Source organism: Arachis hypogaea, chromosome 1 (genome assembly GCF_003086295.3).
Source record: "Arachis hypogaea cultivar Tifrunner chromosome 1, arahy.Tifrunner.gnm2.J5K5, whole genome shotgun sequence".
Classification (NCBI taxonomy): domain Eukaryota; kingdom Viridiplantae; phylum Streptophyta; class Magnoliopsida; order Fabales; family Fabaceae; genus Arachis; species Arachis hypogaea.
In genome coordinates this window covers 100,646,070-100,718,158 of record NC_092036.1, presented here as the reverse complement: position 1 = coordinate 100,718,158, position 72,089 = coordinate 100,646,070, and the positions used below count along the sequence as shown (strand labels likewise).

Here is a 72,089-nt window from a genome sequence, read left to right as displayed (position 1 = left end):
TGAAGTTGATGTCTAAGAGCCGTTAGATGAAAATTTAGTCAAATCAGTCAAATCATCTAACCGCTCTCATCTATCAACTTCATGTGAAGTCGATTGCACCTGAGTTTGCACCTAAACTAAAAGAATAAATTAACCCTCAATAACCCTAATTCCTAATGGTTGTTTAGTTTACCTCACCCCCAAATTAATCCTATTTCAAAATTTCCCCAATTACCCAATCCTATTGGTTTCCACAGTTTGGCTCCCCTGCCCCAAACCCTCCCAGTCGCTGCAAAGACGCCCATCAACGGAGAACCGCGTGCGCTAGAAGCTGCAACATCGGAAGGCGACCCGTCCTCGCGAGCGTCCTTCATCGCTCCCCTCAAGTCCCTCGACCTCTTGCCGTTACCCATCTCCCCGTCACCGGAGCCCAGCCTCTGCGCGGTACCCCTCCGAACCAATCAGCCTCACCCTATTCTGTTGCACATCTCGTCGCGCGGAAGTCGTCGACTCCAGCAAACCCGTCGCACTGGTGGCAGCCAAGCATCCGATCCTGGAAGATTACCCGCTTGCTTGTCGATCATCCATTGGGACCACAACGAACATCACCGCCGGCAGTAGGCTAACCATTCAAGGTTAGTGGGTTGAGTTGTTCATTTATTGAATAGTAATCGCTGTTGCATGTTGTACTATTGACTGATTTTGCTTCTGATATGAGTGATTATACGTACTAAGAAATCATTAGAAATTAGCTGTTGCTTGGATGTTTGCTGTTCATGATAGATATTTTTTGCCCCTTTAATTGGATAGATACTTTACTAGGTAATCAGATGGTTGGTTTTCACAGTCGCATGTATCCATGTTTGATTATAATTTTCCTTTTATTTAAATATGCTTACTATATGGTCAACTGGAGGATTGAATCGGTTATTTTTTCATTCTTACACGGTTTGTTTTTTTTTTTAAGTAAACTAATGCATGTATGATACGAAAATTGGCTCCTGATATGAGATACCAAATACTAATTTTAACTGAAATTGGTGGCTAATTTAATATCTATTCACGTTGCTGTTTCTGGCTGTGAACATTGATTTATGGGGCTGCCATTTTGTTGGATCGAGTTAGAATATTTGACATTAATGATTGTTATGTTGGTAACTGATTCACCCTGTCTATTGGACCAATTGAACTAATGCTGATGGAATCCTTTATGTTTAGGGGTGTTATACACGTATTGGAAGGTTGGTCTTTATGATAGATATTTTTACCGGTTTAATGGGTGGCCTAATTGAGTAAGCGTTCGGATGGTTGGTTTTCATTGTCGATTGAGTGCTTGCTTGATTATGGTTTTTCTTTTAATTAAAGAGGCGTATTGTATGGGCAAATGGAGAATTGATTTGGTTGATGTCTGATTTTTTTTTTATATTTTTTATGTCCTTATGTGTTTTCTTGTTTTTTGGGTAAATATATGTATGTATGACGGAAAAACTGGGTTCTGATTTGAGTTACTAAGAACCAATTTTAACTGAAATTGGTGGCTAAATTAGTATCTATTCGCGTCGCTGTTCCTTGAATATAGTTTTCCTCTTAATTCGATGTGCTTACTATAGGGACAATTGAAGGATTGATTTTGATGATCGTGAATGGCAGTTTGATGTTATTAGATTGAAGGCTTCATTGAATCGGTTGATGTTTGATTGGTTTTTTGTTTTAATCTTTTTTTTGGTTGATTTTGTTAAGTCAACACACCCTTGTATGATGCGCAACCCTGGTTCTGATCTGAGTTAGAAATAACCAATTTTTACTGAAATTAGTGGCTAATTTAAAATATATTCAGAACACTATTGCTGGCTGTAAACATCAATTAATCAGGCTGCCATATTGTTGTAAGGAATATGGATTCGGTACCCAATATTGACTGGATTTTTTAAATTTTACCTTGTCCTGTTATCTATCTTGTTTCTGGATTATTAAATTGAAAACATATTGCAATGGATTGCAGGTGTCAGCAGCGTGACATCCGTCCGGACTTCTGCAATCGATACGAAGAATCAGGTGGGTAAAAAGGTATGAAAATGTTTACGGCGTCGCCCATACATACAGAGGACCAATTGCGTGATCAGGTGTTAGCATACTCACAGCACCTAGCACGAGGACGTTGACGCGATGGGCTGAAGGATTACCACCTGTGAAAAAGGTCAAGGGCAGAAAAAAATAGCATACTCATACTAGAGTGTAACTTTTGATAAGCTTGTTTTGCTTATACATTGGTTCTAGTCTTGGGAATTTATTTATGTGAAACTAGGAGGACGTAACTGTAGAACCTCTTTTAACTTTTGTAATTTTGTGAATATGTTGGTCTTCATTCACTCAGGCACGACATTCTAAAAAATGCATGAAAGTAAACATCTATTTTCTCTGTGAAAGGAAACATTCATATTCTAGCTAAACCGAACATCCGTCTATCTATGTCTTCATTCAGGGATTTATCTTTAGTTTTCCAAAGTAGAACAACTTGAAATTGTTAAGCATTGAGTTATTGAAATTTGAACTTGAGTCAAGTGTTCATGAAGCATTCTGAACAGATGTTACAGCGAAAGTGAACACCCATTTTTCCATCGAAAGTAACCATCCAGATTTTTACTATAACGAACATCCTATCTTTATCCAGAGATTTATGTTTACTTTTCCAAATTCAAATGACTTGAATTTGTTAAGCATTGAGTTCTTGAATTTTGACATTGAGCCAAGATTTCATGAAACGTCCTGAACAGACGCTATAGTGACCACGGTCTGAACATCCAGTTATATGCAAAGATGAACATCCAACATTTGTGAGTAGGGATAATCATGTAATCAATAAGTGGGATCATATAATCAGAATGAACATCCATCTTGTCTAATAAATTAACCATCCGGATGGTTACAATAACGGTGAACATCATTAATATTTAGAAACGAACATCCAATTTTTTTTTTAAAATAAACCCACTCTTTCTGGACCAGATAACCGTTTTCGTCTATGGTATCTAATACATGAAATACGTACTAAAAGTCATGTCCAACAGAAACTAATAACTATTGTCGAATGAGCTTAACAAAGACATGAACCCATCAAATTGGTGGGGCTCATTGCGGCCAACATGAGCACCGACCTCTAGATTCTAAACTTTGTAACCAAGATCCATCTCTTCACTTCCAACCTCAATAACGTCTGATAGTTGCATGGCCTACAATTCCAAAAAAATGATAAGATAAATCCTTAGTATATGTCATTTGCTTGAAACCTCACTAACCAGCACAAACAATGCGACCAAAAAAAGAAATCAAGTCAATCATTCTACCAAGCACATAGACCAAAAAAGAAACCTCACAAACCAGCACAAACAATGTCACTATACATCACATACATGAACATGTAGTAGATACAACTACTAAGCACATAGTGCAGACATCGGTTTCAGAGCCAATGGTGACTAGAGTTGTTTTTTTATTCATTTAGTGTTTATCATGTGTGATCATATGTATATTCTAAACTGAACATGCAGAAAGCATATTAAGTCGCCCATCCATTAATAACTAACTCTTGACTATTTAATTTTTATTATCAAATTAAATCTTAATGATTATAATAACATTCGCTATTTTTCATATTCAACAATCTCATGTTTATACATGCAATTTACATTAAGTCATATAAATTCATATACCAATAAAAGTTAGTCCAAGAAAGACCTAGTTTCATCCAGCGTCATATTAATATGCCATACTTAATTAACACATGCAAGTTCCTCATATATAAAAGCATACCATGAACATAAAACCTTCATAAATTTGGTTGAATCATGAATGTTATGATGCATTTGGGTAAGCATTAAACATAAAAATAAGCACGCCATTTGCATTGAGCATGAACATCTAATTCACATGAAAATAACCATTCATTATCAATGCATTCAACGAATGTTGCTCACCATATTAAATTTCTCACCCTCGACGACATCATGGTTTGCTATGTGTTCATGTGCATGTGATGAATTCTAATTGCCGTCGAAAGATTGAACACGACACAACGGTTCAACTAAATTGGACTCCATTAAAGAACTTTCGCGGAGTGATAATATGAAGACAAACCTAATATGTAAAATGTTGAGGAAAACAGTTTGAAAATGTGTAATATGCTCAAAAGAAAGTGAAGTTTTCCACAATTAAGGAGCCTAAGTAACTAATAAAGGAATAAATACAATTAACGCGCAAACAACTTAGACTAAAGCAGTTTAGAGTGAATTGAGGCTGGAAAGCTTGGTTATTGCAATTGTGTATATTGAATTTGTAAGAGTTAATCAAAATTAGCACAAAGACAATAATCAAGGCAATAATAAAGAAGCCCACTTATTCATGTCTAAGAGTATAAAATAATCACATAAACACAACCATTTGTTCAAAAAGCAATAATATTGATGAAACCAATTTTAATTGCTCAAAAGCTTCAAAGAACGAGTGATGATGCATGTGATCATTTATATTCAAAACCAACATGAATAAACCATTTCATTCAAATCACTCAATAAAACATGGTATGCACTTCTTAAAAATATACCAAACAATTGATAACATCTGAATTTTTAACCAAATTGGTATTTTGATAAAAAATCACAAACAAGTATATAACAAAATTCAAGCTCAAACATCATTAGAAATCACATAAAACTACACAATTGTAAATTCTAATGCCTTATGAGAATAGAATTTAAGTCAAATGCTGGCCATACATAAGAATTAAATAAAAAGATTTCATTTATGCATTTCATGGAGCATATGGTGTGCATCATGTGAGCATTCAGTTCAATGGAAGCAGCAATCAATCCATAAAATTCAGCCAGTAAACACATTGAATCTAGCAACAGATATTAACTAGTACTAAGTCTAATCTATATTCAGAAACAAGAATTAAACGCAATGAAATAAATAAAATAGAAAGAATTGGGGACAAGGAAAAGACCTGCCTTCCGCGTTGATGGCTACCGGCGACTGAGAGAGAGAGACGTGCGACGGGAATGAATGGGGCCCTCTGCTACTTTTTCTGCCGGTGCGGGAGAGACAGACGCGCAGGAGAGGGGGCTACGGGGGCCAACAATGGTTGACGGTGGCGGTTTTGGGGAAAAGAGGGTTATTGGGTAAACGGTGCCAATAAATTAGAGTTAGAAGATAACAACGAAGAAGAAGAGGGAAGCAGTTTTTGGGTGGATTTAGATAACTGACCAAAATTTTTATTTCTTTTAAATTTTAAATTAAAAATTATTTAAAATTAAATAATTACTCATAATTTAATTTTAATTTCAATTAAACCCTATTGTATATATTGTATAATAAAATTATTGTCTCTTCATACTTTCCCTTTTCTTATACTAAGTACTACAATGCCGTTGAATTTTGGAACTTGTCTCGTATCTTATGCATGTATTAACTGCTAAATCAATAAATAAGCATGTTTTAATTCAAATCATAAAATATTGCATAAGACTTGCATAAAGTCAATAAAAATTAACTCAAATCAGTTTAAGATTAACTTATTTTATATTCGAGATAACTATTAAATTAGTATTTAAAAAAATTAAATATTAACAAAATAAAATATTAATAAAATATTAATAACAAAATAATTTTTAAAAATATTTTAAATTTTAATAAAAATAATCAGACGTTAATTTTTTTCATTTTTATTAACAAAAAACGATCAACTGATTAACAAAGCATATAACGTGATACTAAATCACCATCTTCGGTCCATCTTCTTTTGCTCTAATACCAACACCTTCCACACCTCCACCACTAATTTCATTCCCTAATTATCTTTACCTCTCTTTTTATCTCTTTTTTATTTTTCTCAATTTTTTCTTTCTCACCTCACTCTAAGTACTCTCCTCAATAATCGGTCACTCACACCATTCAATTACATTCATCATCAACGATAATAATATTCACACAATTCAATAATAACAATATAAAATTTAAAAAATAAAAATAAAAAATAAATCTGAATATAAAAAAAAGAGACAGAAAGAATAAAAGAATGGAATGCTAAGAAGAAAAGAAAAAAACATGCAGTAGTGAGATAGTTGAGAAAATAGAAAAAAAATTATTGAAGAAGAGGAAGAAAGAATTCGCCGACGATGGAAACATTAAAAAGTAGATAGCACAAAAAGAATTAGGAATGGTGATGATTTTTGCTGTCATTTGAGTTGCTGTAATCACCACGGAGAAAACAAAAGAAAGATAAGAAGAGGATTTGAGAATGAAGAAAAAAAATCTAGACTAACAATGATATGGTTTAATGTTTTGTTTAAATTATAAAAAAAATTAAAAAATAATTTTAGAATTATATAAAAGTAAATGCTATTATGTCCTCTCTAAAATAAAAGGTAAATTATCTTTTATGATATATATAGTGCTTATATTTATAATTAAATTGAATGTTAATCATAATAATTAGATATATGTTCTCTGCTTTTTTTTCTCTCTTGTGATTATTTAAATTTAGTTTAACACCACCAGTCTATGGTGGTGGTGATAGTTGTCACTGTTGAAAAAATCTCTTTGCGGTGAACTCATAAATCCATCAACAAGGTGCAAGTACGTATTCAGTTCGTTACATGTGGAAACATTTGTGCTACCGAAGAAGAATCTCTGCTATATAGACGCAACTCCTTCCCAACCTCAGCGTACACCCATTGCGCCTCCTCCACCCTCTTCTGTATGGTGATAACATCCTCGGAGTTCACTATTTGCAAAACTTTTGTCCTATGAAAGTGATTAAATTTTTGTGCATAATTGTCACCTCATCTTGTAAATCCTATTGTCTGTAATTGAATTCGACTTGATCTCCACCTCATTGACAACAATGTCTTTAATCTCATGAGGATCCGAATCTACCATCTTTTAAAACTTGTATTTGACATCATCAATAACAATATCTTTAACTGTGTTTATGATTTGAGGATCTGAAGAATCTTTTCAAATATTTTTATGACTTCTATCATCACGGACCATAAGTTCTCCTCTACCTTCAAGTGCATCAATTGCATTCGTAAAGATCTCTTTCACTTCATAAAACTTATCTAGTGAATCACTTTTAATATATATATCACAACAAGTAATTTACTCTTTATTTGAGAGAGAGTATGATAGAATTCACCTTATATAAAATTTAATATAATTTTATATTTGCATTTTTCATATTATCATTCTGTTTGTTACTTTAACCTTTTCCATTAACAACAATGGGAGCAGTTGGTCACTTTTATCAGGATGTTTGTAAACTTTTTAAAATTTAATTTCGGTATTTGAAATAAAAATAATTGAATTAGTTTAGATAGAATTCAATTCAATTTTTTTAAAAATTAATTTCAACTCAAATAGGTTCGTTTTGAAATTCTACTACATTGAAATTTCACTTAAAATTTAAAATATCTAAAATATCTTTATAATCTAATTATTTTTTCTTAACTTTTCTCACTCATTTTTTCTCAATATGCCTTTCACATTTCAATACACATTGTCTCTTCTCTCACCACCTTCATTCTTTTCCTTCCCTTTTCTTCAACTCACTTAATATAATATATATCCCTTTTTTAAAAGGTCTACTATATAGATCCAAAAAAATTATCCACACCTATAGATTTTATGTGTTTAACTTAGATTTATGATACAAGCGTTTGTCAATATGTCTAAACATTTCAAGTAAAGTTGTATCAATCATGATACTAGCAAAAAGTAGCACAATTTTGTTCTATTTTAATAATATGAATTAGTTGCTATAATTTACCATTAATAACTAATTTTTTTATTTATTACGTCATTAGACTACTTAACAAGTTGGTTCTTGATAGTTCATTTTTTTGTAGATTGTCGTTAGAATTAACCATGAAAAATTATTTAATTGTTTTAATTAATAATAATATTTTTTAAATTTAATATTTTAGATTAATCTAATTTTTGTTTTTTTAAAGAGCTGAACAAATTTTAGTTGAACAAATTTTAGTTAATAATATAATTTTTTATTATTTTATATAATTTTTATATAATTTAATAAATAAATATATTTATTATTTAAATATGATGTTATATTTGTAAGAACCCGCGTTTTCACGTAAAACCGTTTTAATAAAATAATTTTAGTGCGCGAAATAGATTAAAAAATTAGAAGTTTTAATTTGAAATTATAAATGTGAAATTCGATTTCAGTGAATTTTTCTGAGTTAGAAAAATGTATTTCTTTTGAAAAATTTTTGTAAAAGTGCGTACTGGCGCTTAAGCTGGCAGTACCGGCTTTAGTCTATCCAGTACCATGTATTTTAAAAAATAATATTTTGAAAAGTGATTTATTATTTTGAAAGGACAAATATAATTTTGGAATTGAAAACCGGATACTAATCTTAAAGGTTTAGGCCAAAGTGGGTCAAATGGACCAAAAACGCTAACGGGTTGGATTAGACCCAAATCGGGCCCAAAACCCAACATATATAAGCTCATTTAATGAGTTTTGAGCTCATTTTCCCGCCCTAAGAGAGAGGAGAGGCGCGGTTTTGAGAGGAGAGGAAGAAGAGAGACTGCTCTTTTCACCTTCACCTTTCGGAAGCCATAACTTTTGATCCAGAGCTCCTATTGACGAGCCGTTTGCGGCCACGAGAAACTCTTGTTGAGCTCTACGTTTCTATTTAAAGAAATCTGGTAAGATTTCCCTCTACACATCCCATTTTCCAGCCCTCGGTTCTGCACATTTCTATGTATATTTTTTTAGTAGATTTTGTAGTTTTGGTTATTTAGGTGATCTCTAGTAGCAGATAAATATTAAATTTTATCTCTAATCTCATTGGATAAGATAAAGTTCCACTAAACCCTTGTATTTAGTTATTTTGTGTATCTTAGGTTTTGATTTTTGGTGATATATGTGTTGTTAGTTTGAGCCTTGGTGTTTGTTGGAGTTGGTTGAGGCTTTGGATCAAGATTGGTGGCTTTGTTTTGGTGTTTAGTGCATTTAGGAATCAGCCAAGGTATGATTTCGGCTTCCTTTATGTAATATGTAATGTTCATGGACACTTAGACTAGTTGACCCTAAGATAGGATTGAATGTTATTGGTGTATGAATATGAATTGGTACTAATTATTGGTTGTATTGGATTAGTGTGGTTGATGATGATTGTCGAAGATTATTGGTATTGATGAGTATTCATGGTGATTAATTATATTGGTTAATAATGAGGATTATTAGAATTTAAGGTAATGAGTTAATGTAAAATATTGTGGTGGTTTGGAATGAAGGATATTGATGATTATAATGTGTGAGGATATATGTTGTTGATTATTGGCATTTAATGGTTATGAAGGTTGATGATGAATGTATGAATTATTGTCGATGAGAGTAAAGGTTTTAATTGTTGAGGTTGTTGAGGGTTGGTGGTGATTATGGGTGTAGCTTCACGATTGGATTGGCAATTATGATTTAGTAGTGATATATGGATCCTTAATGTAGGAATTGTATAAATTGTTCATGATTGAGAATTTTGATTGAGGATTATGGTTTTGTATTGGTATATGGAGAGAATGTTAAGTGAATTAGGTGTAGAGGTGATAGAATTGTGATGGAATGTTAGAATGTGGTGTGCAGTAGTATTTTGTGATGTTTGAGTAGGTTTTGGATTGTTTTGGTTGTGAAAATTGGAAAATTGAGGTTATGTGGTTTTTGGGTAAAAGTGGATTTTTGGTGAACTTTATTTGATCATAACTTTTGTCTCGATTTTCAAAATTGATTGGAATTTGTTTTAAATTAAAGATGATTTTAAAAGTTCTAAAATGATATAAAGTTTGAGGAAAATGGATTTTTGTAGAAGGAGTTATGATCATTCAAAGTTGGTGTTAAAAATCTAAAATTCTGCAAAGTTGCAGAATTTTAGGATTTTCTAATATGTGCGCACGTAGAACCCTGCGAAAAGTTAGACCTGTGCGGACGCACAGACCTATGCGTACACACACGCAAGGGAAGGCTTACTATTTTGAGTGCTGGCATGGCTTGCGCACGTGCGCACATCAATGAAGAATTACGACCTGTGCGGACGCGCAGTCCTGTGCGCACGCACAAGTCGAGAAGGGTCGTCTGTTGGGGGCGCTCGCACAGCTTGTGCGAGTGAACAGACTTTATGAATTTTAGTACCTGTGCATATGCACACCCCTGTGCGTACGCACACTTTCAAAATCTTCCTGGGCGTGCGGACGCACACGCCCTATTTCACAAATTTAAACTTTGTTTTCAACTATTTCACCTTTCCAACAAGGTTGTAAGCTTCTATAACACCATTTTAAGGCTTTTGGGCCAAATTTTAAGTATGGAAATATGGAAAATAAGATAAGGGCTTTAGTTGATGTTTATTATAAAAAGTTAGCAAACGGAGGTCTAGGTTTCTAGTGTTTCGAGAATGAGTTTGGTTGAGAGAGAAGGAAGAGTAGTGAACTTGGCGAGTACTGATAGTGAATTGAGAAATTGATAAGTTAAGGAGTTCAGAAAGGAACTTATGACTGGATGGTGGTTGTGATGAGTATGAGTGGAAGAGTGTTTGGAGGAGTGGCCTCTAAGATTGAAAATGTAATTATAATTTGCATTGCTATCCATCGTAGGGGCTGTGGTAGTATCCCGCCTATGTTCGGATGTGAGGCTTGAAGTTGAGCTTCTCACTCATACCGATTGCTCTAGAGGAAGGTGGTAGGGCACGCTCCCTCGGAATATTTTCCTATAAAAGGAGAAGGTGGTAGGGCACGCTCCCTCGAAATTTTCCTCCTGTACATGGGTTTCTCTCTGATTGCATAGTGGTAGGGCACTAACCCACGGAATCATGTGACAACCAGCGGATGGTGGTAGGGCACGCTCCCTCGAAATATTTTCCTCTGAAAGGAGAATGTGGTAGGGTACTCTTCCTCGGAATTTTTCTCCTTGTGCGCAATAGAGAGACTAATCCGAGAGTTGTCGACCGGACTCGCTGTCGATTTGGCACAATAACCGACATGTGATATCACAGCCAATAGGGCAGACATTCATCATGTGCATCTTTTATCTGCTTGCTTACTTTGCTTACTTGAATTTGCCTAATTGTATAACATGCTTACTTGCTTCTTGAATTACTTGTTGTATATGAATATTATCTGTGTTTTACTTGCCTGCACTTATTGTGATTGTCTGGTGATGAGGAGGTTAGGTAGGCGGTGGCGAAGGGATCGCACGGAGGGTAGGTTGGTGAGGGTTGTGGGATACAACGGTGTGACTAGTTTAGTTAGAATTCCCCTAAGATTAGATAACCCTGTTTTATGGTTTAAGTTCTTTTATTTATTTTGTTCTAAGCTTGAATATCCGTATGTGATGTGAAGTTCTAGGATTACCTTCGGCATCCCGGGGTCTTATATTTTACATCATTGGGCACTGTTACCATACTGAGAACCTGCGGTTCTCATTCCATACTTTGTTGTTGTTTTTCAGATGCAGGTCACAACCCACCTCGGTGAGTTGTTTGGTTGGTGACAGAAGTGGAGGATCCGGATACTTTTTGGAGACTTTTTGGTTTGTTTTGTAGTTGTCTCTCGCTTTTGTATTTTTGTTTTGGCCTAGAGGCATGTATTTGAGAGAGAACAAATCTTGTATAAGCCATTTAACATTTCAGTTTCCTCTTGTCTGTATGCTTGCCTAGCCGGCTTAAATTCCGCGAGCCATGACTAGTTTCTTATGATATTACACTATTATACTATTATCTTTGTTTATATCACATCTGTTTCTTATGTTTTAAGTTGAACACTTCGTTGGTTCACTTTGCGCTTTTAAATCCTATGTTTGAGCTATATCTTTCATCAGGCTTCTAGATTAGCTTATATATATATATATATATATATATATATATATATATATATATATAGGATAATTGGGGTGTTACAATATTAATAAAATATAAAGTTGTCTATTATAAAACTTTAATTTATTTGATAAATATTCTAAATACTAGAATTCAATTCAATTCTATACCATTAAAAATTTTAAAAAATGGGAGCAATTGATATTACTTTTGTCGGGATATTTGAAAATTTTTTAAAATTTAATTCTAGTGTTTAAAACAAAAATAATTAAATTAGTTTAGATGAAATTCAATTCAATTTTATTATTTTCTTTTAAAATTAATTTCAACCTAAATAGGTTCGATTTGGAATTCCATTCCATTGGAATTTCACTTAAAACTTAAAATGTCTAGAATGTCCTTATAATCTAATTATTTTTTCTTAATTTTTCTCACTCACTTTCTCTCAATACTTCCCACATTTCAATATACATTGTCTCTTCTCTCACCATCTTCATTCCTTTTTTTCTATTTTTTTCAACTCATTTAATATAATATATATATTTTTTGAAAGGTCTACTATGTAGATCTAAAAAAATATCCACATGTATAGATTTTATGTGTTTACCAAAACATTTTAAGTGAAGTTATGATACTAGCAAAAAATAGCACAATTTTATTCTATTTTAATAACATGAATTAGTTGCTATAATTTACCATTGATAACTAATTTTTTATTTATTATGTCATTAAACTAATTAACAAGTTAGTTTTCGATAATTCATGTTTATATTTTGTTGAAAGTTTTGTCATTGAAATTAACCATGAAGAGCTATTTAATTGTTTTAATTAATAATAATGTTTTTTAAATTTAATATTTTAGATTAATCTAATTTTTGTTTTTTTCAAAGAGGTAAATAAATTTTAGTTGAAAAAATTTTAGCTAAAAATATAATTTTTTATTATTTTATATAATTTAATAAATAAATATATTTATTATTTAAATATGATGTGATGGTTATCAGTGGCTAAGAGAATGAGAGGTTGAATCTTAATCCCTTTTTCTACTGAGAACACTTTCTGCCCTTTTAAGAAAGCTTTAGGAGATATTTCTGTTTTTTGTCTTGTCATTGGTCTAGAGATATTTTCATTTTGTCTCGTGACTGGTGAAGAGATATTTTTCAATTGGGGAGTTCTAGGTAAACAATAATCATCTTGAACAACATGAACAACCACCAATCAAATAAAAACACACTATACTTCTAAATTATCCATCTAAATTTTAATATTAAAATAACCATCCATACACCTAATAAAATGAACATCTGATATATCTATTGTTCATATTATTTAGTATTTTTATTGTCTACCTATACTTTTCCTTTTCAATTTTGTCTCCTAAGCAACAGAAAAAGTAATGGAGTAGAAGAGAAAGAGAGAATTACACCAAGATGTATCTGGTTCAACTGCTAAGTGCAATGCAGCTTACGCCCAGTCTCCATCACAACAGTGACGGAATTTCACTATAATCAAACCTCATTACATACACCAATTCTTCCCTAGGAACTATCCTTCCTATCTGGGACAATTCCAGAATCTATCCCCAATCCTGAACTTGACTTGGTCACCTACCAAGCTTTCAACTGCTAAGTGCTAACCCAACTTGCAAGGGGATTCCCACAGAATTATGATACACAACACATAGATGTACAAAGGACCTCTAAAACACCTATGGCTTTTTTTTAATTTTGTATACTCTGCCTTTTTCCTCTCATTGGCTTTTTCTTACAAACCTCACACTGTTTGCCTTTTTCACCATGAGACTCAGACAGACAAAACTAAAGAAAATACAAAATAAAACACATTGAAGGAGAAGAACTTCTGTTAGTTTAGGTAGCTATGAGAACTCTGTATTTTCTCTCCTTGTCTCAAGCCTTGGCCGTTCACCCTTATTATAGAAGGGAAAGCTTCCAAGGTTGAAACGGTTCAACCGAACCAACTTATTCTTCTTTAATAATCAAAATCGGTTCGGATAGAGAGAAGAGAGAGGAAACCGAAAGCAAAGCCAACATGCAATCACTTCTCTCTCATCCCTTCTCATCAAACTTCATCAATCTGAGCCTTCTATCTTGACTTGGTCCCCAAGAAGGATTTCTGATCCTTAATGAACCCTTGATCCTTGACAGCTCCATCTGTTCCATTTTTGCTTCATCCTCTACGTAGCTACAGTAGCTACCTTATGTGACAGATGAACAAAAGTAGAAAGGAGTTTCACCTCAGAGATCTTCTTCTTTGGCCGAATCGGATTGCTACCACTTTAGGTATAGAGATCTTGAAGCTTCTTCTCCACTTCTTATCTTTAGTGGAAAAGATCTCAGCCACGCTATACTGTAGATATTCTTTTTACACGGGCCATCATCACCTTGGCCGCTTGCTTCTTCATAGCTTCTTTTCCTTTTTCCTCTGATAGCTTGCATCTTCTTCTTTCCTGACAGATAAACTGACCGAAACATAGAGAGAGAAGAAAGAGAAGAAAGAGAAAACTTTGGAAGTAATGAGTGAAATTAAAATCAATTAAAATAAATTAAAATTCATTACCCATCCCCTATGCATAGTAACGTGTGAGGCAATAAAAGCAATCAAATCAATTTTAATTTTCTCTTTCCTATTACCAATGCATGCAATTAAATCAAGTTAAATGAATTTTGAATTCCATCAAGGAAGAGAGTGGGTAACCGAACCAAACATGCTCCACTCCATTCTTCTTCCTTTCGAATTCGGACCAACCCATCGTTGGGTCAAATAGGAGCATTGCTTTTAGGCTTGCTCAATAATTTTCTGGCCCAATTATCTTGCTAACCAAATAAATATTACAGCCACATATCATTTTGAATTTTTGCAGAAGGCTGAATATTATCATCACATTGGGCTTGTGTAATTTTCGGCCCAATAATAAAATCTGCACAAAACAAAATTGTTAAACAACCAATTTATAATTACAATAAAATTAAGTTAACAATTTTGTAATTAATCATTTTTAATAATGTTTAATCATCATATTAATTTAAAATTTTTCAAACTCATCATGATGTTATATTAATAAAAGATAAAGTTGTCTATTACAAAACTTTAATTTATTTTATAAACATTTTAAACACTTGAATTTAATTCAATTTTATAGTTTTAATAATTCATTCCAAATACTAAAATTTAATTCAATTTTATACCATTAAAATTTTTCAAATAGACTAAAGACTTTTTATCGATAATATATTTTAAGATATTTTTTGTCAGCGCCTAATCTTTTGGATATTAAATTGGTAATTAATTCTTTTATATTTATTATTTTTATTATATTTATTAATTACCCCTAAAATAAATATATAATATTAAATATAATAAATATATAATTTTAAATATTATATATATATAAAATTATAAATATTAAATTAAATAAAATAATTTTAGATTTTTATCTCCATAACGTTACTGTTTCACAATATGGCCAAGTTGAAGTTCAATGTCGTTTGGAGGAAATTTTCTTCTGATTTTCGCCTTGGTTTGCCATTATTGACCCGATCCGAGTTACCAAAATATAAGCATACTACAATATTTTACAATCAGTAATCATAGTCGAGGTATCAAACATTTTATACATATAGATTCCTATCACATGTGACACACATTATATATTTGATGAGCACGTGTGCAGTATTATTCTATAGCCACATCCCAGATTACATACATGATGAGTTGCAGAGACAACCCTTCCAAACTAATTGAGTGGGATACGTGTCTGCAATTCAGATAAAAAGAAAATACACCTCCTCCAATTTATAAACATTGAATTAATTAATATTTCACCTTAATTAAGTAATATTATGTTTTTTCCAGGTTAAATTAATAGAGACACGGTATTTAAAAAAAAAAAACGAATCGTAGAGGATCCAAATCCACCCAAGTATAGTAGTAGTGCACGCGTACAAGCATGTGGGGACCTGGCATGCATTGCTTCATGCCTCTTATTGTATTGTGACATTGGTGGCAGTGGCATCATGGCCTAAAAATTTTCATTAGCAATACTATCCATTCTGCCACAGCGGTATTATAATAGCCCATAGGAACCAATTAAACCACCCCACAAAACCAGCTTCTATGAAACCAAAAAATCAGGATTACTAGGCCTACGTTTTCACAAGCAATTGGCCTTGTGATGTAACATTTATAGTACAGCATGCAATCAAAACCTCCCCCATATATGGTCATGTATTTCTCTTTGCATTTTAGCTCTAAGTGGATCTTAGTCTAGTTTTAGACATGGACTCGGTAGTGCCTATGAAATTGCAATAAATTTTCCTTTGTCCTTTATATGCTCTGACACAACTATGACATGTCAGGAAAATGAAATCCCATGTTAAAATTTCATAGTGCTATATTATATATGTTCCATGTCCCCCCAAAAGAAAAGACAAAGGCTTTTCGTGTTTGGGTTTAATGTTATTAAACTCATTAACATAACCACTAACCCAAGTCAATTTTATGTCTAATCCTTGTTTATCGGTTTACATAAAAATCAAACTAGTGCTCTAAAGGGGACAAGGGCAGGTGCGTTTTTGTCTAATTTTCTTCATTTGTGTGATTTAATATGTCTTCATCAGATGATATGCCAATTAGCTTATACTAGGATTAGCAAATAAGTCACAACTTGCCTCCACTAAACAAAACCTAATTATTTAATAACGGAAATAATGAATGAATGGCTCAGGATATGCGAGACCTAAAAATTTGAACAAACCAAGGCCGGCCATGCTTTTATTAGACACTGTCTATTTCCATTAACAAAATGGGATCATATATATGTACGCGTTTTCCACTCGTTTTTTTTGTGTTTTATTTTTTAATTATGAAAATATAAAAATCATCCTAAGTTATATGATTAATAGGACACCAGCCAAAAAAGAGATATGATTCATATAATTTAATTTTTTATTCCCTTTTTATAAACATGATTCATGTTAATATCTCTATCTCCTTTATCGTGATAGTAACATAATATTATCCTAGTGAAATAATTATCTTATCATTTTTCTCTTTGCTTTTTTTTTTTTTTGAAAAATTTTGTACATCTAATAAACAAAACCAAGTGTTGATTACTGTTAACTCAAATGTAAGTCAAATATTAAAAAAATTTATCATTATTTTCGTCTTAAAAAAAATTATCTATGTTACAAATGAGAGCTAGTCATTAAACATCCGTATAGAATATAATAAATATGTATAATTAAAATAGGTTTCAGAAACATCATTTTGTTCATAAAAAGCCAATGTACATTGATCAAAATTTATGTCCATTTATTTAATAATCATGTTATGTAAATATAAAAAATATATATTTATACATAAATATATAATAACTAAATTTTAGTATATAAATAGTATTTTGTTTAAATCTTTAACCTAATATTTTTCATGGTATGAAATCCAAGAATCCTAAGGTTCAATATATTGTTTACTTAATATGCTATCAGTCAAATATATATATTTTTTTACGATGATAGATATGGTGTTGTTAATACTTAATACGAGAAAATGTCGTGTTTTTTTTTACGAGTATTCTGTACAATACAGAAATTTTACGTAGCGATTTTTAATTTAATTAAAAATTTTATCAAATTTTTTATTTTAATTAAAAAAAAAACAAAAATCTCATCTAATATTTTTTTATTTTAATTTTAAAAATAAAAATTTTATCCAATAATTTTTAATTTTATAATTTGTCTTTATATTCTAGTAAAATTCCAAAAGTTCTCAATAATTTAGAATTAACTAAAAAAGATCCCTTATGTAAAGAAATTAGCCTCATAATCCAAGAGTAGTATTAGCAATATCTAGCAGAGTTAATTTCAAGTGAGGTATACCTTAAAATGAGGAAATAGGATCTGATAATTGTTAAATAATAAAACAATAATAATAGTTGTTTATCTAACATGTGTATTTTCTTAATTATTGTATAAAATTTGATTTTTTAATATAATTATTATATATTTATTAAAATAAAATGTTTTAAAATTTTGTATATTAATCATAAAATTGAAAAATAGAAGGGGAAGAGGCATTAATATAAAAATAAGAAAAAACAGAGAATTCCCCACACCATCCTCTCCTTCTCTTCCCCACAGAGAGAATGAGCTTATGAGCCCCCTTCGTGTTCCTCTACCACCCAACACACCCCACCACTACCTCCAGCTAACGTGCGCCCTCTTCCTTACCCTACGCACCCCCCTTCTTTCCTTTCCATTTCCGTTATTCTCTCTCTCTCTCTCTCACACACACAACATTTGTTTTTATCTTCTCACTTTCATAAACCTCCGCGTTAACCGTTCTCCCCCACCTCCTTTCTCTCGCTCTCTCTCTCATTCCCATCCAGATTCGGAGGTTCGGAACGACACCAAGCTTGCTTCGGGTGCCGCCGGTGGTGGTTTTAGGGTTAGGGTTTCCGAGAGATGTGGTATGCTTCAGGCATTCATGAATCTACGCGCTCTCTGTTTGAGGCCATTCGGGCTCGCTGACGACAAGGTCGACACTTCCCCCGTCGAAGTCAACGGCGGCAGCTTCAGAGGCAGCGGAAGCTTCAAAGGCGGCGGCGGCGCAAGAGAAGGCAAGGACAGCCTCCTCTGGTCTCGCGACGTCGGAAAATATGGCTCCGGCGATTTCTCCATGGCCGTCGTCCAGGCCAATCAGGTCCTTGAAGACCAGAGCCAGATAGAGTCCGGTCCCCTTGGCACCTTTGTTGGCATCTACGACGGTCACGGAGGACCCGACGCCGCGCGATTCGTATGCGATCACCTCTTTCGCCATTTTCAAGGTTCTTCATTCTGAATTCTGAATTCTGAATTCCCCGTTTCTGTTTTATTTGTATGTGTCAATGTATGTATATATAATTATATACTTGCCTGAAATGGTTTAATTTTTTCTGTTTATTTATTTTGCGAAGGTAGTTGTGGCATTCGTGTCGCCACGTTTTCAGTTTTGATTGTATATTTCCTTAATTACTACGCTCGGGTTTGGTAGTAACTGTTATGCGTGGTTTTCATCAATTCGCTTTTCCGTGAACTTTTTTCCTTTTGTGTTTTTTTTTTCTCATTGGTTACTCTTTTGAGTCGGATGATTTCCCAGGAATTCAACTACTATTGATGAACATGCAGGCCAATGGGTAACTACTATTCCTGACAGTATGTAGGAGCCATTTCCTTTTTTTTTTTTTTTTTTTTTTTGGAAGAACCTAAAACTTTAATTGGTGAATTTATTTTTGTTTCCCTCTAATGTGGATGAATTTTGGGGTGGCTTGCCACATAATAATGTCAACAAAGTGTTTTGGAAATGGACCCTTGCTTTCTGCATCGCTTTCTGTGTTGAAGGCCCATTGTATTTTGCAGAGCATTCTGCCGCTTTTAATTTTGGCCCCCTTCATGGGGTATATGTGTTGGGATTTGGTTTGGTTGTGCTTTGTCCCTTTTTTTTTTTGTCTTTCTTTTCTTTTTTCCTTCTTCTTTCTCTTTGTTGAAGGAGTGCTTCTTATGTTAGCTGTCTTAGATTTCAATGCTGTGCAGCAATATCAGCTGAAGCAAATGGAGGCGTGATCACTGAGACCATCGAGAGGGCATTCCGCCAAACAGAAGAAGGGTATGCTGCTCTTGTGTCAGACTTGTGGAGCACTCGGCCTCAAGTCGCAAGCGCCGGGACTTGTTGTCTGGTTGGAGTGATATTTCAGCAGACACTCTTTGTGGCAAACCTTGGAGACTCCCGCGTTGTATTGGGCAAGAAAGTTGGCAACACAGGAGGCGTTGCTGCAATTCAGCTTTCTACAGAACACAATGCAAATGTTGAAGCTGTGCGGCAGGAGCTTAAAGAGTTACACCCACATGATCCCCAGATTGTTGTCCTCAAACATGGAGTGTGGAGAGTCAAAGGCATTATTCAGGTGATTTCATATTACTGTGTGCTTTAAGAAACCCTTACTTTGCGTACATTAAAACTAGTGTTGGATTCATTGTGGGCTGCATTGTCCGCAACTTCTTGATATACTATGCGGAAGAAACTTAGATGATACTTGTGGAAAATACTAGGCCTCATATTCCTCGATCTCATTGCCTTTTTCCTGTGTAATACTTTTGCCAGAAATCCTTAAACAATAAACATATGCAGGCTAAAAGGAAATTCTCGATAAGGACACTATTATTGTCCCAATTCTGCTGTGAGGTTATTGATGCTTGGAGAAGACCTGTTCCTTTTTGTGTGTTAAAATTCCGCACTTAGACAAGTACCAAGCTTTTCAACTGGCAGAGGCATTGTGGCATGTAGCCTGCTTTGGGTAGTAGTCCATATGACGTATTTAAGTCATTATTTTTAATTTAAGAACCTAGTAGAAGATCATTAGAGAGGAGAAAGAAAAGAAAGCTAGGAGCTAGAAAGATACATTGAAATGACAATAAAAAATTAATAATACACAAAGCTCTCCTTATGGTTGCTATATCATAAGGAGACCAAAATTCTCGTCACATATCAAACACCAAGGCCTGAGAAGAATTGTTGAAATATGAGCATTTCACTTAGCAAGACGCCATAAATCCTTTCATCCTTAGTGTTGTAAAATCCCATGTAGCTACTAAACTCTCATCAGATCGATCCACCTTTAAAGTTCAACCAAGGTGAAGGCTTCAATTAACATACGTTGGATGAAAGTAGCTGAAGTGAAATGCAGAACCAAAGGAGTGACATTTTTGGTCTTAACGTCACGCTTAACACATATATCAAGCAGAACAGTTACATGTAATGTCTCAATTCAGAGCATGTAATTGGGTTAACCTTACTGAGTGTCATTTTCCATCTGTAGCAAAGATCAGAACAAAGCTGAACCAAATTGCAGTTAAATTTCTTTGTTTTGCTTACAAAAAGGAGAAATCAGAAATGTATGGTTTGGTTTGTGATTTTGAGTATAAAACCAGTCCATATAAATGCAGCAAACCTGCTAATCTGAATGGAGTATTCTGTTTTGACATATGATTTATAAATTATAATGCCTTTGTATGTCGAAATGAACGTCTTGATCATATAAAAGATGGTCAACATGTTTTCCATATATTTCTTCCTTTATTTTATTTTTTAAGTCAAATATGTTTATGTTAGATAATGGTTCAGGTTAGGTTCTGCAGTCATTGTCTCGTTTGTCATTTTAAACAAAAGCTCTCCAAATTATTTTTAGTACCATATCAACACCTGCTTGTATTTGATGCAGATTTCTAGATCTATAGGTGACGTATATATGAAAGACGCACAATTTAACCGGGAACCACTTCCTGCAAAATTCAGACTTCCTGAACCCATGCACATGCCTATCTTGAGTGCTGAACCCGCTATTATTTCTCATCGACTGCAACCAAATGATTCTTTCATTATATTTGCATCAGATGGCTTATGGGAGCACCTGAGCAATGAAAAGGCTGTGGAAATTGTTAGCAGCAATCCACACACGGTAAGGCTAATATTCCTGTCTGCAGTTTTACTGAGAATTTGTAAGCCCGAACCTTAACTGCTTGGTTATCTATATACTGTCAGTGCATTAAAGTTAAATTCATATATATATATATATATATATATATATATATATATATATATATATATATATATTCAAAGTATTTTTCTTATTGAAACTGTAGTCTATAGTGTGTGGTTCATGTGATCCGGAGACCATAATGCACAGGACATAAGTTTTCAAGTGCTTGTTGATTTTGTTGTTGTCGTCTATGCCATGGTTGAGACTCCCAAGAGGTACTCATGATATGTTTTGTTAGTGCAGGGTAGTGCCAAGAAACTTGTCAAGGCTGCCCTACACGAAGCAGCAAGAAAACGAGAGATGCGATATTCAGACCTGCGCAAGATAGACAAGAAGGTCCGACGCCATTTTCATGATGATATATCTGTTATTGTTTTATTCTTGAACCACGATCTTATATCCAAAGGCACAGTGCTAGACCCACCACTCTCACTTCGAAGCGCACTCGATCACTGACTCCAACTGGTGTCATCATTGTAATGTAAATTACACACACATGTTGTCTTGTACCAGTTTTTGGCAGCATACCACGATATACATGTGCCATTGCTACCTGCATTATAAGGTTGAGAATCATTCATCAGGCTCCAAATTGTTAAAAGTCATAACATGTTATTAGAATTTTGTCCATGAAAATGACAAAAGAAAAGAAAGGTAAAAAAGAATGTAACAAGCATTTGATTGTGGCCACTCCCTTTTCTAACCTTTGTAAGTCTTAAAATCTGGATTTAGACTTTTTATGACCGATTTAGACTGTGTAGGTAAATCCACCAGTATGTTAATTGAGTTCCAAATTATTTGACAAGTTAAGCTAATTTTGCATGCGTAATAAATCATCTTTGGGTGGAAATTTAACATTTTGCTTTGGCTCAACGGAAAAGACAAGATCACTTCGGCCAGGTGAAAATGCTACCTAATTTTAAAGAGAGATGTTAGGGGATTATTAAAATTTATTATTTTTGGTTATTAATTCAACCATTAATTCAATTTTTTGTTTTAATTTAGTAATTTAATAATATATTTTATCCTATATTTTTAAAATGTCAAGTGAAGTTTGCACCTTTTCAATTCACATGATCAATTCACATTAGTATGAGGAGCCAATGTATGTTTTATACAATATGTACAATGGGGTTAAATTAAAATTAGAATTAAATTAGAGACAATTAATTAATTTTGAGTAGTTTTCAATTTAAAATTTAAATCAAATCATGATTTTCGTTAGTTATGGCAATTAATTAATTTTAAGTAGTTTTTCATTTAAAATTTGGATTAAATTATTATTTCCGTCAGAATCAAATTAGAATTATTTTCCTCTCTCAATATGTTGTAAACTCTTCTCTCACTCTCTCCTCGAAGCAAAAATCGGTATAGTGCCGCCACAGTTACCAGTCGTCGCGGACATTGCGCCGACACTCTTCCGAATGGCGCCGTCGTCCGCACAGGCCACCGTATGTAGGGAGGACGCGCATATTGTGCGAGTCGAGCTCGCAGCACCGCAGCAACCCGGACGTCCAGCGCTTCCATTGCAGTCGGTTTGTGCCTTCTTCCTGTCGCCGGAGGTTCACTTTCTCTGTGAACGTGGATGGTTATTCTTGGGTGTTTAGTTGTAGACGATGATTGTTGATTATGATTTATACACGTTCACATTGGATATTCGTTTTTGTATGATTTTGGATGTTCAATTTCTCAGTTTTCGCGGATGTTTATTCTTCAAGTAATTCAACAAGACCCAGGCATGCAGCAGCGCTGGGATGATGCGAGCGCGGGGTTCGGGGCTGCAACTCACGTCGGCGACACTGACAGTTGCAGGTCACGGATGTTCGACCGCGTGAGGAGTGAAGGAGGTTCTTCCAGCGAGGGCGTTGGCGCAAGGAGGTGGAGCGCGACAGTTCCGGTCAGCAGGAACAGAAGCTACACGTCGCACAGAAACAGAGCGGTAGGACGTAGGTTGCTACGCACACGGTGGGGCGGCGGAGAAAGGGGATTTTTCTACGGAACAAACAATGAGATTTTTTGGAGGGTAGGTAATGGTGGGTGATGAAGGGTTAATGTGAAAGAATTTTGGGTAAATTGGAGGTAGATATCACAAAAAGCAACTAGAAGTTATGGATAATGATGTTTAATTTACATTATTAATATATATTGGACCAAATAAACAACCAATTATACATATTGTATAGATACTTCATTGTCTCCCTAGCGAGACTCTTTACATTAACACCAATTTAAGGGTAAAAAGTAAAAACAGGTGTATGTCATGTAATGTAATTGTTTAGTGTCTGTAGTTTGTTATAGGTATAACTTGTTATTAAGTCTGACCTAGTTTAGAAGATTGTTAAAAAGTTTAATATTTTTTTAATTAAAATTAAGTATATGTAATATGTCAAATTTAATGTCTACAAATTTTTTTAAAATATTTAAAATATATAAAAGTATTTATAATAAAATATAATAGATTTAAATTATCTAATAACTTTGATAATAACAGAAAATTATTTGTATATTTATTTATATTTTAATAAATTCAGGCAATTTTAATAAACTAATAAGACTAATTAATGAATTTAAATTTTATCTACTAATATATTAAGACTTTTATAATAACATAAGTTTAGATCTATTTTATAATAGGTCAAGTAAGACCAAATTAAATACTGCCTAAATTGTAAATTCTTGATAAATTGCTTGATTTATTTCCACCCTTAGACACCATGAACAGCCAATGAATATTTGCATGACGCTGCAGACGTGCATGTCCATGTAAATGTGAAATAAAGACAAATGAAGAAGAGTTTAATATTCACTCACTTAGATATTTTGATTTGAAATTTTTAATTAATTCACCTTATTATTTTAACTTAGGTTTAGCTATAATGTATCCTATGAGTGCAAGTTAAGGTTGTTAATATTAAAAAATTTTAAATAATTTATTTTAATAAATATACAATAAATTTATTGAAATTTTAAATTTTATATCTCTTTTTATAAATATTTTTTAATTAATAATTTTATCATGTGACCTCAAAATACATATTAATTATATTTTTTTAACTTACATACGTATATAATATAAGCTTCTGGTATATGTTAAGTAATATATACAATTAAACTCTTTCTAGCAATAAAAGATGGATAAATCACATAAACAAATTGAATGGATTTTAATTTTACATGAATATTCTAAATGCAATAAATTTATATGCATATCTTGTTTTGGCTATAAAATTATATAAATCGAAACAATTTAGTTCGATTTAAATTGACTCCATAAAAATCGAATCCATATGATTTGAATTAACTAGTGTAACAACAAATCAATGTAAATTGAATTCATTAGGTTCGATTTACTAAGAAAAAGCGTTACATATATTAAATCAAAACAACTTATTTCGATTTACAGCATTTGATAGACCACGGTAAATCGAATCAAACTAGTACAGACATGCAGTTTAATTAAATCGAATTTATTTAATTCGATTTACTAAGGAGTATATACTAAATAAATAGGATAAGAACATGAAGTGTTCAATAGAGTGGAATTCACAATGGCTAATGAAGATAGTTTTTTAGTTCTAATGCACTACAAAGAGACGATTCTGAAAAAAATGCGAGAGAATAAAATTTACTAATAAGAATCTATTGAGTCTCTTTATCAAACATTCTACGAGTTTTGTTGAGTTTTAAAATACTATACTCTAGAAATTTAGGCTGCATGGAATGAAACAGGTAGAAAAGTTATTTTATAGAATTTCAATTTCTATTGTTCGCGATGGGGTGAAGTACGATTCCTTTGTAATAGACAATGATGATGATTTGTAAGTTTTATTTCACTGTCATCGTCAGTTTTTCGAATTGAAAACCCATGAACTATTGACCAAACTTGGAGATGTGGTCTCTAGTTCAATAAGATCGAATCAGAATTATCAATTAGTGGCAATGGCAGCCGCCTCTAGTTCGACCCCTGTTGTTGTGTCTTTATCTATGCCTGTAATGGCATTTGCGACAATTTTTGTGGCATCTCCATCTTTCGCAGTTGATCTAAACCGTGATGACAATGGAGAAATAAGTGATAATGTGAATACTCTTGTTATGATCACGATTTTTGGAGAGGTTGTCATCCCGATTTCTGGAGAGTTGGAGAACTAGATGTTGTGAAAGATATAATGTGGATTGACGATGATGTGGAGCCCGCCATGATTGATGATGATAGCGATGATAATATAGGGAGGAGTATTCCTGTTGGTGCTGGTAGAGCATCGAGCTCGGGATGAGACTTTTCGACTTTAGACTTAGAGGCCATGAGACTGCAGGGGTCCCTGGATGTAGAATCCAGATTTGGGGTAAAAAATTCACAGGATATTTAACTTGGTCAGTAGTTTCAGAATAAAGCAAAAATCGTCTTATGTGTGAAGATTTATATCCACCATGGGATTAAGTACAAAGTGTCGGAATCAGAACATGTCAAATACTATGAAAAGTGTAAGGAGTTTGAAAACAGTTGCCGATGGTTGATTCGAATTACTTTTTGCCAGCAAAATGGTATTTGGGAGATCAGACGGTATAACAGACCTCATGTATCTCTTGCCACGTCGGTCTCCAGTGACCACAAGAAACTTGATTATCATGTGATATCTGCTTTCATCCTTCCTCTGATCAGAGCTGATGCGGCTGTGTCCATCAAGGTACTACAGAATGCGATAGAGACACATTTTGGCTTTATACCGACTTACACGAGGGTTTGGTTGGCTAAGCAAAGGCCGTTGCGTAGATTTATGGGGATTGAGAAGATGCCTACAATGAGTTGCCAAGATGGGAACTAGGTGTGCTGCCAGGTAGTATTGCAGTACTGAAATGCGACTTGGAGGCCAGGTTGACGAGTCATCATGGTATTTGCACCGACTTTTTTTGTCGTTCCCACTGTGCATCAAGGCATTCAAGTATTATAAGCTATTGGTTAGCACTGATAGGACCCAGTTATTGCGTAACTTTTCTCTCTTGGGTAAGGTTTGCGGGTGGAGGAGGTTGTGAAATATAATTCAATATAATTGAATTCAAATTATATATATAGGGACACAACTAATAAATCGAATCTATTACATTTGATTTACTCTAGCACCACATTTTCTATAAATTGAAACTACTCAATTTGATTTATCATAGGCTATAAATCGAAGCATCTTGATTCCATTTACCAGGGCCTTAAATCGAAGTTCATTGATTCGATTTACTATAGGCTACTTCACTAAAACGAATTTTCATAGTAAATCGAAACTACTGAATTCGATTTACTAGTGCACCTACTAATTCGAATCCAATTAATTTGATTTATATTAAACAAATGTAAATCGTATCAATTAACTTCGATTTATATAAATATGCAAACGAGACATTTATATAACCTATTTATATTTAGAATATTCATGTAAAATTGAAACTATTCAGTTTGTTGATATGATTTACTCTTAAAATACAGTAATATATTCGTCACATCGCTTGAATTAATTTTTTTTTGTCCATGTCATAGGCTAGGCCCTGCCCAACCCACAATATAAAAAAACACCAGGACACAAAGAAAAAAGGAAAAGGAGAAACGGCGATAAACAAACATGTTTCAAGCATTGATAGAAAAAACATGTTTCAAGCTAACTACCAAAGCTTCCACTTCAAACTCCTGCGCTGCCTCTAAGACTGCTGCAATTCCGTCATCTTCAAAGGGTCAAAGTTAAGGATCAGACCGCAAATATCCTCTAATGCTTCCCAATAGTTCGAGCTTTCACTTCTATTTATTTATTTATTTCTTACTCTTTTCTTTCTCCTTAAGGACGGACCAACAACCTGGCCCAGACCCAACTACCACAAAAGCTTCAACCGACCCGGCTTCAGGCTGCGATTCAAAAACAGCACTTCCCTCCCCTACCATCACCTGAGCACGATTTTCGTTGGTGAATGATGATTTGCCTCCCTACGACTACAAACTTAAAGCACCACTCCCTACCGCAACGAACTGTTCGACTATGGCTCTCTCCATGGATCAGTCTCGGCGCCTTCACCGCCAGTAACATCGCAAGGCTCGCCTCCCTCCTCTCCGCATCCTATGGTACCCTGATGCACACCTCCACTATGCAGATTCCTGCATTCTCGGTTCAACGCTCCATTCCTGGTTTCCTTGACTACCCAACCACATTAGATCAGGTAGTATTGAAACCTGGGGTGTCTAGCAAGGAACTCAACAACCAGATCCCTCAAACACTAAGATAGTTGCTCTTTCCTCTTCTTGGATGATGTTCTTTAATTGTTGCGGAGGATCACATGTCCACGATCGATTAAGTCCTTCTCCATCTGCCAATTTAGCCACTGTATGTGCTAATTTGTTTCCTTCTCTTGGATCCCATGTTATCCTTGTTTCTGAAACTTCTGTTATCAATTTCTGGATATCTCTGATAATTGCATCAATTTCTCCTATTGAACTTTTCGATTTTAAAGTAAGAGCTTGACAATCTATTTCAATTATTGATTTGCCGAATTACAGATTTTGTGCCATAATTAATGCCTCCCTAAAAGCATAGGCCTCGGCTGACAAACTGGAATTGGCTATGATTTTTGTTGCTGAACCAGTTATCACTGACCCCTTCCAATCCCTTACAACATCTGCGATTACTGCTCTTCCTGCTGGCTGCAAAAAGGTGCATCCGTGTTAATTTTCAACCAATCCTTGGGAGGTGCTATCCAGGTTACTCTTCTGCTTCTCTCTCTTGCGCTGTTATTCTGTATACTCTGAACTTCATCTTTAGCCCTCTTGAATTCTGATGCTGAGATAGCTGCTCTGATAATTGTTGATTTTGGATTAATTCCTATATTTTGGAACACATTGATTTCTGCTCTTCTACACTGACCAACATAGAAATCCCAGCCTACTTGTTAACTCGTCTTGCATCTTTTTCCCCTCTTCCCTAATTTTTTGAATGTTTTTCCTTAACCATTCTACAAAAGATTTTACTGAGTCATATGTGGGTAAACACTGTACCTGGGCCCCGAACTAAGCTGCTCTTGTCCAGTTGCATAACAAGATAGCATGTTCCACTGTCTCTTCTTTTTCTCCACAAATCCTGCACAAAGGATACTTAGTTTCTTTTTATAGAGATTTGCATTGACGGCAATTATATTATGGCAAGCCTTCCATAAAAACATCTTTATTTTTTGAGAAACTTGCATCCCCCATACTTCTTTCCACAGCTTCCCATACTTAACACTTGAAGATGCTTGGTTCATGTCAGCTAGGGATAGAAATAGGCCAGACGACCTGTCAGGAGCCTGCAGTCTGTATTTGGCCTGGCTTGTTATAAAATAGGCACAGGCTCAAACCTTTGTAAAAGTCTTAATATGTTAATAGGTCAGGTTCAGGCTCGCTAATTAGCCTTATTGGCCTGTTAAAACATAATTAAATATATAAATTATTTTATTATTATTATAATTATTAGATATTTTAAATTTATTATAATTTATTATAAATATTTTTGTATATTTTAAATACTTTAAAAGTTAAAAATTTTTTGTAAATATTAAATATGATATATTACTTATAAATATTTTATTAAAAAATAATTTTTTAAAATAATATTTTTATTTTTGTAAAAAAAAATTATCAAGCCTTTTAACATGCTACAAGCCAGGTCAGGCTTAATACTTTGAAAAAAGTCTATAACAAACTGCAAGTCAAGTCCAGGCCAATTAACTACATAACAGGTCAGACTTGTTAAGAATAAAACTTAACCTGGCCTAACTTATTTTTACCCCTAATGTCAGCACATTTTTTTTTTTCGACACATTGATATTCAGTTTTAATGGTATAAACACCATCCATCCCTTTTGTCCAAATAAGCCTATCCTTTTTGTTAATTGTGCTGAGCTTGAATTAAATTTATGCAGTTTTCTTTCCTTACTATTTGTTTGGTTGGCAAGTTAGTCAAAAGTAAAAACGGATAAATGTTTCTTTTGATGATCCAATGGGCCATGGGCATGGTTTTCGACTTCTCGTCACTTTTGGTAAGGGCCGCATTTGCTTGGTCTAGCCCATTAGGACATTATCGGTATTCTAAAGAAAGAAAAATAGAACTCAAGACTCCGAGAGTGAATGTTGTACGGTACCGGCGGGTGGACTTGCTTCTTGAGTTGTTTGCCTCAAGTCTCAACGACGACCTAACCAAACGTCCAAACCACACACACAGAGTGAGCTTCTTTTTGTTGTGTTCTCTCACTCTAACTTTAACAAGCTCCAGTGTTTGTTGCTGTAAGCACCAATTTCCATTTCTATGTATAAATTATAATTTGATCTGAGCTTTGCTTACTATCCCATGGTGCTTCCTCGGATCCTCCTCCTATTCGCCCTACTGAGTCATCATCTGACTCAGTCCGACTCGGCACCACAGGCCTTCAAGAGAGGTACCGGCCACCCACAGTGGCACCACGGCGCCTTCCACGACGTCCGCGATTCCGTCCGATCCGATGTTCGCCGCATGCTCCATTCCAGAGCCGAGGTCACCTCCTTCTCTTCTCCTCATTTCCAATTTCAATTCCAATTCGATTTCCACTCCTAGACCTAAGTTTGATTTTGTTTGTATACTGTTGTTGTGGTTCGTGTAGGTTCCGTTTCAGGTTCCGTTGGAAGTGAATGTGGTTCTCATCGGTTTCAGTGGAGATGGAGGATATAGATACACTATCGACATTCATAATCTGGAGCAATTTCTGAGAACGAGTTTCCCCTCTCACAGACCCTCTTGTCTCGAGACTGGGGAGCTTCTTGATATTGAGCATCATTTGGTCTATAATGCATTTCCTGTAAGCTAACCTTCACTCTGCCTCATACTCTTACTATTTTTTTTTGCGTGCTCTCTTATTAATGCTAGCTTTTAACTCTAGGCTGGGCAGCCTGAATTGATAGCACTTGAGAAAGCTCTGAAAGAGGCTATGATTCCTGCAGGAAAAGCTAGAGAGGTAACTGAAGCTTTACTTGCCACTTTCTGCCGTTTCACATGGTTTTAAGAAATTTTTATCTGTACTATTTATTTTTTCAATAGAGATGGTTCTAAAATTTGTTTTCTACTTCCAGAGTGAATTTGGAAGGGAGGTACCTCTATTTGAAGTTGAAGCAACATCCGTGGAGCCAATATTTCAAAAGCTGTACTCCTATATATTTGACATGGATAATGGGGGATCTTCGGTCATAGATATGGACAGACCGGTGCCAAATGCCATATTTGTTGTGAACTTTGATAAGGTATAATCAATATTCAGTACCTTTTGCAAAAAGAAGACTGCAAGCTTTGTATGTTGTAACATGTGAAGTAATAGAAAAGTTTATTTTTCCCTAGCTAACTACCAATGATCTAATTATGAACAAATGAATGCTTAAGTTCTTCATATTTCCTTCTTGTTCAGTATTTATGTTCCACTACATTGTGGAAGTTAAATTTATTTTTATTCAATTGCTAATTTAAAATATATTGAAGGTGAGAATGGATCCTAGGAATAAAGAAAGGGATCTTGATAGTTTAATGTATGGCAAACTTCCGGAGCTTAATGATGAAGATATGAAAAAACAAGAAGGTGATTATATTTATCGTTATCGCTATGATGGTGGGGGAGCAACTCAAGTTTGGTTGGGGTCTGGAAGGTATGTACAAGTAACCTTATTTACTGTTGAACTTCAGGTTCCCCTTCCAAAGTGTGTTTTTATTAGCCATGGAGGTTTTTACCAGCATAAACTGGTTGCAGTGCATGTTTATATCCTAAAAGTAATCATGGTAGCTGATGTATGTATGCTAGCATGACCCTTTTTTGTGTTTGTGTGTTCAGATTTGTAGTGATCGACCTTTCAGCAGGCCCATGCACTTACGGTAAGATTGAAGCTGAAGAGGGAAGTGTCAGTTCTAGAACTCTGCCAAGATTACGAAATGTGATTCGACCAGGTGGTATGACCACAGTTTATCAATCCAGCAATGATATCTTTCTCGGGCAGCTTGCTTCTTTGATATCAACCACAGTGGAGCATGTTATAGCACCTGATGTAAGGTATTTGTGGTATCATGTAAGCATATAACAAGAAGTAAGAAATCACCTAATAAGTCAAGTTGGCTACTGCCATCCATTGGACTCTATAGCAAACCAATTTCAGCAAAGCCCTTTAGAATAAGGCCTTCTAGAATTATATGATCTAAAAATTTTCTTATGTTTTCCTCTACTACTTTTAATTGCAGTATCTTCCATTTGACTCACATTTTCCTGAGCCAAGTCTTGTTACTTGACCAAACCTGTAAATTTCAGTTTTCCCTTCATTTTCTCCTAGGGATACATTGTTACCAGTTTCAGCTTTTCTTTGACTACCATCAGAATACTTTTAAGAGCACTTGAAATGAATATTTAATTGACTTATGTATATTATTCTACAATCTCATCATGTTCTTATTGATATATTCAGGTTTGAAACTGTTGATCTTACTTCAAGATTGCTTATACCAATAATTGTCTTGCAAAATCATAATCGGTACAACATTATGGAAAGGGGCCATAATTACAGTATTAACATTGATGCAATTGAGGCAGAGGTTTGTTATTTCATTTTCTTCCAAGTGGACTACTAATTTTGGTTATCATGGATTTTGGAGAAGTGCCTGCTGCTGTTCTCTAGAACTGAGATTTAGTTCAGCTAGGCAGGATCAGCATGTGATTATTTTATACTTTTCCTTGGTTTCAGGTGAAGAAAATGCTCCATGATGGTCAAGAAGCAGTAGTTATTGGAGGTGTACATTCACTACATCGCCATGAGAAGCTTGCAATCGCTGTTTCAAAAGCTATGCGCGGCCATTCCCTGCAGGAAACCAAGAATGATGGTCGTTTCCATGTTCATACGAAGACTTACCTGGATGGTGCACTTTTAAAAGAAGTAGGTCCTGAATAGTTTTTTTAATCTATCATTGTTAATTTACTCATAATCTTATCGGCAACATGGTTACTTCCTTTTGTGGGGTAATTACTTGAGAGGTCTCTACATATGTTTAGGTTTTGAATAATGAATACACTTTGCACCTTCTTTGACTAAATAGAGAACATTGAGTGCTTAGGAGATGCACTATTGCTCAATTATTTTGTAGCCTAAATGATCTTCTGAGGAACTGGCAGGATTCATTATTCAAATAATTAAATATGTATCCATCTTGAAAGATGCTAAATGAAACTTTCTGCTGATGTGCAGGAGATGGAACGCTCTGCTGATATGCTTGCTGCTGGATTGCTTGAAGTGGCTGACCCATCTCTATCAAGTAAATATTTCCTCCGCCAAAATTGGATGGATGAATCTGAAGTGTCTACCGATTCTATTCTTAAGCATAAACCTCTCTGGGCTTCCTATGACTCAAAATATAGCAAGAAAAGGAAGAAGAAAGTAAAGAAACTCGGGGATCTGCAACCAACTTATGGAACCCGAGTAATTCCTGTGTGCGTGTACACCATTCTTTCTTGCATAAATGCATGTTATTGTCTATATTTATTAATACGTCTACGGACACAACACAAGTTTAAATGATCACCTTTATCTATTTCCAACTTCTTTCTTATTACTAATTAAACTTTGATCCTTGGGATTTTTCATGAACAAGATAATGTTGGTAAATTGGCAGCCAGTTATTAACTATAGGTTTTATGAAGTTGGCTTTCCTAGACTTCATTTTGGTTTGCAAATTGAATGGAATATATGAATATCCTGAAAATGTCAAGAATGACTGGCCTAGTAAAAAGGGAAATAGTCAAGGATGGGGTTTCAGGAGCTCTATTATTTATTTGCTTAACCAAGTCACAGTTGTTATATATTGACTGCCTTTTCTTCTTTCTTTCTTTCTTTCTTTTTTTTTTTGGGTTAGCTTTGTGCTATCATTGGCAGACGTGGATCGAGACCTTATGATGGATGATGAAAGTATGGTATGGACAAGCAATGATGTTGTAATTGTGCTTGAGCATCAAAATGATAAGATCCCTTTAAGGTGAGTGAATATGATATGTGGATTTCTGTACTTGAAGTTGGAGATATATACTAACTATCTGGACATTTTAGAAGATAGGAGAAAGGGATAAATTGTCACCTTAATATATTATTTGTAATCTTGTGAAACCATCTGATGTTTCTATGTACAACTTCTAACTCTTTTTCCCTTGGGTTTCCTTGTGTCAATTTAAATACCAGTGATAATGTAAGATGGCTTCTGCTGTCTTAAAATAAATTGTCAATTTTAACTTTGTTATTTAATGTTTAAGTTTACCTTCTGCGAAGATATATTGCTCATCCATTGTGATTTAATTTTTAAAACAATATCTAACTGAATAAGTTTCTGAGAATGGAACAGCGTATGCACTGCCCTTATGAGTCATAAAACCTACTTCAATCTCCAGTTTTATTTACCCTGGTCTTCCAATTATTGATTGTCTTGCGAAACTTCACATCACTTTTCATTGTCTTGTTTGACAGTTATGTTTCGGAGACCCAGAAAAGGCATGCTCTTCCATCTCAGGCACAACGGCATATACTTGCTGGCCTTGCCTCAGTTGTGGGTGGTTTAAGTGCCCCATATGAGAAGGCCTCTCATGTACATGAAAGACCTGTTGTGAATTGGCTTTGGGCTGCTGGTTGTCATCCCTTTGGACCATTCTCAAATACATCTCGCATCAGTCAAATGCTCCATGATGTTGCCTTAGTAAATGCGCTCTTCATGTGCCATATTGAGTTTTATTTGCTAAGAACTATTCTCTAATTGGATTTTTGTTCTTTAACAGAGGAACTCAATATATGCACGTGTGGATTCTGTACTCCGTAGAATTCGGGAGACATCAGAGGTATTCATGCTTTCATTTGATTTTATCAATCAAAATTTATTCATGCTTCATTTAAATTATATAAATACAAGTGCTTGATTTATATAAATCCATGTCAATTCCGTACAGACTGTCCAAGCTTTTGCAGCAGAGTATCTGAAAACTCCCCTTGGTGAACCAGTGAAGGGAAAGAAGGAGAAATCAACCACTGAACTATGGTTGGAGAAGTTCTACAAGAAAACAACAAATTTGCCAGAACCCTTTCCTCATGAATTAGTTGATCGCTTGGAAAAATATCTCGATGTAAGCTAAACTTTGATTGCAGTTCTTGACCTGACTTATGGTTGTTTTTATGAACATTGTTGTTTGTATGCATCTACCAGGGCCTTGAGGAACAGCTTGTTGATATGTCTTCATTGTTATATGATCATCGACTACAAGATGCCTTCTTGAACAGTTCAGATATTCTGCAGAGTACCATGTTCACCCAACAGTAAGTTACCCTGTATTTCTTTTATGCCGAGAAAAAAAAGGCATATATACTTATTTCGTAGTGTTTGCCTTTTTATAAATAAAATGGTGCTATTGTAATAAATACTTATAATTGTGATTGCAGATATGTTGACCATGTTCTGGCCTCTGAGAAGGATAATATGAGATGTTGCAAAATTGAGTACAAGTATCCCGTGCACTCTTCTCAAACTTACATCTATGGGGGAATACTTATTGCTGGGTTCTTTGTGTACTTTGTTGTAATTTTCTTCTCATCTCCAGTGCGGTGACATATGTTAGATTTTGACCCCAACAAGAACCAATAACCAGGCCTTATCACATTTTGGTAGAGCTTATGGTTGCCATACCAAATCGAATATATGCAACAATTTTGAATGCGTCAGTGCAGCACAAATTACTGGAGCAACGTTGACTAGATTTTATGTATTTGGCATAAAAGTTGCCAGGAGGGTCTTCAGCTTTCTATTTGCTTCATTAACTGAAGAAAATCTCATGTACACTTTGTAGTCTCTTGGGGCGGGGATGAATGCTTTCAGTAGATGCGATTAAATGGATAACAATTGCAAATTCAATGGGTGAAATTGACTATGGCAATAACAATTTTGTTGTGTCTAGAAAGAATATTTGTTGAAGTCGCTTGTTTCTTGGCAACATGCATTGTCTTAAACGCTTCGGTACCATCCTTGAGTTTAAGGCATTTCACAGAATTCAAAGTTATTCACAAAAGAAACTTAGTATTAACGATTCTTTTATAATTTCATTTTTCACTCAACTTTTTTGGGTGTACAAGTAAAGTATATTTAAGTATCAAGGAAAATTTACACAACACAAAGAGGGAAATTTTTAAGCACACAACATTGCCAAAGCTTAATATCTACTTATCTAGCTTGTACTATACGAAAAGGAGGATTGGTTAAATGGCAAAACCTTAAAATACAGTAGGCTAGGTATTCATCGTCCGAATTTCTTGTATATGAACAACTTAATCTATAAACTGTTATACGCTTAATAGTTAAGTCTTTTAAATCTGACTTGTTTCTACGGAAAGATTTTTTTCTTAGTAAAAATAATTTAAATTTTAAATATTTATATAAAAATATTTTTTATTTAATAATTATATTTAAATATAATAATATAAAAAAATATAAATTATACTTCTACAAAAAAACGTTTTTTTTAATATTTTTATTTTTATTACTAAAACTTTACTAAATACATTTAAAAAATATCTTGTTCTACTGACAATTTTGTATTAACGACTTAATAACACTTAAATAAACTTATTCTATGCACATGACATAAAAATTCAATCACTAAATTACTGATTATAAATTTATGTATAAATAAATACATAAGTTATTTATCTCGATTTCAATATATATTATTTATTATTTATAATATATATTCTATACAAACGATGAATCTTTAATATACATTTAATATGGTTAAAAGTACTTTTATCTCCTTCCTCTTTTCTGGTTAGACATTTGTCCTTTCATAAGTTTAAAGTTTAAACTCTATGAGGCTTGACACTTAAAATAAAATTGAATTAGTTATGATTAATTCTTTAGATTCATTTAATTTCATAATTTGTGTCATTTATTTTATACATGAAGGTTTATTATGAATTCTGGAAAGTGAAAAGAAACAAATGTCGAATCTCTTTCATTTTTCAATCTCAAGCATTACTTAGTACACAGATTATCAAGGAAACATCGCCCATAGTCGGTAATATTCCAATTTCAAATCTTACTTTTTTTCCATTATTTAATTCTAAATGATTCAATTCTGATTATAATTAACTTATTCAATTAGATTGTAGAAAGCTTGAATGTGGAGCTTAAATTGCATATTTCTGTTTTTGGTCAACAATCAAACAAACACTATCCAAAGACTTTCACTTCGTGAATTAATGAAGATATAAAAAACGATTTTAGGAATTAGGAGAATGAATGAAGAAATCAGACATAGCTTTCTAGGCTAGCAATGTGCATCAAATTAAGCAGTATATTTACTGCTCAGAGCCCAGTGCTTATTTCATCATTTAAATGCACTCGCATTATTCTCTTCGGAAAAATACATTTGACCAAAATGAAAGAAAGAACAAAATAAATTAAACGGGAAGGGAAAAAAAAACTAGTAAAGGTTGAACTTGATCCTCAGCGAATATGCTTATAGCTGTCATCAAATTTTAAAATCAGGTCTCAAAGATTCCATGCCATCATAGGATCCGCACAATTCTTAATAAAAAAAACACAAGCATTTAATCCAAGCAACACAAAAAGGAAAATCAATTTAAAAACAAAAAAAAGGAAAAATTTTTAGGTGTAATGATTTTGCAGCTGTATAATTCACTGCGCCTGGGGCCAAAACAAAGGCGAAGCGACTCAACTTCGCTGCGGTAGATCTATGCCTCTTTTCTATCATTGATGAGGAAATAACCCATAATCCATGGCCCTTGAATAATAGGCATCTCAAGAGGCAAACGATACCAATAAATATAAGGAAATTTTGAAACAAAGATAAGAAAACGATTCAAGGGATTCGAAGTTCAAAGAACGTACGAAGCGTAAACAAACGAAGAGTGCTCTACTGTTCTCCAATTCGCTGTGAAGTGAAGGCATGCTTCTGATTTATATAATGGGAATAATATGAATTAGGGTTTTTGCTCTGTTGTAAAAAGACAAAAGGAACCACACTTTTGTTCTCTTATTACGCATTTACCCCTTACCTTCAAAACTGACAGGCCGATTGGGTTTCAGTCCGTAACTAACCTCTAACCCATTTATTTAAGGCCTGCCTTGTATATATCTGTTAAATAACTTTTTTGGGTGATAAGATAAGATAAACTATTCATTAAGAATAGTTTAAAAATAACGTCTAATAAAAAATGACATTATTAATTTGAGAATAACAATATTCACTTCTAAAAAAAGTATTTACTTGGTAATTCATTGTCTTCTTGCGAATTTTCTTTCATGTATCTAAATTTTAAAAAATGCTACATGGTTGACAAAATAATAATAAATAAAATGATGGAGATGATTTTATGACATAAAGTAACAAGACTCACTTATCTAACTATCTAAGGGATAAATGTAATGCTTATTCTTACAAAAAATTTTTGGTTACGTAGCTTTTAATGAGAATCAATATAGCAATTGTTGTAAAATAAATAAGGAATAGGTAGTAAATATAAAATAAAAATATTTAAATAAAAGGTTTTAATATTAATATAATTAATTTAAAAATAATAATTTATATATATATTTATTAATATTATATGTTGTAATATATATATATATATATATATATATATATATATATATATATATATATATATATATATATAAAGAGAGAGAGAAATATTTAATAAAATTATAACGTAAAAAAAAGAAGAGAATTGTTTTTTATTGTTGTGTCTCATATTTCATATACGTGCCCCTATTTAAAAATGTATGAGATTTTTATTTTTAACTTTTATTAAAGTTCAGTATAGCTTGGGAGTCTCATTTTTTTATAGAAAAAGTCAGCGGCTCATATAATTAATGGTCATCCACATCAGCTTTTATCACAACACTCCTTTTTAGATGACAATTTAGGATTATTGCCTCGTTAAAATCTTACTAAAGAAAAATCCAGTGAAAAAAAACTTTAGTGAAGGAAAAAGAGTACAATATCATTTGTGATAGGGATTGCCTCATTAAAAATCTTGTCAAGAAAAATCCAATAGAAAAAAAACCTGACCAAGGAAAAAAAAGTACAGTCTCCCCCTCTTGTCGACATCATTTAGATAGCGTTTGTTTGCGAGACAGAGACCAAGAGACAGAGACAGAGAGACAGAGACCAAGAGACAGAGACAGAAATAAGTATTAGTATTGTGTTTGGTGTGAAAGTGTACAAGACTAATTTATGTCTCAGTATCCTGTTTGGTTCGAAATAAAAATTGGAGACAAAATATTTAAAATTACTAAAATGTCCTTAATTTAAATTCAGAACCCTAACCCCAAACTTCATTTTCATCAGCATCCAACCCTAACCCATTTTTTCCTCTTCTCTACCGTTTCTCCTCTCCTCTGCCGTGAACTCCTGGAGCCTGACCCGCTGCAAGTAGCACCTCTAATGGTGGAAACCACGGCGGCGCCTCTCTAGTTCTCCTTGGTTCATCTTCGTGGCCCCAGTTGCCACCCTCGGATTCTGACGCTGCTGGTGTATCCACGCCGGTGGGTCTGCGTCACCACCGTCTCGGAGCTGTGCGTCTGGACTCCACTATTTCTCTGTCAACGGAGCTGGTATGTTCTTTCAATTTAAGTTATTTACTTGTTAATTCTGTGAAGTTCAGGAGGGATTTTTGATTCCCCCATTTTCTGATTTGTGAAACCCTCACCTTCTGATTTGTCGGCATGTTGATGAGAACGTTTAAATCCCTCGTTGGATGAATTGACATTTGCCCTGATTTGCTTAAAATTGATTATCTGTGCTTCAAATGTTGAAGATTTCTGAAGTTGTTATATCCGAGTTCTTATTTGCCCTCATTTGCAGATTTATGAATTCTGTATCATCTTTTTTTAAAGATTTGTGAATGTGTGATTGCTGGTTGCTGATTCCATTGTTTGTGTATCATAAATTTTTTTGAGCTTACTTGTGCTTGTTAATTGCAGATTTATAAATCTATGATTGTTGTTTTTTAAAATTTGAGAGATATTTATCATAATTATGTTCCTGTTGTGACCCTCTTTTGTTATCGAAATTAGTACTCACTGTTGTATGGAAATTTATTGGAAAAGCTAGAGGCACCAATATTTGATTTTAAATACAAAAGATTAGACATTAGTTAGTTTGTTTGTTAATTGTATCTTGCCTAAATTAGTAGTTAGTGAAGTTTGTTATTTCCTTCTTTACTTCTCAATCTGATTTTCACAATTGTTTATTGAATTTTTGCTGTCAAGAGTTGCAGATTCTAATACACTAGTGCTTTTATGTTAATGGTTACCACCTAGTGTGTTTCTCCCTTGTTTTGGAGGCACATTTTATCTATCCACAGAACATTATTACAATTCACAAAGTCTATGTACTGCTCTTATTGTAACAAACAGAATTTTTCATTAAATGAATTGACAAGCATTCAGTCTTGATCACATTTCCTTCCTCTTCATCCTCAAAACTGTTCCTGATAGCTATTTACTATCAAATAATTGGTTCTATTAAACACACGTGTTGTTTTATTGTTTATTAACAAGCATGGTTTGAAAAGTTACTACTAGTACTGACATTATGTACATTATAAAACCATGGACTTTAGCATTATTTGTTAATTAGGCTTGTAATTCTTTGTTGGTTTTGTTGCATTTTTTGTGCTTCTTCTCAATACTTTAGCTTTAATGTTTTTGTATTAATTTATCATTTGGGCTTTCTGTTCTCTGTTAGTGGTTCTAGGAGGAATTGAAGGGTGGATGTAGGCAGAAGTGGTCTTTCCCATTCTTGCAAATTGCAATAAGATATATTGAATTGGAAAAATTGTTTTGATTAGATTCGTTGGTGCAATTTATTTCGATTAGTGGATCCATTCTTGTGTTGTGTTACTATTTGTTGTTAACATGCTAAATGATTTTTGCTAACTGTTTAAGGTATAGCCTGGTTAACAATGGCTTCGACAAGAAGAAGATCCACAAGTGGTTTGTATGGCACCGGCAACAGAACGGGAGAAAGAAATGGAAAAATTGCTATGGCAGAATGGTGCGACGATGAGTGGCATTAGAAGTTAGAACACAAGAAGAAAGAAGAAAGTATGGGTCTAATAGTGCAATGAGAAAAAAGATGGGGGCTTGCAATGTGGCTGAGAGTGAGAGTGAGTGGCACAGTTTGCAAAGAGGCACCAACTCAGAACGATTGTGACATATTGTCTCATGTGCTGCATTTGTTAATGTTTTGAAGGTGGATAAATTTTTATGTAATAAGCTTAACAAGAAACTACCATTCTATGTAAATAAATTATTATTTATCTTATGTTACCACTACTTCTTGAATAACAGAGATGATGACATTCTCATCTTAAACCAATATTTAAAGAGTTAATGAGAAATAAGTTTTTTTTCTTCCATAAAAAATTGAAAAGGCTTGTTCTTGGTGTTGTGATCCTGTAATAATTGAGACACATGCTATGAATGTTAAATACATAAGTTGCTGAAAGCGGTAAGTGTGAAATTAAGTAGATATAATTGTGGCTTAAAGAAAATTAACAAAAACAAAGACTAGAAGAAGAACTGCATTACTGAGAACCACAAATTATAAGAATGGGATAGTTGCTGACCAGAAACTAAGATAATTATCATTAACATGATCATGACTATAAATATTGTACTTAGTAAATAATTCCTGCTCAAACCACCAAAATAAAGGACACACTACAATACCAATAAAACTGTACAAAGAACCTAAACCTATTCTGAACAGAGCAAAATAGTAAGGTTTGTCCAAAATAAGGTGAGTTTGCATACCAAATATAAGTTTCTACGTTATATCATCTTAAACATAACCATCTCCCAAAGACCTAAAACCCTACAGTGAAAAACTTAATACCCTAGCCCAAACCTAATACCCTTAACCAACAGTGAACTTCATATAATAGAGCGAACAAGGCCAATCATCTGTGAATCTGACAAGCCCCAGAAGTGAGCATACACGTTAGGACTTTCAGCAAACTTCAAAATCGCCCTCACCACCTCGTCATCACCGAACCCAAGCTGTGTGAGCTTCTCGCCAACCTTCCACTTCTCGTTCACACCAACAATGGCATCAGCTATCAGTTGGGCATTCTTCCTTTGGTCAGCTGAAGATTGCTGAATATGGTCGGCCATCCTCTCCAGTACGTCAAGTTGTTTTCTCTTCCTCCCATATCGCCTTGTGCTTCCTGCACTCACACCTGCTTCAGATTGTGATGCTTGTCCTTGCATTGCTGGCCCTCCGCCGTTGTCTGGATATGGAGACATATCAGACTCGTCAAATCCAACTGTAGTGTCTTCTGTCTCTTCGTTAACCTGTTCTTCCGCATCAAAACCACTAACTGCTGCTGCTCCTGTGGCTTTATCCCTGTCAAATATACCCTCCAGTCGGTGAAAAAGAGGAAATGGCTTGCCAGGACTGTAGAACTTGGTCGGATGTGCCTGTGAAAAAATAAACCGCATTTAACAAATTTTTTATGAAGTTAATATTCAAAAGACATGAAATACATGAATAGCCGAGGCTTGTATATATTATAGAGCATGTTCCATTGCTTAGTGTGAAAGCAAGAAGAGAAGGAGGCTGCTCTTGCCAACACCAGAGTTACCCATGAATAACACCTAATACAAGTAATCAAAGCTACTATTCCCTGCCTTTGAAGCTGAACCCATTTCTCTCTTATCTTTTTTTACCCTTTTCAAATTCAATTAAAAAAACTCCAAAAAAAGCATGCAAGTAGACTCTTTCAAAAAGTGAGGAGAGTTAATCATAGTGAGGAAAATTCTGCCTGTGAACAAGTGTCCAAATAAATAGTGAAACAACAAATTACCAACAAACTTATTCAAGTCATAGATTGCATCAAATTTTAACTACTATATGAGTACATTATGCAAAATGAAATAATTCTGCCTATGTTGTCACGCAAATTCATTCCTCGGTTAATTCAATCCATTGACTCCAGATCTTATTGTAATTAGAGTTTGTGGAATCGTATTAGTCACAATACAAATATAAAAGAATGATATTCCAAATGATGGAAATCACAAATGATGTATTATCAATGTTAACAAAATAATCCAAGTCTAAAGTTCTCTATATCAGAAGAATACTAGCATAAAGCTTGATCATAGATTGAATTATTACAAAATTATTTTACTAGACTTGTTCAAGAAGGACAAAGTGGCTCAGACTAAATAAAGATATGAATGACACTCACCTTCATCCATGCATCAAGGACATCTTTGCTGTCAACCTCCACACATTGTTTGTCATGGTTCCAGCCGAATCCGCTACAAGCAAGCATGTCAGCGGCGTACTGGTACTTCTCCTTCAACCGCTTGTGCTTATTCTTGCAGTGCTTCGTGGTCAGTGTACAACCGGGGAAGGCCTCCAGCATCTTCAGAGCCAGTTTCTCGAATGTTCCGGGTTTAAACTGCCCACAATCAGCCCTCTGACCGTCTACGACAAACTCCTCCATGAAGCCAACAAAAGCGTTAGTATCTTCATCACTCCAAATACGCTTGTTCTCCATATTCACCTACCAAAATTATCATAATCCAAACTGTGCATAAATTATCTTAATTAAAATAACTTAACATGAAAGAGGTAGTTGCTATTATGAATGAAACAGTAAAAAATTACACAAATATTGAAAATTCCAAAACAGGTCATTGCCATTACAAATGAAACAACAAAAAATAATAAAATAGTAAAAATACTAAAACAGGTAGTTGCCATTACATATGATAATAAAACAGCAAACAGTATCACAAACAAGAAGTTGCCATTACAAATGAATATTAGCTATTACTATTTTTCCCGTCTAAACAAGTCATACAAATTAAAATATGGCCATTACAACAATACTCAATCCCTTACAGGGTTTGTTTTACACTACTCTTACTACTCCATACGACTTGCACACCACTCTTCATACATCTCAGTTGCTATGTTGTCACGCCAGTTAGTCCACTCATTCGTGTTTTCAACCACATCAATCATTCCATCCTGTTCTTCATCTCCATCAGGCATAAATTCATCCAATATGCTACCTTCCTCCTCCGGATCCATCTCCATACTCTTTCAAATGAAATTTTGCAGCAAACAACAGGCAATAATTATCTGAGATTGTGTCTTTAGAGGGTAAAAGCTAGGGCTTCTTAAGATGGACCACCTCTTTTTCAGCAAACCAAAGCATCGCTCAATGATATTCCTTGCGGAAGAATGCACCCTATTAAAATATTCTTGGTAATTGCGCGGTGCACATGCTCCTTGGGCCCACTCTCTTACATGATAACGAGTGCCTCTATACGGTGCGAGAAACCCCGGACCATTGGTGTAACCAGCATCAACTAAATAGTAATTACCTATAGACAAGTAATGTAAACAAGGTAAGACATTAGCTATCGTGAACTCAAGGTAATTTTATAAGCTTAACTCCAAAGATGGCATCATTACCGTGGGGTGTCTTAAGACTATTACGACGAGTTATTGCATCTCGAAGTATTCGTGAATCAGACGCCGATCCCTCCCATCCACTGAGTACATAGACAAAACCCATCTCTCGGTTACACACACCTAAGACATTGGTGCAGATTTTACCCTTTCTTGTTCGGTATCTTGCCTTATCCGACTCGGGGACTGTCACCTCTATATAAGTGCCATCTAATGCTCCCAAGCAACCCTATCATCCATAGAAAGTTATGATACTCAGATATAGAATCCTTCAGAAAATACCCAAACATACACAACATCGAATAAGCTCTACCTTAAACCTTCTCCATGTGGGGTCACCACAATCCTCTTCAACTGGTGTAGCCTTGGCAAACAAAATGCTTTGAATCCGTATCACAGCCTTCAAAACTTTATTAAAATACTTACTAACTGTCTCGCCAGACCTACAAAATCTAACCTGCAGACTACGATTTTTTTTTTTGTGATGCGCTAAGATAATTAAGAAAGTCGCAACCTGCTCTGGCAGGCTTACATGACCATCCTCAGTAAGTCCTCCTTGAACTTGGAGCAACTCACACAAATTAGCAAAGGCATTTGTGTTCATTCTCAACTCCCAGATACAATTCCTATCACCCTCACCAACGATACGCTCTAAAGCCTCACGTCTAACTCTACTATTCATTCTTCCTCCTAACGATAATTGGCCACTAGTTCTATCTCTAAAGTAAACAATCAGCGTAAGCACAAAGAACAACATCAAGCCTTCATGGTTAGATCTCATATCTTCATAAAAAGACACGCATCGCTTAATAATTTCAGACCGCTCCATTTCTTCCTAGCAAAATCATTACATCAAAAATTACATAAACATTTAAAGAAATCTAACAATACTTTATGCAAAATCTGCTATATCTTAGGACCAAAAACAAGATCAAGATACTGAAACCAAAAGACAGTTATCACTATCTAGATCTAATCATATATATTGAAGTTTATCTAATCATATATATTGAAGTTTATCATAACAGAGTATGTATATAAAGCGAGTATGATATAATATAGCATTTATTTGCAGAGAATATGTACATAAAAATTGTTTGATTTGTGTTAGATTTGGAGTGGAAGATAAGAATGAGATCAACCGACCATGTTTTAATTAATTAAAAAATTATACTCCTTAACTAATTCATAATTTCTACAAAAGGCTTGAATTAACGAAAGGGTTGCTACCATATTCTTCATTTCAACTATTAATGCATCAATAGATAAATGTGATATAACAATAATAATAATAATTATATTTGAGCTACAACTAAAAGTCTAATATTTAAAGAGAGTATAATATAAACTGAATTCATCCTGTGTACTATCACAAAACTGCTGCTGTAGTGTTGTATGAAATTATCAAATATTTCAAAATTATAGTTAATGGAGTTTAGACTTATCCCTCATTCCTTTAATTTGCCAGTATTTTTGGTATCATCTCAGCTTTCTTGGCAGCCACTAAAGATAGAAATAGGTAAAATAAGGTGAGTTTTGACCCAACCTGACTATACCTCACACACTTTTATACAAATCTCAATATCCACCCAAGACATCTTGCATGTCCTGAATGCAAAATTCTCACACCTTAACCAAGACAGAACTTAAGCAACACCAGCACTAGAAGGAAAATCTCTATGCATGGAAAGTTATGGCTAGCATTTTTTGATTTGCAAACTGATCATGCATTGATGATTCTTGATAATTGTGGAGCAAGATTGAATTTTAAATCAGTACATCTCATTATTATTTTTGCATCAGAATACTATTATTTTGGCCTATGCTATAGAAGGCAAACTTTAAAACATAAGCTACAATATAATGTTTTAATACACAAAAAGCTAAGGAGACGCAGATACTTATTATTCTCACAGTGGAAGTCTCATTTAAATTATGGTATTGTAGGAACCACAATACTTCCTAGTTTAATTAATAAGACAAAACAATTTACACATTCTCACATCAAACAGAAATAAATTAGGTAAACAGAGCAACCCAGAATTCAGAATCAAAAGATGTATAAGAATGCAAAACCTAAATAACCAATCTGACCAAAACCAATTCATAAGAAGCACATCACAAACGAAATTAAACAAATAAGGCATGAAAATATATACGCATCTATACATCAAAACAAATAACCAAATCGAAGTGAAGAGAGAAAAGCCCAGATTATTTCTATAACGAAATCCACAGGGCAGAACTCGCGAAATAAAAATGCATAAACATTCAAATAAATCTGACACTTCTTCATGCAAAATCTGTTATATCTTCTTAGAACCAAAAACAAGAATAAGAAACTGGAATAAAAAATATGTAACTGTATTTACTTCTCCAAATAAGAAATACAATAGAAACATAACAAAAATGATAATATTGATTTTCCTCTCTCATTTCATATACTGGAAGTAACTTTGTCAGGTACTTTAAGCACATCAAACTCTTCCAAAAGGCAAAAAAGAAAGAGAAAAAAGAGGAGATGAGAAGTACATAACCTATTTGGGTTTAAATTGAGAAGAACATGAAGCACATAAACAATTTGGGTTCTTTAACTCTATTTGCAATGGGGTTTTAGTATCTTCGTGTAATTCCTTTCCCAAATTTAAAGCATTTGATCCTGCGCAAATTACTATATCCCATTTCATTTTCTAGCATTTTCGTATATTTTAAATTCCTAATCATGTCATAAAATAATCTTACTCTTTAAAATGACATATTTGTTTCAACAAGATTAAGAGAAAAATAAATAGATTAAACATTTCAATGTAAAATTTGTACATATATGAAAGAGGATTAATATACACTCTTTTCCAAATAATGAAAAACAAGTTTATTTGTTAAGAATATATTCAAATTTTGTGAGAATATGATTCTCCTACTGTTTATATCATTTATCATTAGAAACTTCAATTGCCATATAGCAAATATTACCCATGAACTGGGAATCTAGGTTTATATGTTAATTGTGAAAAGGTAAAATACCAAACTTGCATTGCTAGATGCAAAATCCTTCTTCTTATTCTGCCTTCATAGCAAATTCTGTTCTCAAGTCTAAGTGGGTCCACACTTGCATGCGTAAAGCATATATTAACTAGTACATATTCTTACTCAGGAAGAATTACAATTTACAACCTTATACACACTTTTAGATTAGCAAATAACATTTTATCCTTATGTCTTAGAAGTAAACACTCGCATAAAAGATTTTAAAGATATAGAAAATCTACATTTTTCCCCTTTGCTTTTAAAAACAAGCTTGTTGTAAAAGAACGTTTTTCTATTTTCCAGAGTTACACATTCAAAATAAACACTGCAAATCTTATGTCTAGGAAATGAATCACACTCAGTTATACTGATTCCCCCTCTTCTTTAAATTTGATTAAGCACTCTATCAAGTACCACTTATTTTTTATAAAAATATATATAAATAAATTTAGTTAGACCATTTTTACATAAAAAAGCAGCAATTGCTTTATCAGACTATGATTTTCAAACTATGAGAAACCTTAATAAGGTCTAGAACCGAATCAGCTTTATCCATGAGAATTTTTACAAGTGCAGTGTAATAGAATAAACCAAGGTAACTAATAACAGTTTGCTTGCAAATTTGTACTACATATTCAATCTTACAATATAAGGTCCAATTGAGTTAGGCTAATGAGAGCTCTGTGCAGACATGGAACAATAGTAGTCGCAGACACGAAAAAATGGGAAAAAATAGTATAATCCAGAATGAAATCAACAAATAGATGTTGTTAGGCTAATAAATTGAGTAATCATCCAATCAGTGGCATTTAAAACGAAGTAAACATCATAAACTCATTAATCATAAAGCTGGAATAAATGGGTTATGTTAGGTCACGAACAAATTCACACTAGGCAAACAACTGCTTTAACTTCAATGCTGCTACTACACACCATTAACAAAAATAATTACAAATCAAGCAAAGAGGTTCTGAGTACAATGCTAGGTCACGAACAAATCCAAATTAAAGATTACGGCACAACAGAAAGGATGAAAGGAATCAGTAAATTAAATAACATTTGCATAAAACTAACATGGTCAGAGCAGTTTGGAGGAGGAGTTGATGGTTGAGGTGGACAGCTATTGGGGAGAGGCGGCAACTTCGCTCTTCGATTTTACTGTGAAGGAGAAAAAGAGGAGATGAGAAGATGGGGGATACGAAGATGAACTCGCAAGCGGCAAATTACTTACCTAGCGGTGGCGAGTCCAGCGGCGACGTGGTGGTGAGTCCAGCGGCGACGTGGTGGCGAGTCTTGAAGAAGAATGTTTGAGCGTGCAGTGGCTGTAGTGAAGAAGAATGAGAAGATGACTCACGATGGTTGATCAAGAAGCCCTAGATTTACATTAAGGGTAATTTTGAAATTATAAAATTTGGATGGGGGTAATTTAGGTACAAATTATAATTAAAATTTCTGTCCCCGTCTTTAAATTTTTCTGTCTCCAGTGTCCCTACTTTTTGGAGGTACTGAAATACTGAAATTTTAAAGATGGAGACAGAAATTTAAGTTCCAGTCTCTAGCTCAACAAACATAATACTGAGTCCCTGTCTCTCAGTCTCAGTTCCAGTCTCTGCAAACAAACGCTACCTTAATGTCTCGAAATCGGCGCATCCCAATCTCATGTACCAATCTTTCAAAGGAGGATTTTGTGAGTGACTTTGTGAATAAATCTGCCAGATTGTCACTTGAACGGATCTGTTGGACATCAATTGTCTCTTGATTTTGAAGATCATGAGTGAAGAAGAATTCGGGAGAAATATGCTTTGTTCTATCACGTTTGATGTATCCACCCTTAAGTTGAGCAATGCATGATGTATTATCTTCAAACAGGACAGTTGGGGCTATCTTATGATCAATCAGCCCACATGATGATAGAATATATTGAATCAAACTCCTCAGCCAAAAACACTCGCGACTAGCTTCATGAATCGCTAGTATTTCAGTATGATTAGAGGAGGTTGCTACTATCATCTGTTTCGTGGACCTCCATGATATAGCTATACCACCATATGTGAACAGGTATCCTATTTGAGATCTTCCTTTGTGTGGATCAGACAAGTATCCATCATCTGCATAGCCAACTAGTTGTGACTTGGATCCATATGGATAAAACAATCACATGTCAACCGTTCCATAAAGATATCGAAATTGATTCCACTCCAATGTCTTCTGGTGGGAGAGGAACTATATCTTGCTAGTAAATTCACAGCAAATGATATATCGGGTTGTGTATTATTAGCAAGATACATTAGCGTTCTAATGGCACTAAGATATGGTACTTCAGGACCAAGGATATCTTTATTTTCTTCTTAAGGATGGAATTGATCCTTTTCCACATCCAAAGACCTTACGATCATTGGGGTACTCAAGGGATGTGACTTATCCATATAAAATCTTTTCAAGATCTTTTCTGTGTATGTTGTTTGATGAATGAAGATCCCGTTTTTTGTATGCTCGATCTGAAAGCCGAGACAAAATTTAGTCTATCCAAGATCTTTCATTTCAAACTCTTATTTAAGAGTTTTTATAATTGTTGGAATCTCTTCAGGAGTTCCAATGATATTCAAATCATCAATGTACATAGCAATTACAATGAACCCAGATGCAGGTTTCTTTATGAAAACACATGGGTAGATATCATCATTCTTGAATCCGTTTTCGGCCAGATACTCAGTAAGACAATTATACTGATGACAAGTCATCATATACCCATTTTTCAAGCTAATTTCACTTGTTTTATTAGTCTTTATGCACTTTCTTGCATCCTAAGTAAGTGATTTGGAGTGAAAATGCATAACTTCTTTAAATCAAACAACCACCATGAAATTAATGTTAACTCATGAGGTTTAAGCTAATTTTAATTGAATTTTAATTGATTTATAAGCCTTGTGAATTTAGTGATACTTGGAGTGGTTGTTTTGGTTTATTGTAGGTGAAGAAAAGAATAAAAGAGAAAAGCGTGGCCTAAGAAAGCGTGACCCAAGGAGAAGAAAACGTGGTCAAAGGAAGGAGAAGTGTGCCGCATGTAAAGAAGAGGGCAAGCATTGCCCTTCACAAGGGCACACTGCCCTCTAGGAGGGCAACATAAGGGAATAAGGCATGAAAGGCAACTCTGCCCTGCCCACTACAAGGGCAGAGCACAAATCTGTGCCTTGGAATCAAGAGGAACAAAACCTTGCCCTGCCCTGCACAAGGGCAGTATTGGGCTCACCAAGGGAAGAAAATCAAAGGAAAATGTCTACAATGCTTGCCACAAGAGTTGAACACGGGACCATGAGGAAGCAAGGAATTAAGCCTCACTTTGGTACCAAGAAAGCCAAGGAAAATGGGTAGCGTGTGTAGCATCCAAGTTTCGAACTCGGGACGTCCAATTGGAAACACTGTCCTGCCCTCCGCGAGGGCAGGGCAGCATTTTGTTGTGGCACAATTCTGGCGCACCAAGGCACCTTTCTGGCGCACCACGGCATCATCTGGCAGCACCAGCAGCGCACCACAGCACAATTCTGGCGCACCAATTTTTTCTGCCCTGCCCTCCGCGAGGACAGGGCAGCATTCTGCGCACCAAGCCTGCACCACGCCGCACCACGCACGCACCAAGCACCAAATCCTGCCCTGCCCTCCACAAGGGCAGGGCAGCCTCCTGGAAGCTATTATTTTTGGGCCAAAAATTGAATTAAAAATCCAATTTAATTCATTTCTTCACCAAATCAAAAGCCCATCCAAATCCCAAAATCCAAGAATAGAAAGTGTATAAATAGGAGCTAGTTTGATGTAATTAGGACTTTTTACTTGACTTTGGAATTTTGCACTTTCTTTTGAGCTTTGAATTTTTGCAGCTTTTCTTTGAGAGACTTGACCGAGATTTCAGAGAATTGGGGAGGAGAATTGATCTCTCTTCTTCCTTGTTCTTTCTTGGGCATTTTTACTTTTCTTGTTTGAGTTTTGGGTGTGAAGAATTGAGGAAATTCTGTCTCAATCTCCATTCAAAATCTCTTTAATTACTTTTCTACACAATTGAGTTTAATTGCAATTTTCTTTACTGCTTCTTCTTCAATTTCTTGTTAATTGCTTTGTGGACTTGGATCTGGGAAGGCAATTGAGATCTAGACTTTGCTATCTAGTCTCTTGAGTCCTGAGATCCCAATTTCCTTTTGGTTCTTCTGTGAACCTTTGCTGCACTTAATTTCTTTACTGTTTGAGTCCTAATTGCTTCAAATTCAATGTCTGCTCTATTAACTGTGGCAATTCAATTTCTCTTTGCTTAGATTCTTAAATCCCAATCCTCAAATCCCTTTTACATTCAAGCAATTTATATTTCTCGCCATTTAAGTTACTGCAATTTACATTACTTGCACTCTGAGTTTCAGTCATTTACTTTCTTGTTCTTTAAGTTTCAGCAAATTTACTTTCCTGTTCTTTAATTTACTGCAATTCCCCCTTCCCCCTTTACATTTCAAGCAATTTAGTTTCTGTTAATGATAAACCACTCAACCAATACTTGATTCGCTTGACTAAATCAACCACTAAACTAAAATTGCTCAATCCTTCAATCCCTGTGGGATCGACCTCACTCATGTGAGTTATTATTACTTGATGCGACCCGGTATACTTGCCGGTGAGTTTTGTGTTGGATCATTTTCCACACATCATATACCACATTCGTCCAAATTGCTTCAGACCATATAAAGATCTTTACAATTTAATTGAGTATAATCCCTGTGAATATTCATTGGATGGTTTAGATATGTTTAGTCCTTCAAGTACTTTCATATAGATATCACGATCTAATGATCCGTATAAATAGGTTGTTACCATATCCATTAAATGCATATGTAGTTTATGATATGCGGATAAACTGACCAAATAACACAATATTATTGCATTCACTATAGGAAAATATGTTTCTTCATAATCTATATCGGGTCTTTGTGAAAAACTTTGTGCTACAAGTCGAGCTTTGTAGGGTACAACTTCATTTTTCTCATTTCGTTTTCTCACAAATACCCACCTGTATCCAACAGGTTTTACGTCTTCTGGTGTACGGACTACAGGTCTAAAGACTTCACGTTTTGCAAGTGAATCTAACTCAACCTTCATGGCTTCTTTTCGTTTTGGCCAATCATTTCTTTGTCGACATTCTTCAACTGATTTTGGCTCAAGGTCCCTACTTTCATGCATGATATTTAATGCCACATTATATGTAAATATTTCATTGACAATTGTCTTATTTCAGTCTCATTTCTTTCCTGTAAAGTCATAATTTATCGCAATCTCATCATTTTCACAATTTTCAGGTACCTGAACATCTTCTGGCGTTAAAACTATATCAAAATTTTAGACAACTGCAAGTGTCTTTACTATGTCTTTTTTAACAGGAATAGTATTTACCTCTTTTCTTTTTCGATGATTTTTGGAAGCCGGTAGTAATTGGTTTGCCTTATCCATGTCATTTAAAGGGTTTTGAGCATAGGCAAGCAGGGAAGCAAAAGTGGGGTTTGGTGTTTTCTTCCTCTTTTTGGAAGATGATGCCTTTCCTTTCCCTTTATCCGACATCCTGGGATGAGGAAGAACCGAGACTGGAAAGGGAAATGGGACTGGGCAGGGTCGGCAGAGGCCGAAGCTTGCACCGCCGTGGACGGTGGCGGTGAAGACGGCCGCGGCGGCGGTTCGGCAAGAGAGCAGAGGGGGAGAGTGAGTGGTGGCGAGTCGGTGAGAGAGAGAGAGTGAATGGGAGTGGGCGTGAGGAGAGAGAGAAGGGGGGTAGGCCGTCCAGTGGTGGCTGCCGGCGGAGCAGCAGCGGCGGCCGAAGTGGGAAGAAGAAGGGGGGAGGTTCAGCGATGGGGGGGTTGTGACGGGGAGAAAAAGAGGGCTGATAGGGAAGGTAGGGGGAGCGGTGGTGATGGCGGTGCAGCCGCTGGTGGTGCTGCGGGTGGTTGCGACGAGGGAGGGTGAGAGGTGGAAGGAGGCGAAAATGGTGGAGGTTGAAGATAGAGTGCGCGACTGCGCAACGTTCTTCGCTATTAGGTTATCCTCCTTTCGAACCGACGCGGGCGCGCACCTTGCGCGTCCGCGTGCCTTGACGAAACTGGGGACCTACGCGTGCGCGTAAAGCGCGCTTATGCGCGGAAGATCAAAATAGGTAAAGACGCGTGCGTGTACCGTGCGCGCATGCGTGAAAGGAGTTGGGCTGTAGGCTTAGGGTTGGCCCATAGGAGGCCTAACTCTCTGGTCAATGGCCTGGTGGTTGCACTACTTAAGCTTGCGCGTACGCGGCATGTACGCGTCCGCGCGAGTTGAATTGGGCCAGGGGCTTAAGGATGGCCCAGAGCTGGCCTAACTCTCTGGGGCTTGGCGCAAGATTTTGCAGCAGCAACTCGACGCATACGCGGCAGGTGCGCGTACGCGTGCTCTCCCTTATTGTTGTATGGCGCGCACGCACGTAGTGCGCGTCAGCGTGGAGTGAATTGGGCTCGAGGCACAACGCTGGCCTAGGAGAGGCCCAACTCTCTGGATTATGGCTGATGATGCATCCGCTCATGGACGCGTGCGCCTACAGCGTGCGCGCGCGTCCACCCTTTTTTTTTTTTTTTTTTGAACAACAATGCCTAAAAGCTCTACTTGCCCAAAGACTCCCCATGGTGCCTACAACTCCTTATTTAGTCAAAAACCTACACTTTCTAAAATGCAAGTTGGTTTTAAGATTTATTCTATTTCTACTAATCACAACATACATGTTAATATTCTAGCTACTAATGTATACAAACAAGCTAATTATGATATGCAGACCTACCTACAATGGTAACTCAAATCACTTATTAAACAAGGTTAGAAGAGAGTGGAAAGAGTTTACCATGGTGGGGTGTCTCCCACCTAGCACTTTTAGTTAAAGTCCTTAAGTTGGACATTTGGTGGAGTCCTTGCTAGGGTGGCTTATGCTTAAACTCTTCTTCGAATCCCCACCAATGTTTGCACTTCCAATAGCCTCCGGGATCCCAATTTAAACGTACAAGGCCTTCAAGGGGGCCTAAGCAAGTAACGAGGCCCTTAAGTTGATAGTGGTCTATGTATGTTCCGGGGTCCCATACTTTATTTGTTAACTCCTTTTCTTCTTGATCTTCATGCTTCCAATAGGGTAACAAACTTATTGAATTCTCCTTGTAACTCATACTCATCCTCCTAATCCCATTGAATTTGGCTTCACTCCACCTTTGTGACTCAAAGTTTGATATTCCATCCTTTATGCACCTTGATTCAAATTGTCCACCGACATCTAATCCGTTCTTACTCTCTAGCCCACAAAGAGCTCTAAGTTGACCGTCCGTTTCTAACAATGCATATTGATATGGGCCAAGAAAATTAAAGGATGAGATGATTACCCACTCAATTTGTGATTGGGACGGCGACTTAGCAAGGGAGATATCCAATGGTCTTGACATTGTAGGTTCCACCTCCCTTGGCTCCTCCATGATGATTTCCATCTTTTGATAACTTTCTTTAAATTCTTCTTGTTTGCTAACTTCCTTCAAACCTTTATCATTGATCAAGTTATGTATTGGAGGTTGCGCACCCTCCTCAACATTGATTTCACATTCGATGGGGGAAGCTTCAACAAGATCACTATTGTCACTTGATGTAGAGTTATTTTCATTGATGGAACTTCCTTCTTGTTCAACATCCTCTAGGTCTTCTTCCACTTCTTTATTTTCAACAATCTTCATTTCCTCCGCTTGTTGTAACACACGCTCCATTTCCTTGCACTCAACTTGACATTATAAAGTCTCTCTCATACCTCCCTCTTTGGTTGCTTTCTCACAATCATCCGTGAACTCATTTCGGTTGTGATATGAGTCCCAAGAATCTATCTTTTGACGGATGGTTGCTTGAAATCGGTCCATTTCTTCCTTGAAACGATCCCTTAATTCTTGTTCCGCTTTACTAACGTAAGTAGGATCATATTGCTCTTGGATTAATGGACATTGATATGCTTCCATGGGGGTTTGTGGCGGAGAGGGGAATTCATGATATGGTTGGAAAGAAGATTCATCAAAACTTTGAGGTGGGAAGTTATTTTGGTTATTAGAGGAGGGTGGGATTATGCGAGACGTAAATTCTTGGAGGGTAGAGGTGAAACTAGTGAAGGCGGTTTGGAGTTCTTCTTGCTCTTGAAGAATGATACCAAGTGTATCATTTATGGGGACTTGGGTTGGAGGGTAAAAATGTTGGAGTGGTGGTGATTCAAGGGTTGCTTGTTCATAATCGTCACAAGGGTATGCATAGGGGGAATATAGATTTGGGTCATATATAGGCAATTGGTGGAAATAAGATGGGGGTTGAGAGTATGGTGTGTAGAATGATGGTGGTTGAACGGTATAACTATGATAAGAGTCATCATATCCATAGGAATGATATGCATTATAGGAAGGATTACCATCATAGTGACTTGAAGGGGAAGGTTGCCATGGTAATTGCTCATATGGATGTGGCTCCCTTCCTGAGAATTCGTCTATCCCATAATGTGAGCCATCATTCAAGTTTTCATCGCCTACAAAGTAGTCATAGTCATATCCAAAACCACAAGGATGAGAATTCATAGTGGCAATTAGAAACAAAACCAATATAGATCTAAAACTAACAAAAACTAACAAACAAACAAAAGACAAACATATTCACAATATTCACATATTTACATTAACCAAAAACATGGCACTCATGCGCATTCCCCGGCAACGGCGCCATTTTGACGAATGAATTTTTGCCGGTATAGAAATTATCAAGTAATCAATCGTAGTATAGTCTAAACCGATGCAAAATCCATCATCAAACAAATCTACAATCTATAACCGAGAGTATTAGTCCCGAGTCGTTCTTCCCTAGGAATGCTACAAGGATGCATGCTATTGGTTAAGTGGTCTTTTGTGGTCTAGAAGTGTTAATGAAAGGGAACAACAATCAATCAATAGTAAAAACCTTGGCCAAGGTTGAACATTGGAAGTTCCATCACTATAGTTTCCTTCAATTGTGATAACAAGGGAGTGTTGCTTTACTTAGTTAACCCCTAATCATAGAGGAAAGTCAAGTAAAAGTAATTAACTCAAGTCACAAGTCCTAGTCTTACCCTAGGGAGGTCTAGCTTTAGTGCACTCTAAGTCAATTAGCAATCCTCAATTCTTAATCAACAATTGACATCCATTATTCAAGTGTCTCCAATGACTCAACCCCTAGGCCAAGTGAGGAGATACTACTCCATATCTAAAGTTGGCATTTTCTCAAACACTTGGAGAGCAAGAATGGAAGACATAGTAAAATGGAGAGAAAAGAATTAGAATCAAAGCAATTCAACACAAGAGATTAACAACAATCAACAATGAACAACAATGAAAATGAAATCTTCAATGAATCAATAGAATCTAATAACAACAAAGTTGAATCTAAGACTCATGAGAATTGAACAATTACAAAACCTAATGAGATTAGAGAAGAGGATCTACAACATGAACAAAGTAAATTGAGTGTTGTAATAGATCTCACCAAGGAATGGTTGAGAATTGAGAAAATGAAGATGAATCCTAGAGAGAAGTTGGAGTTTCTCTCTCTACAAATGTAACTAACTAAAAATATCTACCTAATGATCTAAAATTAGTCTATGGATGTGAATGTGTATGAATGTGTTTTAATCCCCTTCAATCCTTGGCCTTTATATGCCTTTTGACGCCAAAGTTGGTTGCTGAAAACCCTCCAAAATCGCCAGACACGTGTTGTAATAAAAGAATCACGTGCGGCTACGACGCGCGCGCGCACGGTACGTGTGCGCGTCCTTGGCTAATTCTGCGGCGTGCGCGCGAGCGCCTTGTGCGCGTACGCGTGCTTGGCTGAGATCAACTCTTTGGCTTTTTGTGCTTCTCTCCTCTTGTATGCTTCCTTCCTTGCTTCCTTTGATCCATGCCTAGCCTATTTCAATCCTGTAATTACTAGCAAACACATCAAGGCATCTTATGGAATCAAAGAGAAATTAGAATTCATCAAGATAAGGCTTAAAAAGCATGTTTTTACACTTAGGCACAAATACAGGAGCGATTACAAAACCATGCTAATTCATAGGCTAAATGTGACAAAAGGTTATCAACATACTCTAAATTCAATGCAAAATAAACCGTCAAATTGGGGTTTGTCAGGAGAGTGCCTTTCCTCATTAAAGGAGCATGCCTTTCCACCTTCTTCTGGAGGACATACGAAGGAAAATACCTTTCCACATCGAAGGAGTGTACTTTTTCACCTTGCAACCAGAGAAGAATGTGGAGAAAATAATACGAGGGAGAGTGCCTTTCCACTTTTCCCATACCCTCGTCACAACAAGAGAGAAAACTTCTGTCCTCAACTTGCTATCCGAATACATTTTCAAGTTAACGAGCAAGTGGGATCGCACCCAAATCTTGTCCTCTCGACCATTCCGGCCACACACACACCTCGACCATTCCGGCCACACACAGTTACTCAAACCTAACATATTATGCACCAAATCATCAACACAACATATCCTTGCCATCACCATAATAACCTTCACAACCTACCATTTCTTACTCTTAACGATTCCAAAGACATCATCAAGTTTAACATTCACCAACCCAATATACATATATATACACACATTCATATCATTTTATAAATCTCCATCAACTCATCACTTAACACACCTTCATGAAAAATAGAAATCAACATCAAAGGTGCTAGTCATCAAACATATTCATACATTCGAACCTATTCTATGGTCATCTAGCCTATGTTTTTACAAGACATTATATATTAAATACGAGAAACCAAAATCATACCTTGGCCGATTTTCTTGTATAACCCAAAGACAACTCATTTAGGCAAGGTCCAAATCTCCACCGCTAAGATTTAGCTCCCAAAGTTCCCACTCAAGCTTCCACCCTTTTCAATTATGTTCCAAATCCATTTATAAACTACCTAACACATAATACCACATCCATACACATAAACTTAATTCTCAATTACAATCAATTAAGGGATTCACCAGGGATTGAGGATCCTTACCTTAACTGTACCTCAAGCTAATAAAAACCTGCTAATTTTTTAAGTTAATAGGATCTTATAACATCAAAATTCAAAGGTCTTAATACCTCACAACATGCAAATTTTCAAAATTGGGAGAGGAAAAATTGGGAATAAAAACATGGCTTTCTTACCAAATTCTTTATTGGACTTTGTAGAGATTGACGTTGCGGTCGCGTGGCCGCAAACGGTGTGGCGATTGGAGCTTGGAATAGAAAGATATCTTAGTTTTAAATTGGTGTTAGGATTTGAGCTCCACATTCAGCCCTTTCCTCCATGGTTCAGCATTCCTCATGCAATGAGGAAGGGGGATGGCTGAATCCTTTATATAATGAGGCATGGGTTGGGCCTTGGGCCAACATGGGCCTGGTTCGCCTAGTGCGGCCCGTTCGACTCAATCTTAGGCCAAATCCTTTAAAATTGGTGTCAAAATTCTGTTTTAATTAGTTCTATCTCACTAAATCATAAAATTTAATTTTCTAATTTATTTGATTAATAATTAATTTATGAACTAATTATTCACTAATTACTCAGGGTTTACAAGCCTCAAACGAATAAGTGCTGCGACATGTAAAATAGCATGCCCCAAGCCAAAGTTAGGAGATTTGTTCTCATAAGTAAGGATCTAGCAATTAATTGGAAGCGTTTAATAAGTGATTCTGCTAATCCATTTTGTCTGTGAACATGAGCTACTGGATGTTCAACACTTATTCCATTAGCCATACAATAAGCATCAAAAGTTTGGGAAGTAAATTCACTAGCATTATCAAGACGAATTGCTTTGATTGGATTTTCTAGAAGTTGTGCTTTTAATCGAATAATTTGAGCAAGTAATCTCGTAAACGCCAAGTTGCGAGAAGACAATAAGCACACATGTGATCATCTCGAAGATGCGTCTATTAGGACCATAAAATATCTAAAAGATCCACATGGTGGATGAATAGGTCCACATATACCGCATTAAATCCTTTCTAGGAATTTAGGAGACTCAAATCCAATATTTACTGGTGATGGCCTTAAAATTAACTTTTCTTGAGAACATGCAACACAACAAAATTCAATAGATTTAAGAATCTTCTGGTTCTTTAGTGAATGTCCATGGGAGTTTTCAATAATTCTCCGTATCATAGTTGTTCCTTGATGATCCAATCGATCATGCCAAGTTATGAATACATTTGGGCTAGAAAACTTCTCGTTTACAATGACATGTGATTCAATTGCACTAATTTTGGTATAATATAACCCAGATGAAAGTGAGGGTAACTTTTCTAATATAACCTCTTTGTTTAACTCATGAGTTGTAATACATAAGTACTCATGATTTTCCTCACTCATTGTTTCAATATGATATCCATTTCAGCGAATATTTTTAAAACTCAATAAATTCCTTAGAGACTTGATAGATAATAGTGCATTATTTATTATGAATTTTGTTCCTCTAGAAAACAATATTATAACTCTTCCGGAGCCTTCTATCACATTGTGCGAGCCAATAATAGTATTAACATATTTTTCTTTTGGCACAAGATGGGTAAAATATATATCACTTTTGAGAATGGTGTGTGAACTTGCACTATGCGCAAGGCATATATCTTCATTATATATCCTTACCATTTCCTTCCAAGATAAATAATAATAAAATGAGTAGTAATACATGCACAATCAAATTGAATTCTTGATTGAAATTATTTTTCTAAGAAATACAATACATAATGTCATATACTAAAATTTTATTATTATTATTATTATTATTATTATTATTATTATTATTATTATTATTATTATTATTATTATTATTATTATTAAAACTTGACACATTTAATAATTTTAAAATTCTTAAACATAAACATTAATATTTCATTATTTATATACATTATATTTGAAACTTAAATACATAAAAATAAAACTTAACAAAAAGTTTCTTACATTATTTATTTACATGAATACTTAACAATTTCACATATTAAACTATTCTATCATTTATCAAATGACCAATATTTTTTTCAGGATCATCAAAGAAATCAGATATATCATAATGAGTGGTGAAATTTTCAGCATCATTTGAAACAAAATTTGTTTCCTTTCCTTTGTCGTCGTCCTTTTCAAATATGCTTGATAAAGATCGACTAGGTGCCTTGGTATAGGACATGTATGCAACCAATGACTCTTTCCACCACAACGGAAATACTTATCCTCTGTTGATTTATTTTGCCTAGAGTTTATTTCTTTATCCCACTTCTGGTGAAATCATTTCTTGTGAACATAATTTCTTTTCCTTCCATAATTTTTCTTGTTACTAAAGCCTTGCCATTTACCTCTTCTAGGGTAATGATTTGTCACATTTATTTTAGGAAATGGGACCGCGCCAGTAGGGCATGCTTCGTGATTCTTTAAGAGCAACTCATTGTTGCGTTCAGCAACAAGAAGGTAAGAAATTAGCTTAGAATATTTTTTAAATCTTTTTTTCGATACCGCTGCTGCAGGAGCACATTCGAGGCATGGAAGGTCGAGAATGTTTTCTCCAACATATCATTATCAGTTATCTTTTTCCCACATAATTTCATTCGTGAGATGATTCGAAACATTGCAGAATTATATTCATTTATGAATTTAAAATCCTGTAGACGCAAGTGCGTCCACTCATATCGGGCTTGAGGAAGTATCACCGTCTTTTGATGATTATACCTTTCTTCAAGATCTTTCCACAAATCTGTAGGATCTTTTAATATAAGATATTCATTTTTCAATCCTTCGTTAAAGTGACGACGAAGGAAGATCATGACTTTGCATTGGTTTTATCCTTTTGGGATACATTATTTTCAGCCTTAATGGTATTTCCAAGATCCATTGAATCAAGATGGATTTCAGCATCTAGTATCCATGATAAATAGTTGTTTTCAGATATATCAAGAGCATTAAATTTAAGATGAGAGAGCTTCGACACAATGAAAATTTGTTACCTGAGTCTTCTTAAAATTTAATCAGAGTCTCGTACTGATAACGTATTGTAAAATAAATAAAGAATATGTACTAAATATAAAATAAAGATGTATAAATAAAAGACTCTAATATTAATATAATTAGTTCAAAAATAATAATTTATATATATATTTACTAATATTATATATTGTAATATATATATATATATATATATATATATATATATATATATATATATATATATAAAGAGAGAAACATAAAAAAAATTTAATTTTTTATTAGTGTGTCTCATGTCTTATATACGCGCTCCTATTTATACATGTATAACATTTTTATTTTTAACTTTCATTAAAATTCAATTTAACTTTAAAAGCCTCATTCTTTCATTAAAAAAAAAAAAAGTCAGCTACCCATATAGTGAATGATCATCCACACGGCTCTTATTACAACCGTGGTGAGATTACTAGTAAAAGAAATTTTGTATCTATAGTGCATGTTACAAAATAAGAGAGAGAAAAATATGTTATTAATGAGTTAAGAGATTTCCATGCGTGTGGGAAATTGAGAATTAATGAGTCAGTCCATTCAGAAAAAGGTGAGAAACTACTACGGCGTGCTACAATGGAGACCGCGTCCACGCCGTTAAGTCAACAAACATTGACAACAACTAACGTCACGGATGATAGATGCATTCATCCCATCTCAATCCTATATTTTTTGAAAAAAATACATTTTTTTAAGTGAGAAATTTAATAAATTAAAAAGTTAAAATTTAATTATTATTAATTTTATCATTTATATAATGTATGAAGTTTATTATGTTAATTTAATGATAATTAAAATAATATTTTTATTATTTGTTTAGTAACATATCAATCTCTAGTGTCATATTTAATTTGTCAAAATATCAAAGAAAAACATAAACATAATTCATTATTGTTTTTTTAAATTTATTAAAAAATAATATATTTAAATAATTATTCTATATAAATACACTAATTTAAAAAAAGAGAAAATATTAATTTATTTAATAATTTTTAACTTTTTAAATAAAAAATTTTAAAATAAAAATTTATATAAAATTATTTAATGATATTTAACTAATAATTTTAGACTAATATAAAATAAAAGAATAGTGACTTGTGGCATATGGTTAGGAATTTAAGATGTTATTAAAAACACTAGTTATCAAATCCGATCTGCGGTTGGGCGAATTAAAAATATAGTCATTCGATTATTAATTTGGGTTAAATTCGGTTGATCGAGTTAAAAATTTGGTCATTATTTAAATTGGTCAAGTAATTAACTTGATAAAATTTAGTCAAGCTCGATAAAACTTATCAAAACTAACCAAAAATCGGTTAAAACTGATTTGGTCGAATCTAATAAAACTCGGTTTAAACTAAAAAAATATATTATTTTTTATACGTGATATTTTTTATTAAATGTATCACATGAATAAAATTAAATTATATTTATAAATTTAAAGTAAAAAATTATATTTTATTAGTTATAATATATTTTCTATTTATATAATTATTATTTTATTTTTTCTATAAATATTTAACCAGTATAATAAATATAAAATTATAAATATTTAAAGAATATAATAAATATAAATTAATTGATGAGTTATTAAAATTAAAATAATAATTAATTTAATATTAAATAAAACTAAAACAAGGTATTTATTTTAATTATAACTAAATTAATTAGTTCAATCCATAATTATTAATTAAATTAATAACTTAATCATCTTTAATCAGTTGGATTAATGATTTGATTATGAGAACTAGTTGGGAAAGAGAGAGTGAGTTAGAGAACCGTGGGCGTGAGTGTCCAATAGAAACAAAAGGAATGAAGTCACGACATACGTAATGCAATGGGTATCCAAACAAAAAGGGCCTAAACCTTGTTGCCCAAGCGTGGCTGTGGCTGACCAAAGAATCTGATGCCAGTCATACCAAATTTTTGTGGACCCACCAACAATTTCGGAGCCACACACTCTCTCTCGAATTGAAGAATGAAGCGTCTTTGACAATTCACAAATGAAATCAAACTTATTATAACATCTTATTTTCATAGCTCTATAAATACGCGCTCAAAACCCACACAAACCAATTCCTAATTCTCATATAAAAACTCTTTCTTTCTCTCTCTTTTTCGAAACCAAAAAAACAAAAACAGAATGTGTCCTTCTGGCAGGAGCCTCCGCACAACTGCCTCCTCCGGTTTCCGACCAGCCTTCGACATCCTCGACGCTGACCACGACGGAAAGATCAGCCGCGAGGACCTCCGCGCCTTCTACTCCTCCGTCTACGGCCGCGGAGAAGATGACGTCATCGGTGCAATGATGACGGTTGCCGACACCAACAAGGACGGCTTCGTGGAGTACGAGGAGTTCGAGCGCGTTCTCTCTGCCGTGGGAAACACCGAGAGGTGCGGCACCTCGAGACCGGTGGGGTGTGGAGCCATCGAGGATGTGTTCAGGGTCATGGACAGAGACGGCGACGGCAAGCTCAGCCACCGTGACCTCAAGGTATACATGGAATCCGCCGGATTCTCCGCCACCGACGACGATATCGCCGCCATGATACAGTTCGGCGGTGGAGACCAGAACGGCGGCGTAACCTTCGATGGCTTGCTTCGTATATTAGCTCTTGATTGTGCTCCGCATAATTAGTCAGTAGTTATTGTTCGATTTGAATGAACACGTTTTTTTTTTTTTTGAGAATTGAGATTATGATGAAAAATCGGAGATACAATACGTGAATACGTACAAAGCTATGAGTTGTTATAATCGGTGGGAACGTGACGAATTAAACTTAAGTTTCTGTCTTGGTGTTTGTATTTTTTATTATTAATTTACAAAATGTTGTTTCCGTAACTATGGAAAATGGACAAGCGTTTTTGGCTTTTAGCATATGACAATGAAAGAAGCATATTCGTTACAAGTTGTGGTTTTGATGCAATGAGACACTGGGGTCTGCAGCAGAATGCAGTTGCAGATATGATATCACGTTCTATTGTTTTGATTAACTCATCGACCGAATCCAGAAAGCATTTTTTGATTCTTAGACACAAGTTTTTGAACTTGTTGAATTTCGTATAATGACAATAAATATCTTATATATTTCAACTATTATTCATATAACACATTTTGCTTCTTCCAATAATGAATACAAGAGCAGAACATACTATTTCAGTGCTAGAAGAGATTTTGTACACGAAAAACTAGCGTCATAATCTGGACATATTTAGTTAGAATATTATTTTACTATAATAGGACATATTTATTTAGGATATTATTTTGCTATAAGAAAACCTATTGTCCGAATTGGATATATGTACAGTATATAACACCTATAACTAGAAGTTAATCAACTTTTTTCATGAGCTTTTAAAACTTCAATTTAAGCTTTACCATGTGATTCTCTAAAATGCGTGTTTTATCGATTTTTAATAAATAATGGTCTAAGAGCGAAACCTACTTCTCTTTTGTGGGTATCAGTTTTATTTGTATCAAAATTTATGCCTTCGATTAAGTTTTCTGACCATCATCTTCGACACTATTTCCCACGTGCATAGAATAACTGCCATCAATTATATTCACTTATCACTCTTCTTCGATAAGACTTATCTATATTCTTCTGATCTCTTCTTTAACATATTTGACCTCCGTCGAATCTGTCTCTTCGATTTCCACACTTGAATCAATCGATTAATAGAGAGTACTTAATTGGCTCTAATCCAAAGTTAATTGTAACATGTATTTGGAGGTTAATCGAAATATTATTTTGGCACTTGACAACAATCAAAGTCTAAATTTGTCGAACATTGGTTTATCAAAGAATTCAATAACATCTTTATCGAAAATATTATTTTTTGATATAACAAATACCCCATAAATATTTATGTTTTTGACTAGAAGGAAGAAAATATAAATACTTACTGTTATTCAATATTTTTTACAACGATACTAGCCATTTTTTTTATCTTCCTGAAAATATTTCTCATTAACATAGTTGAATCTATTTTTAGGAATGAAGTTTCAACTGCTTTATCCCTAGAAAGATAATTCGATTTAAAGGAAAAGATTTTTTCCCTCATCGAAAAGTAAAAGGAACACCAGTATTAACTCGACGCAATTGTCGACCATTTTGGTTACCACCCATTCGATTTCAAAAAATGATATATCTATCACGGCCTCAAACAAAATAACTATATCGAGTCTGTTGCTGTTGATATTCTCCCATCTTTTCAATCACCAAACTCTTGCAAATTTTTTATCCATCCAATTCCAATAGCTATTCTTTGTCAAAATTTTTTATCATGCCATTCTTGAAGAGCCAAGGATAATAATTTTTTTTTTCAATTTATCGAAGAAAAATGATCTTCGATATAAGAAATGTCCCCAAGCATTTGTTTTCAACATCTTGAAGTAAAGTGGTTGTTTGTCGAACAATTAGATCTTCGACATTTTGTTGAATATTTTCAGCCACATTTATTTTCGATACCTTATTGAATTTTTTTATGACAACATATTACCCAAATTATAATAATTTTCCTTTTTTTCTCGGATTATTGTGGTAAGAGAGTTGTCATATTTGATTATTCAAAAAATTATGATCAAGATCCATGAATCCTTTTTTTTGAATTTCCAACTTCACAATTTAAAAATTGAATAGAGAAGTTTTTTCTTTTTCGAAATTTGATCAACTTTATAAAGTTTCAAAGTTGATAAAAGATTTTTTTCTTTTTCACAATTATATCTAACAACTGTCAATAACCGCTTCTCAAGAACTTCTTTTTACAAATATATTTGTACATACTTTTATAGAGTACGCAATTCTTTTCAAAGTGTTCCAATATGCACCTGTAACTTGACAAAGTTTAAATTTGTCAACTATTGGCTTGTCGAAAATATTATTTTTGAAGATTTTTTTTACTGGATAGACAAAAGCAAAAATACTTATCATTATTGAATATTATTTTCAACAAACTCATATTCAACAATTTCTCTTTTTTTTTCTTTTTTTCTTTTTTTATTTTTTCAACTTGTCGAACTCTCTCAACTAAATAGGATAAATCAGAAATATGCATATTGAGTAATTTTCGACGCATATACAAGCCAAGACCTTTGATGATTATTTTGACGATTTCGCTTTCAGGATCTATCGATTCTCCATCATCTCGTTCTATTGCAAGCAAATCTGTCTACGAGAAATTCAATTCTTCCTTATAAAATTGAGCATAAAATGCATTTTTCAATTGTGCCCCTGTTAAAATTGAAATGGGTCTCAGATTTGAAAACCAAGTAAAAGCATTTTTCTGTTAATGAAGTAGGAAAAAATTTTATTCTCAGGTTTTTATTATTTGCCAAATTTCTAATTTGACCATATAGCGAGCTATATGCTCGACAATTGATAAGGGTGTTCATGGATCGGATTCGATCCGAAAATTGCGGATATGAATCCGATCCGCAAGGCTATCAGATCAGATCCGCACACTAATCGGATCGGATTGCGGATTTTGTGTAGGTATCCGTATATCCGATCTGCATATCTGTGTATCCGCAAAAATAAAGAAATAAATAAATAAATAAATAAATATTCTTTTTATGTTTTATTTTAACTAATAATTATCATATATGTTGTATTATTTTAATTTATTATTAAAGAAAAATATATTTAATATTATTTTAAGAGTAAACGTATTTTTAAAAATAGAAAAATGAATTTTATTGATATTTTTTAATAAAAATAAGCTTTTTAAAATATTTTTGTGTTTTGCGGATATATTTGATATCCGATATGATCCGATCTGCAAATGTGCGGATCGGATCGGATCCTAACTAAAAAAATGTGGATATTGGATCCGATCCGATCCTATGATTTTAGTGCGGATCGAATCAAAATTTTGGCCATATTCGATCCGCGTTCACCCCTTACAGTTGACTCTCCAGCCTCTTCTAGCAAATTTTGTAATTATTTTGAAATTTTTTACACCCATTGGCACTTCTATCATTTGCACTGTAGCAGGGAAAGGATAAACAAAATATGGTCGATGCATGAGACCCACATTGATACCCATTCTATTGAGGACATCCTCGACAATCTTTGTCACTTGGTAATGATATCCACACTCTGTGTGAAGTTTATTCAAAACTTCATCAGCATTTTGATCTCGTCGAATGACATAAGAGATATTTTCTTCCCTTTCAAGATTGTTAAATACATTTTCCTCATTATATCATACATTCTCCTTATCTACTACCAAATCTTGGGGAATATGCTGTCCCTCATTATAATAACAATTTGAGCAATTCTCTCGACTTGTTTAGCCAGTCGATCATATTTTGACTCATTGTTAGCCAGGATAGGATTCACAATAGTAGTCATTTGGTGAGTCAACAGGTTGACAAAATCATGATGGCTTTCATTAATATATTGTCTAAACTCAACCATCAACTCTGAATTATTCGGCGAAAAGCTCACTTGATAATCTCGATTGATGTCAGGATATGAAAAAGAAGATTGGTTAGAAATCGTACCTGGCACATTTTCAAATCTAACTGAAAATGTGTAACTGCATATGGGAGGCATATAGCCAGGAGGAAGGCCAAATGGAGGCCAACTTGCGGTTACTTGCGGTTGATTCTGCACTGGGGTGATCCTAGCACGTGGATTTCGCCCACTACCACCAACACTTGCACCAATAACTGCAATATTCTCCTTAGAATTATACTCTGCATGTGAAATCAAATCTACAGAAGTTTGTGTATCAGTTATTGGGGCGTTATTACTTATTTCTGCATTGTCATTTGAAACTTCTTCAGACATGATAACAATTCTACCATTTCTTAATAGCATGTACCAAATATCAATACTGCATGTATAATGAAACAGTGGAAAACAAAATATTTTGACACAATTAAATTTTAAAACTGTCCCACCGGGCGTGCCAATTTATTTTGTCAATTTTTAACAAATCGACGGTGGTTCAATTCTAATGGTCTAAGAGCAAAACATACTCTTCTTTTGCGGGTACCAGTTTTATTTGCATCAAAATCTATGCCTTTCACAATGACGAAGAAGAAAGAACCAAACTTTGCAGAAATTCAGAATGAACAATAACACTTAAACGGCTTGAATAAAAGGAAAATTAAATTACAGAAAGGAAGAGTGTTTGGAAAAATAAATAAAAAATTAAAAGATAAAGACTGGAAAGGGTAAAAGTTGCTAAATTTAAAGGAAAGCAAAGGTAAGGAAGATAAATTGCATGAAAAGAAAGTTGCATGGAATTTAAATGAAAAGTAAATACAAAGAAAAAAACTCTTGACTGACTCAGAAAGTCGCTGTGGATGTGAGTGAGTGTGAGTGTTTTTTCTGAAAAGATTCCAACCCTTTCTTCATCTGCATCTTGTCAATTTATAGGCCAATCCGTCCAATTATTTGCTGATACGTCATTCTGACTAGGGGTGTTCAAAACCGATCCAGACCAAACAAAACCGATCAACCGAACCAAAAAAACTAAAAACCGAACAAGCCGACAACTGAAAAAACCGAGAAAAAATCATATTTTGCTGTTTTTTATGCGGTTCGGTTCGATTTTTGATTCTAACACTGAAAACCCTAACCAAACCGAACCGAACCGGTCAACTTAAAAACCCTAAAATCTATTAGACCATTACCCCACCCCACCCCCCACTAGATCAGATAAACTAGTGTTCTACACTCCTAACCTAGCGCAGCCACTCTCTCTCAATGAAGCCCCATTACCTCAACCCCTCATAGCCGCGCCTCCCCAGCCCTTCCCAGCCCTGCCTCCCACTCTCCCATCACCTCGCAGCCCCACCTAGTCCCGCCGATCCAGCCCCTCCCAGTCTCCCCGAACCATAGCCTCGTAGCCCCTCCCAGCAGCGCCGAGCAGTGCCGTGCTGTGCCGGACCAGCCACCCATCAGCGATGTTCAACCGTTCCTGGCAGCGCGAACCAGCGAACCCAGCCCCTCCCAGCAGCGCCGAACCTGCGCCTCCCAGCCCCTCCCAGCACCTCTGTTCTATGTATTATCTATTTGTTGTTGATTGTTCACTTATTTGTTGATGATTTTTTGAAATTGTTAATAATTTTATTTTGTTTTAATTTCTGCTACTGTTTGAATAATTTATGTTTTATGTTCAGTGTATTTTTGCAATTGCTAATTGTTGTTGATTGTTGTATTTGTTTATGCAATTTGTTGTATTTGGGGGTTTTAGCTTATGAATGTGTATTATTTCTAGTTGTTAGAGTTCTAGCCTTCTAGGTTCTGATTGTTAAAGAAGGTGTGTTTTTTATTGTTAGGGTTCTAGGATCTGATTGTTAGAGAAGGTGTAAGGTATATTTAACTGCATTTTATATATAATTAATTGTTGGGTTTGAGATTTGTGTGCTGATGTAGTTGCCATAAGGAATTCATTTGGTGCCACAAATTACCTTGTTGTGCTATATATATATATATATATATATATATATATATATATATATATATATATATATATTGGTCTTTTTTTATTGCTAGTTTACTGATCATTGTTTAATTTATTTGTTATTCTGTTTAGGGAAATTTATTTGTTGGTTCACTAATCATTGTCACCTCTTAATTTAAGCAGATTTTGATTTTTTTTATGACAGTTCCATTGATGGAGTTATCAAGGAGAACTTTACGGAATAGTTTGTCCTATTTGTTATAACACTTATAATTTTGGTTATGATGTACTAAAAAAGAATATGCATGAATATGAATATCTTGATAAGAATGGAATGGATTGTCAACTCTTTGAATGAGTGACTGATTCCTTATTTTAAACTCAGTGACTCTGAGATCTTGTGGAGAAAACTCTAAAAGTGGCTCCAAGACTTTCCTTTTGTTCAAAATTATAGTTACATTAGTAAAATTGCATATATGATATATGTGTTCTTATAAGAATAAAAGGATAACTTGAGTAGACATTATACATGCAAAAAATTGTCACAAACAGGTAGAAAAGGATGAAGAGGCAACATTTTTAAAAACCGAACAAACCGAACCAAACCAAATCGATTTTAATTGGTTTGGTTTGGTTCAGATGGTTTCGATAAAAAAACTGAACCAAACCGAACCGCAGTTTAATTAAATGATTAGATCGAATGATTTTTTTTCTCAAAAACCGAACCAAACTGCACCACGAATACCCCTATTGACTAATGCATCCTCCTAATTAGAAGCACTTGTCTCAAAGTCACGGGAGATAAGTCAAAGTAGAAAACCTCATAGTTCTGATAAGTCAGAGAGTCGAAGCAAGTCAAGAGGAAAGTACAAGCCAAGAAAGGAGTTCATTTGTCACCATTGTGGCAAGTCGGGACATATCAAGAAGTATTGTAGGTTCTTGAAAAGAGAACAATCAAAGGGAAGAAACGAAGACAAAGGTAAAGATAGTGATAAAGAGACTGTTGCTATTGTTTGTGAAGATGTTCTTATCACATATGATAAAAATTATGTGAATCTTGTATGTGATTATTTCACTTGGATTATGGACTCTGGTGACTCATGTCATGTCACTTCGAAACGTGAATTTTTCACTTCCTATACTGCTGAAAATTTTGGCAAGATCAAATTGGGAGATAAAAGAGTGTGTGATATCATTGGTATGGGTGATATGTGGCATGAAACCAACATGGGATGCAAGTTGCAGTTGAAGGACGTTAGGCATACACTAGATATGCGGTTTAATCTCATTTCAGTGAAGGCATTGGATCAAGAGGGGTATTGCACTTTCTTTGGTTGTGGAAAATACAATATTACCAAAGGGGCTCTCATTATTGCTAGAGAAGATAATAGTCTCACTACTCTCTACCGGCTGTAAACAAAGTTGTGCAAAGAAGATGTGAATGTAGCTGATGATTTCTCTTCTGATTTGTGGCACATACGTCTTGGTCACTTGAGCGAGAAAGGACTAAGCGTCTTAACCAAGAAGCACTCACTTTCCGTAAAAGGTACAACTTTAAATACTTGTACTCATTGTTTTGTTGGAAAGCAAGCTAGAGTATCATTTCATATTTCTGGACCTCATATAAGATCACATGTTCTAAATTTAGATCACATTGATGTTTGCACTATGGATGCTAAGACACTAGGTGGTGCATCATATTTTGTTACTTTTATTGATGATTATTCTCGAAAAGTGTGGGCTTTTGTTTTGAAATCTAAAGACCAGGTGCTCGGTATCTTCAAACACTTTCATGCAAGTGTTAAAAGAGAAATAAGAAGAAAATTGAAATGTGTTCGAGCGGATAATGGTGGTGAATACAGGGATCTGTTTGAAGACTATTGTAAAGGACATGGAATCAAGTTTGAGAAAACGGTTCCTAAGACTCCTCAACATAATGGAGTTGCAGAGATAATGAATCGCACTATTAATGATAGAGTCAGGTGTATGCTCTCTCATGCAAAGTTGCCTAAATCCTTTTGGGGTGAAGCAATAAGAACTGCAGTAGATTGGAGAAAGTTTGGAGAGGAAAAGATGATAGTTACTTGCGAGTGTTTGGTTGTAGGGCTTTTATTCACATTCCAAGAGATGAAAGGTCCAAATTGGATGGAAAGTCAAAGATGTGTATCTTCATGGATTATGGTCACGAAGACTTTGGTTACAGATTATGGGATCCGATAAGGAAGAAGATAATTAGAAGCCGAGATGTGATTTTTCTTGAAGACCAAACTATTAAAGATCTTGAGAAGACAGACAAGCAAATAATAACTGTTAGACATTCTGCTGATAATGAACCTGGTCCTTCCACTAGACCTCCTATTGATGGAGAAGATGTACAAGTTGATAATGATGGTGATGATTTGCATGATGAACCTACACCTCAACCTGAGGTGCCAAATGTTGAAGTTCCACCTGAACCACCAGTTGAGCCTGAATTGAGAAGATCTACTAAAGAGCGTCATCCTTCTCAAAAATACTCTTCTCATGAGTATATGATG

The 72,089-nt window shown here is 34.7% G+C and overlaps 3 protein-coding genes, 2 long non-coding RNA genes and 2 other non-coding genes across 8 annotated transcripts in view; 5 read left to right on the top strand and 2 right to left on the bottom strand.

Annotated features, from left to right (window-relative positions):
• Positions 1-2,429, top strand: part of LOC140174818 (uncharacterized) — a 4,467-nt gene extending 2,038 nt beyond the window's left edge. Inside the window, exons 2-3 of the long non-coding RNA XR_011864708.1 lie at positions 237-614; positions 1,982-2,429. This is a non-coding gene — a long non-coding RNA (uncharacterized lncRNA). The remainder of the gene's footprint in view (positions 1-236; positions 615-1,981) is intronic.
• A 15,522-nt stretch (positions 2,430-17,951) lies between these two features.
• On the top strand, positions 17,952-22,152 carry LOC112703182 (probable protein phosphatase 2C 42). Of its 2 annotated transcripts, none has more exons than XM_025754527.3 (4): positions 17,952-18,714; positions 19,443-19,830; positions 21,145-21,381; positions 21,706-22,152. In XM_025754527.3, the coding sequence occupies exons 1-4, from the start codon at positions 18,686-18,688 to the stop codon at positions 21,916-21,918; spliced, it is 867 nt and encodes a 288-aa protein (XP_025610312.1). In that variant the 5' UTR covers positions 17,952-18,685; the 3' UTR covers positions 21,919-22,152. The 2 variants fall into 2 exon arrangements, with proteins under 2 accessions (XP_025610312.1, XP_025610305.1); XM_025754520.3 differs by having other exon boundaries at positions 17,959-18,714; positions 19,460-19,830.
• Positions 22,153-29,475: 7,323 nt separating this feature from the next.
• LOC112703171 (uncharacterized) lies at positions 29,476-35,468 on the top strand. The gene is made up of 15 exons (XM_025754512.3): positions 29,476-29,999; positions 30,106-30,300; positions 30,382-30,456; positions 30,572-30,739; positions 30,972-31,135; positions 31,318-31,533; positions 31,940-32,066; positions 32,216-32,404; positions 32,714-32,955; positions 33,378-33,497; positions 33,980-34,205; positions 34,285-34,344; positions 34,453-34,626; positions 34,707-34,816; positions 34,940-35,468. Exons 1-15 carry the CDS (start codon positions 29,817-29,819, stop codon positions 35,103-35,105), a joined length of 2,415 nt encoding a protein of 804 aa, XP_025610297.1. The 5' UTR covers positions 29,476-29,816; the 3' UTR covers positions 35,106-35,468.
• A 1,326-nt stretch (positions 35,469-36,794) lies between these two features.
• On the bottom strand, positions 36,795-36,884 carry LOC112714801 (small nucleolar RNA snoR118). The gene has a single exon (XR_003159365.1). It is a non-coding gene; the product is annotated as a small nucleolar RNA snoR118 (small nucleolar RNA).
• Positions 36,885-36,991: 107 nt separating this feature from the next.
• LOC112714690 (small nucleolar RNA R66) lies at positions 36,992-37,065 on the bottom strand. Its single transcript, XR_003159325.1, has one exon. It is a non-coding gene; the product is annotated as a small nucleolar RNA R66 (small nucleolar RNA).
• A 1,800-nt stretch (positions 37,066-38,865) lies between these two features.
• Positions 38,866-40,898, top strand: LOC112778903 (uncharacterized). Its single transcript, XR_003190583.2, has 2 exons — positions 38,866-39,128; positions 40,464-40,898. It is a non-coding gene; the product is annotated as an uncharacterized lncRNA (long non-coding RNA).
• Positions 40,899-62,888: 21,990 nt separating this feature from the next.
• Positions 62,889-64,040, top strand: LOC112703165 (calcium-binding protein CP1). Its single transcript, XM_025754500.3, has one exon. It carries the CDS (start codon positions 63,275-63,277, stop codon positions 63,767-63,769), a length of 495 nt encoding a protein of 164 aa, XP_025610285.1. The 5' UTR covers positions 62,889-63,274; the 3' UTR covers positions 63,770-64,040.
• The last annotated feature ends 8,049 nt before the right edge of the window (positions 64,041-72,089 follow it).

Bases quoted from the DNA above. Each gene is read 5' to 3' on its own strand.
- LOC112703182 (XM_025754520.3), top strand. From the start codon at position 18,042: ATGAGCCCCCTTCGTGTTCCTCTACCACCCAACACACCCCACCACTAC. The intron at 18,715-19,459 runs GTTCTTCATTCT...AATGCTGTGCAG, and splicing joins CCTCTTTCGCCATTTTCAAG to CAATATCAGCTGAAGCAAAT. The intron at 21,382-21,705 runs GTAAGGCTAATA...TTGTTAGTGCAG, and splicing joins TTAGCAGCAATCCACACACG to GGTAGTGCCAAGAAACTTGT.
- LOC112703165 (XM_025754500.3), top strand. From the start codon at position 63,275: ATGTGTCCTTCTGGCAGGAGCCTCCGCACAACTGCCTCCTCCGGTTTC.
- LOC112703171 (XM_025754512.3), top strand. From the start codon at position 29,817: ATGGTGCTTCCTCGGATCCTCCTCCTATTCGCCCTACTGAGTCATCAT. The intron at 32,956-33,377 runs GTGCGTGTACAC...TTTTTGGGTTAG, and splicing joins GGAACCCGAGTAATTCCTGT to CTTTGTGCTATCATTGGCAG. The intron at 34,817-34,939 runs GTAAGTTACCCT...TTGTGATTGCAG, and splicing joins AGTACCATGTTCACCCAACA to ATATGTTGACCATGTTCTGG.